General features: G+C 34.4%; 2 protein-coding genes across 4 annotated transcripts; both read left to right on the forward strand.

The window, feature by feature from the left end:
* The first annotated feature begins 796 nt into the window (after positions 1 to 796).
* Positions 797 to 8,925, forward strand: LOC137410121 (kinesin-like protein KIF21B). 2 transcript variants are annotated; one of them, XM_068095705.1, is made up of 7 exons: positions 797 to 869; positions 2,004 to 2,241; positions 3,909 to 4,109; positions 5,547 to 5,655; positions 5,739 to 5,902; positions 6,946 to 7,110; positions 8,619 to 8,925. In XM_068095705.1, exons 5-7 carry the CDS (start codon positions 5,808 to 5,810, stop codon positions 8,749 to 8,751), a joined length of 393 nt encoding a protein of 130 aa, XP_067951806.1. In that variant the 5' UTR covers positions 797 to 869; positions 2,004 to 2,241; positions 3,909 to 4,109; positions 5,547 to 5,655; positions 5,739 to 5,807; the 3' UTR covers positions 8,752 to 8,925. The 2 variants fall into 2 exon arrangements, with proteins under 2 accessions (XP_067951806.1, XP_067951807.1); XM_068095706.1 differs by having other exon boundaries at positions 3,912 to 4,109.
* Positions 8,926 to 19,259: 10,334 nt separating this feature from the next.
* On the forward strand, positions 19,260 to 33,898 carry LOC137410120 (kinesin-like protein KIF21B). 2 transcript variants are annotated; one of them, XM_068095702.1, is made up of 7 exons: positions 19,260 to 20,579; positions 22,028 to 22,136; positions 22,220 to 22,383; positions 29,354 to 29,518; positions 31,313 to 31,613; positions 32,179 to 32,378; positions 33,435 to 33,898. In XM_068095702.1, exons 3-7 carry the CDS (start codon positions 22,289 to 22,291, stop codon positions 33,487 to 33,489), a joined length of 816 nt encoding a protein of 271 aa, XP_067951803.1. In that variant the 5' UTR covers positions 19,260 to 20,579; positions 22,028 to 22,136; positions 22,220 to 22,288; the 3' UTR covers positions 33,490 to 33,898. The 2 variants fall into 2 exon arrangements, with proteins under 2 accessions (XP_067951803.1, XP_067951805.1); XM_068095704.1 differs by having other exon boundaries at positions 19,260 to 20,209; positions 20,378 to 20,579; positions 22,028 to 22,383.
* The last annotated feature ends 36,584 nt before the right edge of the window (positions 33,899 to 70,482 follow it).

Consider the following 70,482-nt stretch of genomic DNA (forward strand, 5'->3'; position numbering starts at 1 on the left):
TAAAATCGGTTTACTGTGAAAATGAACAAATTGGTGTCATGATTATGTTAATCAGGGATCAACACTTTTAACCAATCACAAATACATCAGTTTCTTCTATTACTACACAGCCATCAGGGGTGTGTGGTGTTTTTGCAAATAATAATTTTGCCAGCGTAAATAGCCAATGCCTTATTCCTTGTGTTTCTCTGATGTTTTCTGTTCTGTTGAACAGAAAACTCTCTACAGACTCTTATTTGATAATTGCTGGCATAGTCATTACATTGCATAGAGTAATCAGTAATGTCACGGTTACACTATATTGCGCTGCAATTTTGTTGATGATATGTTCAACTCATCTTCATAGCTGCTAAAGTCTGGTTTCCATATCGATTGCGAGACTCCGGCGGTAACTTGCGCAGCAAAACGCTTGCGACGTCAGGATCGGCAGCTTCTGTTCACATCTAAAGCTGCATTGGTAAACATAATCGCATAATCACATAAAATGTTTGCTCGCCACGCCATTTTGATAATGGTGACCTTCACCTGTACAGTGCATTTCAGGAAGGTTTTGCTTGCGGCTATTTGCGAAATTTGAACAGCGCTAAACTCTTGTGTTGACAGCCGGCAACTACCGGTGGTACTCGGCGGTACCCGGCGTGTAGGCTCACATTTCACCGCCATAGCCTGCGGTGCTGTTGCCGGTGCTTTGCGGCATATATGAGAACCACGCGTAAGGTAGTTGTTGTGTAACTCCTATTCATTTGCAGACGACTGTCGCCATGGACCGAGAAGATCAGCTGGAGACGATGAGCACCAATATGACATACATTCAGAGTAACGTTTCTGAGTGCCAAAACAATATCATGCAGATGGAAGAGGAGGCGAAGGTTTGTTCATTTGCTTTTGCTATGCGTCTGCTTAGGCTTGTAGTGACTACTGCTAGCATTTACTAACTTTGCATTGCTTCCTGTCTAAGCATTTACTAACCTCGCATTGCTTCCTGTCCAAGCATTTACTAACCTCGCATTGCTTCCTGTCTAAGCATTTACTAACCTCGCATTGCTTCCTGTCTAAGCATTTACTAACCTTGCATTGCTTCCTGTCTAAGCATTTACTAATCTCGCATTGCTTTCTGTCTAAGCATTTACTAACCTCGCATTGCTTCCTGTCTAAGCATTTACTAATCTCACATTGCTTTCTGTCTAAGCATTTAGTAATCTCGCATTGCTTCCTGTCTAAGCATTTACCTAATATATTTCATCAGTGTGTTGTATGTTTAGTAATTATTCATTGCTTTATTTATCCTTTTTAATGTTACAGCGGGCTTAGCTAGCAATTCCCATTCATCGGCCCGTTCCCATAGATGGCTATACTCGAATTTACGTAAGCGCATGTAAATCAGTAAAGTTATCTTCTACAGTTATGCAGCAACATTTGACTTTGTTAATTCAGAATCTATAATCTTTCACCTTTATTTGACATCCACAATGAGTTCATCTCCTATCGACTGGAAACATTTTCTCAATAATTCACTAGAAGCAGTTCATGTTATGTTTAAAACGCTGCCCCTCTAACAACCTTTAAACCTCATCGTACGACTTGCATGCCCTTTCATACCTATCTTGTCTCTCATATAAAATATTATTATAAGCCAAGATAATCTTTTCACCTGTCGTTATTCACTAGAAGAAATGACACTTTTATTCCTATATCAATAATTTTATTATGGCTCAAATTCTTCTCATAGATTCAAGAAACAGTTAACCTGTTATATATTCTTATAGAATGAACCCCTGCTGTTTTTTTCTTGAGTCCTTTTTCATTAGTTTTTATCAGTTAACAGTACGACAAAACAAGTTACATTTACATATTGCGATAGCTCTTTGGTTTGAGCATCAAATTTGGTCATTGCTTTTGCAATCACAACGCAACTCGAAGAACTGGTTGTTATATTGCTTGTAATGATGTCTCTGAACCATATTACAAAATGTGCTCATTACACATACTACCTTACTTGTTAGGATGAGACTAGCTTGACAAAAGCTTTGGATGTCTCCTCTGTTGATGAAAGCAAGTATCTGTTGGAGCACCTTCTCTCTCTCGCTCTCACTCAGGGCTTTGCTTGTACTCAGAAAGAATCTCAATTCAAGGAGTTGACTGCTCGCTACGATAAAATGCAGATGGATTCCAGGTTACGGGATCAGCTTTTAGACCAGGTTTTGCAGGATTCCGGGATAACTATACAGTCGCAACAAGAATGTAAGCCGGCCAAATATTCTAAACACTCTACGTTTACTACCATAGTGTTAAGGATTATCAAAGAGAATGTGAAATGTCTTGCAGATGGTTGTAGTTATAAGCGGTGTTACCTTCTCTTGTGTTAAAATCTACCTGTAGTTATAAGCTGTGGTTCACCTTCTCTTGTGTTAAGATCTACCTGTAGTTATAAGCTGTGGTTCACCTTCTCTTGTGTTAAGATCTACCTGTAGTTATAAGCTGTGTTACCTTCTCTTGTGTTAAAATCTACCTGTAGTTATAAGCTGTGGTTCACCTTCTCTTGTGTTAAGATCTACCTGTAGTTATAAGCTGTGGTACCTTCTCTTGTGTTAAGATCTACGTGTAGTTATAAGATGTGTTACCCTCTCTTGTGTTAAAATCTACCTGTAGTTATAAGCTGTGGTCCAACTTCTCTTGTGTTAAGATCTACCTGTAGTTATAAGCTGTGGTACCTTCTCTTGTGTTAAGATCTTCTCTTGTGTTAAGGTTAATGTGATTGTTTCTATTTGCATCAGTTTACTGGACATTTAATCTTTTTCGAAATTTTTTTAAAGCACTAGTGCAATAAAATGACTATTAAAATACATGACTGCGGACATTGCATTAATTCATGTTTGTGAATGCAAGTAAAATTTTATAGGGTGAGCTCCAGCAAATCTATCTATGACAGCTACAAGTTCACATACACAGTAAATAGTATTTATAGTAAATAGCTACTATCAGTTTTAGTAGCTTTTAGCTCTCTGTATGACAGACCTTAACTCACTCTGTATGACAGGCCTTAACTCGCTCTGTATGACAGGCCTTAACTCACTCTGTATGACCGGCCTTAACTTACTCTGTATGACAGGCTTTAACTTACTCTGTATGACAGGCTTTAACTTGATGGCAAATGGCAGATGGCAAATTATGTCTCCTGCTGAAGCAACACCTTCTAGATTTAGTTGAAAGTAAAAAAAGATCAACCTTCGAGTATCCAGAAATTTATTAAACAACCAAGATAAAATAGAAATGCTATCAGGGTAAGAAAGTGTGTGTTAAAACTCATTGACAATTTTGAAGTTTGCTTGAAATTGGGTATATATTTTTAAATCTTCAAATTTTCCTCCATTAATTCATAAAAATTTAAAACCCAAAACTGATGAAAAGAGAATTATTTGCTAATCAATAAAGGCATTATTTTGGGATTCGTCATGCTCAGTTTAAAAGCACAGGCTCATATGAGCATCTATTTATGCATTGCCGCATACTAGTGTCATGGTAGCATACTTGTGTTATGGCAGCATACCTTTGTCATGGCAGCATACTAGTGTCATGGCAGCATACTAGTGTCATGGCAGCATACTAGTGTCATGGCAAATACGTGTGTCATGGCAGCATACTAGTGTCATCACAGCATATTTGTACCATTGTCGCATACTACTGTCACTAGCAGGAACTATTTTCATGACCAGGCATTTGCAGATGTATAAAAAGAAATTGTGTGTTAATAAAAGGGTGACAATTCTGTAACTGGTATAGGCTTAAATTTTAGTATAAAAAAGTTCATGAAAGGGTCTCTCCAAATTTAAATATTCCATTTCGCACTATGAGCTATAATGATTCTCTGGCTCTGCAGGCTGAATTTTATTCTGCTATTTTAATTTCAGCAGAGATAAATCACAGTTGACCACTTCTGAAATAAAAGACGTGCGGTTGACACCCCCATCCTCGCCATCGCTGAGCAGGAGACGCCAGCCACTCCAGGACTCTGACAGTACTAATGTATTCATGAGGCTCACCAACACACAAACTGGCGGCACACAAATAAAAAGGCGCAGAGCTTTGGCATTGTCAGCAGCTGTGACAAAGTAATGAGGGCCAAATTTTCAAGTTTAACCCGTTGAACTACTTACGTAATTGTCTTCATGTGTTGACTAACAAATTATGAGCTGGATTTGCATGTATGTGAGTCTATACAGCCTAATACTAACTTACTGTGATACCTCCAACATCATTAAAATCATTCAAAAACAAATATCAACCGAGCATGGAAAAAACATTTCATAATCACGATGATGAACAGTCGCGTGTTTCTAGAGCATTGCTGACTGAGTACTGCTGCAAAAAGTCTCAGACTGAACAAACAGTTGCCCTAATGCCATTCCCCTAAAGATATACTATTCGGCTCACATTGGACTAAATAGGAATATTGCATCTCTTAGAAATTAGAAACTCAGGCTAGAATTAGTGTTGTTAGTCTCAAATAGCAAGAATTAACAAAGAGTGCGCACCAAATCGCAGAGTGGTTTGTTATAACAGATGCGTTTCACTGCCTTGAAGGGGCCAACTCAATTTTGGCGTTATCAGCTCTTAGATAAAAGCCCAATGCGTAAACCTTTTGAATGGCCCTACAATACGTTTTCTGTAGTCTATGATTTTTACCATGCGACAATGTATTGTAAACAACCTCGCTACATCATGTGTCTGGTACACTTGTCTATACACAATCTAGGCAACTAGTTGGGCAATTGACCTTATGACCTTGTGTATCTTGACTAGAGAGGTGATACTAGCCATGGCATCCTAGGAGTAACTTGTAACTAAGCAAGTGCTTACAAATGTTTGCTTTTCAAACAACACGAGTGATTAGCCAGATGAGCAAACAATAGGCATTCGTAGTCCATAGTAGTCCCATTGTATAACGACTTGGAGAGGTTTATTTATGACGATAATATTGAGCGATGCTGCTCCAAAGTACTCCTATTGTAGCGCGTTGCTTCATGAGCCTCTATTTTGATTGCTATGAGTTGGCAAATCGCTACTCTTTCAACTAGCCCCACTTTTTGCCTTTGGTGTTCTAGTAGCACACCAAACCACGGACTGCAGCACCTCTTCTTTACAAGAAAATAATAATTTTAGGAATCGTTATGATTTTAATGTTAGTTTTTCTAGGCTAAGCGATGCACTCTTTGATATAGTAAAATGGCTAGAGAGCATTAAATTAGCATTAGACTAACTACACGATATGCAAGTAAAATAATTATATGTTGAAAGCATAATTTTTATTCCCCATAAGCCTTTAAAACGATTGACGTAAAAAATTTCACTAATAGAACATTGGGGTGAAGATATTTTCGAGTCATCTTTATACCTGCAGTAGATCATTTATAGGAGGTATGATTGGTTTCTGTCTAAGAGCTATGTATGTGTAACCTTATCAAATTGTAATAGCGATGTTGTTACTAGAAGCTCAGCAACATTGTTACTTAAATTTACATGTTTTCATTTTGGTGGGTCTCTTGCAGGTGACAAATTCCAACCAGAGTCTCATATGTGTAAAGAAGGCAGTTGGTCACACAAAGGCTGTACTATCTATATGTGCCGCCGACAATCTTTTGGTTTCTGGCAGTAAAGGTAAGTGTCAACTTGACTCTAATCTAACGCACTAACATATTTTAATACCTCATAATTGACCTGCGTTTCCTTTTGTCTCGCAGACTTGACGTGCAAAGTGTGGGACATGTCAATTGGTTCAGAAGTTTTGTGTCTTGGTGGCCACCCTAACTATGTCTCCAAAGTTCGATATTGCGAGGTCAGCTGGCTTGTCTACACTGTCTCCAATTCATTTGTCAAAATGTGGGACATGTATAACAGTGATCAGGTAAGCCTAGCTCGACTCATACTTACTCGCTTTCAGATGCAATTACATTTATATGGCTACTTGTTACCTTCTCTACCACACATACAGTCAAACTGTCCAACATAAGATATTACAGTTAGTTCCTATCGTAAAGGTTAGTTCCTCTCATAACGGTTAGTTCCTATCGTAACGGTTAGTTCCTATCGTAAAGGTTAGTTCCTATCATAACGGTTAGTTCCTATCGTAACGGTTAGTTCCTATCGTAACGGTTAGTTCCTATCCTTGCGGTTAGTTCTTATGATAACGGTTAGTTCCTATCCTTACGGTTAGTTCCTATCAAAACGGTTAATTCCTATCCTTACGGTTAGTTCCTATCCTTACGGTTAGTGCCTATCATAACGGTTAGTTCCTATCGTTACGGTTAGTTCCTATCATAACGATTTGTTGCTATCGTAATGGTTAGTTCCTATCGTAACGGTTAGTTCTTATCGTAACGGTTAGTTCCTATCGTAACGGTTAGTTCGTATCCTTACGGTTAGTTCCTATCATAACGGTTAGTTCCTATAATAACTGTTAGTTTTTATCATAACAGTTTGTTCTTACCATAACGGTTAGTTCTTATCCTTACGGTTAGTTCTTATCATAACGGTTAGTTCCTATCGTAATGGTTAGTTTCTATCATAACGGTTAGTTCTTATCCTTACGGTTAGTTCCTATCATAATGGGTAGTTCCTATAATAACTGTTAGTTCCTATCGTAACGGTTAGTTCCCATCGTAAATGTTAGTTCCAATCGTAACGGTTAGTTCCTATCGTAACGGTTAGTTCCTATCGTAACGGTTAGTTCCCATCGTAACGGTTAGTTCCTATCGTAACGGTTAGTTCCTATTGTAACGGTTAGTTCCTATTCTTGCGGTTAGTTCCTATCAAAACGGTTAGTTTCTATCATAACGGTTAGTTCCTATCATAACCGTTAGTTCCTATCATAACGGTTAGTTCCTATTATAGTGAATACTGTGCCAACAGAGATGGACACAATGTGAGGTTTTATATCTTATGTTGCAGTTCCTCTGGTCTGGTGCATGACAGTATCCCTGTGGAGCCAGCGTCGAGCAGTCAGGCCATTCTCCAACAGGGAGAGCAGCAGATATTTGATATCCAAGTCAGCAGAGATGGACATAAACTATACACAACTACTGGAACCATCGTTCGGCTCTGGGACCTCAATACGTAAGTTGATGCGTTTTTTTCAGTTACGATCCCTAGAATAAAAATCTACATTTGTTAGTTTGTATGTTGTCCACAAATGTAATGTTGTTGCTAAGAATCCCTCTGATAATGATGGATTTAGTTTGGATGCCGGCTTGTCTTCAATTTCCTTGTAAATATTTGTGTATATTATAGTTTGAGGATTTTCCAGTTAAAAAAATTGAAGATTACGAAAATTAGAGAATTCTGAGGCACACACTCTCATTGACAGCTATTTCTGTTAAAAGCACTTTAAAAATATTAGTATTAGTAACTGTAGTTACCAAGGTTAACATAATATTTTGTCATTAATTTTTAGTGTGTACATCACATAAAATTTGAGAAGGAGTGAATGATTGATTTCAGTATATCAGTTTTTCCTGGTAATTACTCAATCCAATCGTGATCCCACTTGATGGCCTAGAGATCAGAGTCAATATAAAATATGTCAGACCTAGTCATTGCTGCATTGTTGGGCCTATCTGGTTCAGTCTCACCAGATCAATCTGTCAGTACGAAAATATAAAAGTTTGATGATTTTCACCAAGGGGTGTTTGTATTAAATAATCATGATGGGCTTCTACACCCCTCTATACGACATTTTTATGTTACGAAGCCAACACCGGAACAAATTGATTTCGTATGGCAAGGGTCTAATGCAAATTTAACAAGCAAAATTATAGATAGGTAAAATAATAAAAAATATGAAAAGGTTTTCATAGCACATCCAAGGTGGGATACTTCTCGATATATCTACTAGCTAGTATATTGCACTTACTGTCATTAGAGGTAGCTGCTGACTTCTGCTTCTAGGCACAAGTCAGCAGCTCTTCTCTTCTCTCCCAAGGTAAATGTTTGCATCGTCTTTTTTAACCTCTTGGTCCTAATCAATCTGCCAAATTTGCTTCAGAATGATTTTCATTTCTGGACAGTATTCTGGTAGCGAATGTTAGTTACTGAAGAACAACTTATAGCTGGGCCATAGCACTAACTGGGTCGTAACTTATAGCTGAGATAAAACTAGACAATGTTAAATGAGCAATTGCAGAGTAGATAACTGCTTGTTGCTCAGACGGCGATTTACTATTTGCCTTTTGTTGATACGTCTAGCGCATGTTATCTCATGTCACCTCATGTTATCTCACGGCACCTCATGTTATCTCATGTCACCTCGTGTTATCTCACGGCACCTCATGTTATCTCATGTCACCTCATGTTATCTCATGTCACCTCATGTTATCTCATGGCACCTTATGCTATTTCATGTCACCTCTTATATCAAAGTTTCTCACAGCCTGTTGTTATAATCTCAACTTACTAGGGACTTTTTTTACTGATTACAGCTAAACCTAAAGTAATATAAAATAATCTGCCACTTAAATTGGAAGAGTATTTTTTGTGTATGGCATGTTTCTTATATATACACATTTTATGTTGTCTTGTCCTCTGTGCTAATGGACACTACGTTTTACTCGATTACTCTAACTCAGGTGGCGAAAAGCAAGTGGGACAAGCTTGAGCGGTACATTACATCCGTTGTTGTGCGGAAACAGACAATTGCCAACATGGAAGCTGAGATGGATCTTCACATTAGCAAGCGAGAACAGCTCAGCAAGAAGATAGATGCGTACAGTAAAAGGCTGGACACTGCCATTAGGAGAAATGAGGTCGGACACATGTATAGTCATTACTCTTAGGCTCTTGAAACGGGCAAATTTCTTAGCTGACGTATGGCATAAACATCTGCTGCGACTACACAGATCGAGACTACTGAATAACTAGTTATGTTTTACAAGTATCAACCTAGGTCAAGTAAAGATCAAAACATCTATTGGATGTTGTCATTACCCTGATTGGAAAAGGATTGTATTAATTATATATATATATATACATAAAAAAAAAAAATTGTTTCCTCACCCCGGATACCCCGTATGGGTGGTAAATTCTGCTCTAACTCGGGTCTCCTACCAGAGACCTGGGAGTTTGAGCACTCGTCTCAAGATCTTAGCTGTTCCCAATAGCGCACTTTTCTGCAACTCACCTGAGTTGATTGTTGTTGGTATTTGGGCAAGCCACATTTTATGCGCCGGTGTTATTGCGCCCAGTGCCCCAATCACTACTGGGATTACGGTTGTTCTTACATTCCAGCATTTTTCAATTTCTTCTCCAAGAGGGAGATATTTTTCTACCTTTTCTTTTTCTTTGCTGGCTATATTGTAGTCATTGGGTACTGCTATATCTATTATAGTAGCCCTCTTGTTCTCCTTGTCTACCACCACTATATCTGGTTGGTTTGCTAGGACATGCTTGTCAGTTTGGATGTAGAAGTCCCAGAGGATCTTAGCGCGGTCATTTTCATTGACCTTACCAGGAGCTTCCCACCAGTGTTGTGGTTTATTAAGGCCATACTCATCACATAGACTTCTATACACAATACCTGCGACATGATTATGCCGCTCAGTGTATGCGTTCCCTGCTAGCTGTCTGCATCCACTGATGATGTGTTGGATGGTCTCAGGTGCATCTTTGCACAGTCTGCATCTAGGATCGTCTCTAGTGTGATAGATTTTCGTTTGGAGTTGCCTTGTTGGGAGCACTTGCTCCTGGGCTGCCATGATTAGCGACTCTGTATTGGCCGTTAGGTTTCCTTTGTTCAGCCACATATATGTCTGGTGAAGATCGCCAACTTTAGATATTTGTTGGTGGTAAGCACCATGAAGAGGTTTCGTATGCCAGTCAATTTCCTCATCATCAGGGCATAGGTCCGTTGTGAGAGCAGCCGATTGAAATTCAGCTAGCAACTTATCTGAGATGGCCATGGAGGCTGCATATGCTTTGATGCTTCGCTCCTCCTCTTTCACTGTCTGCTGTACACTTTTGAGTCCCCTACCGCCATCTTTCCTATCAAGATACAATCTAATAGTATCAGATTTTGGGTGGAGTGCTCCATGCATGGTCAGCAGTTTACGAGTTGCTATATCTGTTTCTTTGATGGCTTCCTCAGTCCACTTTATTATGCCTGCTGGATATCTTATTACTGGCAGTGCGTAGGTATTTATTGCCATGATTTGGTTCTTGGCATTGAGCTGGCTCCGTAAGACCTGCCGAAGGCGTTTCTTGTATTCGGAAATGGCTTTGTGACGTACCTCGGCTTCGTGGTTGATGTTGCTTTGCATAACCCCCAAGTACTTGTACCCTTCTTCTATATCTTTGATGGTACCATTTGGCATTCTTAGGCCATCTGTGAGCATAGAATGGCCTTTCTTAAGAATTAGCCTTCCACATTTCTCAATACCGAAGGTCATTCCGATGTCCTTGCTGTATACCTGAGTGAGGTGTATGAGCGAATCAATGTCCCTTTCTTTGTTAGCGTACAGCTTGATGTCATCCATGTAGAAGAGGTGGTTTATCTTGGTGCCACTCTTAAACTGGTACCCATATTGAGTCTCCTCCAGCATATTGCTTAGGGGGTTTAGGCATATGCAGAAGAGCAGCGGTGATAAGGAGTCACCTTGATAGATGCCTCGCTTAATTTGTACACTCGCCAGCTTTTTGCCATTAGCCTCCAGTTCCGTCTTCCATTTGGTCATTGACATCTTGATGAATGCCACAAGAGCAGGGTGAACATTGTACATACTGAGGCACTCAAGTATCCAACTATGGGGAATTGAGTCATAGGCCTTTCTGTAGTCAATCCAAGCCATGGCAAGATTGGTTTGCCTTCTCCTGCTGTCTTGACAGACCGTCCGATCCACCAGTAACTGATGTTTAGCTCCTCGGGTGTTGCGCCCAATTCCTTTCTGAGCACTGGTCATATAGTGACTCATGTGCTCTTCCAGTTTGTCTGCAACTATTCCTGAGAGCAGTTTCCAAGTGGTGGGCAAGCACGTTATTGGTCGATAGTTTTTGGGAATCGGCCCCTGCTTTGGATCTTTTATCAGAAGCACAGTTCGTCCTTTGGTCAGCCATTCTGGATGGTCACCTTGTTCTATTAGGTATTCCATCTGCTTAGCCATTCTAGTGTGAAGTGATGTCAATTTCTTTAACCAGAAGGCTTGAATCATGTCATGGCCAGGTGCTGCCCAGTTTTTCATACGCTGCACTCTGCACTTAATGTCGTCTTTGCTGATGGTGAGTCCTTGCTGAGCCACAGTGTGTTGTTGGTTCTCTTTAAGCCTCTTCAGCCAATTAGCAGTGGTGTTATGAGTGGTCTCTTTCTCCCAGATGTCCTTCCAGAACTTTGAAGTGCTAGATCGGGGAGGCTCAGACATTGGCCTCTGCAGTTCACCTTTGATCTGGGAATACACTCTAGATGGATTATTGATGAACAGTTTGTTCATTCTCTTGTTATCTCGCTCTTTGGTGTACCGCTTCAGTCGTGCCGAGAGTGCTACTAGCCGCTGTTTGGCAGATTCTAGAGCTTCTATTGTGGCTTCCCTTTTTGGACGCTCCAAACTGTGGTTAGATCTCTCACTGAGCCTACTAACTTTCTTGCGCAAGTCCTTGATCTTATTTTGTAGCCTCAGCTGCCAGGATGGAATGGCTTGAAGCCTTGTTGGCATTGGCTTAATATCCATCTCCTCCAAGATGACGGTTGCTGTACTGTAGATTAAGGCATTAGTCTCACTGATTGATCCAGTTGAGATCGACTCCAGTGCAATGTTAATGTCTTCTAACAGCTTCTTAGGTATGGCCTTGCTAACTCTTCGTAGTGGTACCCTGCTTCCATAATCATTAGCAGCTGACATCTTGTTGATGATATTTTCCGCAAGCTCTTTCACCCTTGGGTCAAGGTCCAAGTGCATGACCTCTTCAGCCCGTGAGTCAACACATGATCGTGTATCCATGACAGTGTGTGTTGATATGCACTCCTCGTTGGTTGAGGTTACTTGGGTAAACTTTTCCTTAATTTCATCTACCTCAAGTTGTGATATGAGGTGCCGCTTGATTATGTTACTCCTCTGAGCTACAAGTTGCTTAGCGGTTAGTGGCAATTCAGGGCGCATGTTTATCCACAGTTGACGCATCCTTCCCATGTAGCCCCACTTTTGAGGTTCACTCATAAAGTAGCACTGCATGAGGTCCGTGTTATCAGTCCGAGTCCATTTCATCCGTTTTGAACCAGTAGCCCATTTTTCACTGCCTTGTCCTGGTTCAGCTACAGGCAGCGCACGTATATATATGTATATATATATATATATATACATATATATATATATATATATATATATATATATATATATATATATATATATAATATAAATATATTATATATATATAATATATATATATATAATATGATTGTATTAATTATATATATATATAATTAATACAATCATGTTCCAATAAGGGTAATGACAACATCCAACATCCAACAACATTTGATCTTTACTTGACCTAGGTTGATAGTGGGTCTCTTGCAGGTGACAAGTTCCAACCAGAGTCTCATATGTGTAAAGAAGGCAGTTGGCCACACAAAGGCTGTACTATCTATATGTGCCGCCGACAATCTTTTGGTTTCTGGCAGTAAAGGTAAGTGTCAACTTGACTCTAATCTAACGCACTAACATATTCTAATACCTCATAATTGACCTGCGTTTCCTTTTGTCTCGCAGACTTGACGTGCAAAGTGTGGGACATGTCAATTGGTTCAGAAGTTTTGTGTCTTGGTGGCCACCCTAACTATGTCTCCAAAGTTCAATATTGCGAGGTCAACCGGCTTGCCTACACTGTCTCCAATTCATTTGTCAAAATGTGGGACATCCGAGCTGGAGCTAAATGTATAACAGTGCTCAGGTAAGCCTAGCTCGACTCATACTTACTTGCTTTCAGATGCAATTACATATATATGGCTACTTGTTACCTTCTCTACCACACATACAGTCAAACTGTCCAACATAAGATATTACAGTTAGCTCCTATCATAACGGTTAGTTCCTATCATAACAGTTAGTTCCTATCGTAATGGGTAGTTCCTATAATAACTGTTAGTTCCTATCGTAACGGTTAGTTCTTAGCGTAACGGTTAGTTCCTATCGTAAAGGTTAGTTCCTATCATAACGGTTAGTTCCTATCGTAACGGTTAGTTCCTATCATAACAGTTAGTTCCTATCGTAATGGGTAGTTCCTATAATAACTGTTAGTTCCTATCGTAACGGTTAGTTCCTATCGTAAAGGTTAGTTCCTATCATAGCGGTTAGTTCCTATCGTAACGGTTAGTTCCTATCGTAACGGTTAGTTCCTATCGTAACGGTTAGTTCCTATCCTTGCGGTTAGTTCTTATGATAACGGTTAGTTCCTATCCTTACGGTTAGTTCCTATCAAAACGGTTAATTCCTATCCTTACGGTTAGTTCCTATCCTTACGGTTAGTGCCTATCATAACGGTTAGTTCCTATCGTTACGGTTAGTTCCTATCATAACGATTTGTTGCTATCGTAATGGTTAGTTCCTATCGTAACGGTTAGTTCTTAGCGTAACGGTTAGTTCCTATCGTAAAGGTTAGTTCCTATCATAACGGTTAGTTCCTATCGTAACGGTTAGTTCCTATCATAACAGTTAGTTCCTATCGTAATGGGTAGTTCCTATAATAACTGTTAGTTGCTATCGTAACGGTTAGTTCCTATCGTAAAGGTTAGTTCCTATCATAACGGTTAGTTCCTATCGTAACGGTTAGTTCCTATCGTAACGGTTAGTTCCTATCCTTGCGGTTAGTTCTTATGATAACGGTTAGTTCCTATCCTTACGGTTAGTTCCTACTATATATATATATATATATATATATATATATATATAGTAGATATGGGTAAACCTTAGTTTATCATTGCACTAATGTTTGTACAGATATTTACACTTGTGTTTTCTTAAGAAAAAGATCCATCAACTTATAATCTAAAATCGTCCAACTACAACTTGAAGTCAGGCTGATGAATTGTATCAAACTGCAAGTAAAACTTAGGTCTTCAAAATATTTAATCTAACATATCCTGAAATGTTATGCAAGCAGTTCCAATTTACACCAGTGTTCATCACATATCTTTTACAGCAAGTAACACCCTTTTTCATATATAAATACTTGTTGGTCATCGTTGTCACTAGTTCAAAGCAACTTTCAAATAAAATCGGTTTACTGTGAAAATGAACAAATTGGTGTCATGATTATGTTAATCAAGGATAAACACTTTTAACCAATCACAAATACATCAGTTTCTTCTATTACTACACAGCCATCAGGGGTGTGTGGTGTCTTTGCAAATAATAATTTTGCCAGCGTAAATAGCCATTGCCTTATTCCTTGTGTTTCTCTGATGTTTTCTGTTCTGTTGAACAGAAAACTCCCTACAGACTCTTATTTGATAATTGCTGGCATAGTCATTACATTGCATAGAGTAATCAGTAATGTCACGGTTACACTATATTGCGCTGCAATTTTGTTGATATGTTCAACTCATCTTCATAGCTGCTAAAGTCTGGTTTCCATATCGATTGCGAGTCTTCGGCGGTAACTTGCGCAGCAAAACGCTTGCGACGTTAGGATCGGCAGCTTCTGTTCACATCTAAAGCTGCATTGCTAAACATAATCGCATAATCACATAAAATGTTCGCTCCCCACGCACTTTTGATAATGTGACCTTCACCTGTACAGTGCATTTCAGGAAGGTTTTGCTTGCGGCTATTTGCGAAATTTGAACAGCGCTAAACTTTTGTGTTGTGCCGGCAACTACCGGCGGTACTCGGCGGTACCCGGCGTGTAGGCTCACATTTCACCGCCATAGCCTGCGGTGCTGTTGCCGGTGCTTTGCGGCATATATGAGAACCACGCTTAAGGTAGTTGTTGTGTAACTCCTATTCATTTGCAGAGGACTGTCACCATGGACCGAGAAGATCAGCTGGAGTTGATGAGCACCAATATGACATACATTCAGAGTAACGTGTCTGAGTGCCAAAACAATATCATGCAGATGGAAGAGGAGGCGAAGGTTTGTTCATTTGCTTTTGCTATGCGTCTGCTTAGGCTTGTAGTGACTACTGCTAGCATTTACTAACTTTGCATTGCTTCCTGTCTAAGCATTTACTAACCTCACATTGCTTCCTGTCTAAGCATTTACTAACCTCGCATTGCTTCCTGTCTAAGCATTTACTAACCTCGCATTGCTTTTTGTCTAAGCATTTACTAACCTCGCATTGCTTCCTGTCTAAGCATTTACTAGCCTCGCATTGCTTCCTGTCTAAGCATTTACTAACCTTGCATTGCTTCCTGTCTAAGCATTTACTAATCTCGCATTGCTTTTTGTCTAAGCATTTACTAACCTCGCATTGCTTCCTGTCTAAGCATTTACTAATCTCGCATTGCTTCCTGTCTAAGCATTTAGTAATCTCGCATTGCTTTCTGTCTAAGCATTTACTAACCTCGCATTGCTTCCTGTCTAAGCATTTACTAACCTTGCATTGCTTCCTGTCTAAGCATTTACTAATCTCGCATTGCTTTCTGTCTAAGCATTTACTAACCTCGCATTGCTTCCTGTCTAAGCATTTACTAATCTCACATTGCTTCCTGTCTAAGCATTTAGTAATCTCGCATTGCTTCCTGTCTAAGCATTTACCTAATATATTTCATCAGTGTTTAGTATGTTTGGTGTTTAGTATGTGTTTGTATGTTTAGTAATTATTCATTGCTTTATTTATCCTTTTTAATGTTACAGCGGGCTTAGCTAACAACTCCCATTTATCGGCCCGTTCCCATAGATGGCTATACTCGAATTTACGTAAGCGCATGTAAATCAGTAAAGTTATCTTCTACAGTCATGCAGCAACATTTGATTTTGTTAATTCAGAATCTATAATCTTTCACCTTTATTTGACATCCACAATGAGTTCATCTCCTATCGACTGGAAACATTTTCTCAATAATTCACTAGAAGCAGTTCATGTTATGTTTAAAACGCTACCCCTCTAACAACCTCTAAACCTCATCGTACGACTTGCATGCCCTTTCATATCTATCTTGTCTCTTATATAAAATATTATTATAAGCCAAGATAATCTTTTCACCTGTCGTTATTCACTAGAAGAAATGACACTTTTATTCCTATATCAATAATTTTATTATGGCTCAAATTCTTCTCATAGATTCAAGAAACAGTTAACATGTTATATATTCTTATAGAATGAACCCCTGCTGTTTTTTTCTTGAGTCCTTTTTCATTAGTTTTTATCAGTTTATATTACGACAAAACAAGTTACATTTACATATTGCGATAGCTCTTTGGTTTGAGCATCAAATTTGGTCATTGCTTTTGCAATCACAACGCAACTCGAAGAACTGGTTGTTATATTGCTTGTAATGATGTCTCTGAACCATATTACAAAATGTGCTCATTACACATACTACCTTACTTGTTAGGATGAGACTAGTTTGACAAAAGCTTTGGATGTCTCCTCTGTTGATGAAAGCAAGTATCTGTTGGAGCACCTTCTCTCACTCGCTCTCACTCAGGGCTTTGCTTGTACTCAGAAAGAATCTCGATTCAAGGAGTTGACTGCTCGCTACGATAAAATGCAGATGGATTCCAGGTTACGGGATCAGCTTTTAGACCAGGTTTTGCAGGATTCCGGGATAACTATACAGTCGCAACAAGAATGTAAGCCGGCCAAATATTCTAAACACTCTACGTTTACTACCATGGTGTTAAGGATTATCAAAGAGAATGTGAAATGTCTTGCAGATGGTTGTAGTTATAAGCTGTGTTACCTTCTCTTGTGTTAAGATCTACCTGTAGTTATAAGCTGTGGTACCTTCTCTTGTGTTAAGATCTACCTGTAGTTATAAGCTGTGTTACCTTCTCTTGTGTTAAAATCTACCTGTAGTTATAAGCTGTGGTTCACCTTCTCTTGTGTTAAGATCTACCTGTAGTTATAAGCTGTGGTACCTTCTCTTGTGTTAAGATCTACCTGTAGTTATAAGATGTGTTACCTTCTCTTGTGTTAAGATCTACCTGTAGTTATAAGCTATGGTACCTTCTCTTGTGTTAAGATCTTCTCTTGTGTTAAGGTTAATGTGATTGTTTCTATTTGCATCAGTTTACTGGACATTTAATCTTTTTCGAAATTTTTTTAAAGCACTAGTGCAATAAAATGACTATTAAAATACATGACTACGGACATTGCATTAATTCATGTTTGTGAATGCAAGTAAAATTTTATAGGGTGAGCTCCAGCAAATCTATCAATGACAGCTACAAGTTCACATACACAGTAAATAGTATTTATAGTAAATAGCTACTATCAGTTTTAGTAGCTTTTAGCTCTCTGTATGACAGGCCTTAACTCACTCTGTATGACAGGCCTTAACTCACTCTGTATGACAGGCCTTAACTTACTCTGTATGACAGGCTTTAACTTACTCTGTATGACAGGCTTTAACTTACTCTGTATGACAGGCTTTAACTTGCTCCGTATGACAGGCTTTAACTTACTCTGTATGACAGGCCTTAACTCACTCTGTATGACAGGCTTTAACTTACTCTGTATGATAGGCCTTAACTTACTCTGTATGACAGGCCTTAACTCACTCTGTATGACAGGCCTTAACTTACTCTGTATGACAGGCTTTAACTTACTCTGTATGACAGGCTTTAACTTACTCTGTATGACAGGCCTTAACTCACTCTGTATGACAGGCTTTAACTCACTCTGTATGACAGGCCTTAACTTACTCTGTATGACAGGCTTTAACTCACTCTGTATGACAGGCCTTAACTCACTCTGTATGACAGGCTTTAACTTACTCTGTATGACAGGCCTTAACTTACTCTGTATGACAGGCCTTAACTCACTCTGTATGACAGGCCTTAACTTACTCTGTATGACAGGCTTTAACTCACTCTGTATGACAGGCTTTAACTCACTCTGTATGACAGGCCTTAACTTACTCTGTATGACAGGCTTTAACTTACTCTGTATGACAGGCTATAACTTACTCTGTATGACAGCCCTTAACTTGCTCCGTATGACAGGCCTTAACTTACTCCATATGACAGGCTTTAACTCGCTCCGTATGACAGGCCTTAACTTACTCCGTATGACAGGCTTTAACTTACTCTGTATGACAGGCCTTAACTTACTCTGTATGACAGGCCTTAACTTACTCTGTATGACAGCCCTTAACTTGCTCCGTATGACAGGCTTTAACTTACTCTGTATGACAGCCTTTAACTTACTCTGTATGACAGGCCTTAACTTACTCTGTATGACAGGCCTTAACTTGCTCCGTATGACCGGCCTTAACCTACTTTTTCTGCCTGCGGAGATCTAGAACGGTATAGCAGTGGCACTAGTGGTGATAGTTCTGTGCAAACACTTCCTACTGAAATGGATAACAATTCCGTTTCTTCAATACCTCAGGTAATACTGACCTTTATTGATTTATTGAACAGGCATTTATTATTAATTTCAATAACTCTGCACGCATTGTTCAATCATTGTTAAGTGTCAGTAAGATGCGAATGGATATTTGAATAAATTACAAAGACAATTTGAATCAATGTCGTTGTTTATTTGGCAAAACACAGTTTTGTTAACCTAATAATTATATTACATGTTTTATATAGTATGCTTTTAAGTTGTTGTTGTTAAGGCAGAAAAAACTAGCTGGATTCTGTAAAGTCTGACCTTTTTTAACCAATCAATTTATTCTCTCTCAAAACCAACAGTAAAACTTACACAACAAAATTTCCTTAAAAACGCTAATAATAACAACTAATGATAATAAAAAATCTAACAAGAATGTCATGGCCTTCGCCTGGTAAAGGCTAATTCGCACTCGTCCATTTATTTGTCAATGTGACGCGTTATTTCGTGTGTCTAGCCACAACAGCCTCAACTCTTACACATTTTGACACATTTTTTAAATGTAAGTCAGTGGCTGTCATTTGTTGCTTTTCTTCTTAACGCCACAAAAAACGTAGCGTTCATGTATCTTTTGTAATTAACTTGAAACTTTCAGAGCTACAAACTATTTGATACATTTTACATGATTAACTTATGTTTTAGCTCTGTCACAACTGCTAGTTACATTTTTCTTAGTCAAATAGTATTTGAACATTGTGCTTTACCAACTTATGTAAACTTTGTTGAACGCAAATAATATTGAAAGTTAGCCTATCTATAAATTATTTATCTGTAATTTTTAAAAAAGAATTGAATTCTATGTTAGAGTATTAAATGAGGTGTCTCTAGACTATTGTTCACTTGGGGGCAAAATCTGAGTTTTTCAGAAGTATTAAAGACCACCAACTAAGGTGAAATCTACAGTTTGTTAACAGTAATGGTATACAACTTGTTAAGTAAGTTATTGCCATAATAAGTCTACGCCATAATAAGCTAAGGCGGGTAAGGTATATCATGTAACAATTAATTCGATAATGTTTTGCTAGACTAACACAAGGAAGAGCAGCTCGCTAGAAGCAGTAAGCGTAGTGCGCAAGTCTAGATTACTTTCATTGATCGCTTACTAGCATCATATTTTGACATATATAACAGCTGATATAACATATATAACAGCTGCTATAACATTTATAACAGCTGCTATAACATATATAACAACTGCTATAACATATATAACAATTGCTATAACATATATAACAACTGCTATAACATATATGACAGCTGCTTTCAGTTAATTTCTTTTGCCGCCTTGATCAGTTGATCACCCTTGGTTGATGCAACCGTTTAAAGGTCAAGGCCAAGATTACCCATATAGATACTATTCTACCCAGTATCTATACTAGGTAGAATAGCACCCATATAGATACCGGTACAATTCTACCCATATACGTATAGATACCGGTACTATTCTACCCATATACGTATATACACTGGTAACTATTCTACCCATATACGTATATACACTGGTGCTATTCTACCCATATGAATACTGGTCGAAAGCATTGCTAAAACCTTCATATGCTCATCAGGACTTGATATAATCAGCTGGTTTTTATCATTTCTAATTCTTGTAGAGTCTGACCATCTTCAAGAAGACCTGGCAGAGCTGTCAGGAGAGATTTCACTTAAACAAAGAAGTGTGTTAATAAAAGGGTGACAATTCTGTAACTGGTATAGGCTTAAATTTTAGTATAAAAAAGTTCATGAAAGTGTCTCTCCAAATTTAAATATTCCATTTCGCACTATGAGCTATAATGATTCTCTTGCTCTGCAGGCTGAATTTTATTCTGCTATTTTAATTTCAGCAGAGATAAATCACAGTTGACCACTTCTGAAATAAAAGACGTGCGGTTGACACCCCCATCCTCGCCATCGCTGAGCAGGAGACGCCAGCCACTCCAGGACTCTGACAGTACTAATGTAATCATTAGGCTCACCAACACACAAACTGGCGGCACACAAAATAAAAAGGCGCAGAGCTTTGGCACCGTCAGCAGCTGTGACAAAGTAATGAGGCCCAAGTTTTCAAGTTTAACCCGTTGAACTACTTACGTAATTGTCTTCATGTGTTGACTAACAAATTATGAGCTGGATTTGCATGTATGTGAGTCTATACAGCCTAATACTAACTTACTGTGATACCTCCAACATCATTAAAATCATTCAAAAACAAATATTAACCGAGCATGGAAAAAACATTTCATAATCACGATGATGAACAGTCGCGTGTTTCTAGAGCATTGCTGACTGAGTACTGCTGCAAAAAGTCTCAGACTGAACAAACAGTTGCCCTAATGCCATTCCCCTAAAGATATACTATTCGGCTCACATTGGACTAAATAGGAATATTGCATCTCTTAGAAATTAGAAACTCAGGCTAGAATTAGTGTTGTTAGTCTCAAATAGCAAGAATTAACAAAGAGTGCGCACCAAATCGCAGAGTGGTTTGTTATAACAGATGCGTTTCACTGCTTTGAAGGGGCCAACTCAATTTTGGCGTTATCAGCTCTTAGATAAAAGCCCAATGCGTAAACCTTTTGAATGGCCTTACAATACGTTTTCTGTAGTCTATGATTTTTACCATGCGACAATGTATTGTAAACAACCTCGCTACATCATGTGTCTGGTACACTTGTCTACACACAATCTATACACAATCTAGGCAACTAGTTGGGCAATTGACCTTATGACCTTGTGTATCTTGACTAGAGAGGTGATACTAGCCATGGCATCCTAGGAGTAACTTGTAACTAGGCAAGTGCTTACAAATGTTTGCTTTTCAAACAACACGAGTGATTAGCCAGATGAGCAAACAATAGGCATTCGTAGTCCATAGTAGTCCCATTGTATAACGACTTGGAGAGGTTTATTTATGACGATAATATTGAGCGATGCTGCTCCAAAGTACTCCTATTGTAGCGCGTTGCTTCATGAGCCTCTATTTTGATTGCTATGAGTTGGCAAATCGCTACTCTTCCAACTAGCCCCACTTTTTGCCTTTGGTGTTCTAGTAGCACACCAAACCACGGACTGCAGCACCTCTTCTTTACAAGAAAATAATAATTTTAGGAATCGTTACGATTTTAATGTTAGTTTTTCTAGGCTAAGCGATGCACTCTTTGATATAGTAAAATGGCTAGAGAGCATTAAATTAGCATTAGACTAACTACACGATATGCAAGTAAAATAATTATATGTTGAAAGCATAATTTTTATTCCCCATAAGCCTTTAAAACGATTGACGTAAAAAATTTCACTAATAGAACATTGGGGTGAAGATATTTTCGAGTCATCTTTATACCTGCAGTAGATCATTTATAGGAGGTATGATTGGTTTCTGTCTAAGAGCTATGTATGTGTAACCTTATCAAATTGTAATAGCGATGTTGTTACTAGAAGCTCAGCAACATTGTTACTTAAATTTACATGTTTTCATTTTGGTGGGTCTCTTGCAGGTGACAAGTTCCAACCAGAGTCTCATATGTGTAAAGAAGGCAGTTGGTCACACAAAGGCTGTACTATCTATATGTGCCGCCGACAATCTTTTGGTTTCTGGCAGTAAAGGTAAGTGTCAACTTGACTCTAATCTAACGCACTAACATATTCTAATACCTCATAATTGACCTGCGTTTCCTTTTGTCTCGCAGACTTGACGTGCAAAGTGTGGGACATGTCAATTGGTTCAGAAGTTTTGTGTCTTGGTGGCCACCCTAACTATGTCTCCAAAGTTCGATATTGCGAGGTCAACTGGCTTGTCTACACTGTCTCCAATTCATTTGTCAAAATGTGGGCCATGTATAACAGTGCTCAGGTAAGCCTAGCTCGACTCATACTTACTTGCTTTCAGATGCAATTACATTTATATGGCTACTTGTTACCTTCTCTACCACACATACAGTCAAACTGTCCAACATAAGATATTACAGTTAGTTCCTATCATAACGGTTAGTTCCTATCGTAACCGTTAGTTCCTATCCTTACGGTTAGTTCTTATGATAACGGTTAGTTCCAATCCTTACGGTTAGTTCCTATCAAAACGGTTAATTCCTATCCAAACGGTTAGTTCCTATCCTTATGGTTAGTGCCTATCATAACGGTTAGTTCCTATCGTTACGGTTAGTTCCTATCATAACGTTTAGTTGCTATCGTAACGGTTAGTTCCTATCGTAACGGTTAGTTCCTATCGTAACGGTTAGTTCCTATCGTAACGGCTAGTTCTTATCGTATTGGTTAGTTCCTATCGTAACGGTTGGTTTCTATCCTTACGGATAGTTTCTATCCTTGCGGTTAGTTCTTATCATAACGGTTAGTTCCTATCGTAATGGTTGGTTCCTATTCTTACGGTTAGTTCCTATCAAAACGGTTAGTTCCTATCATAACCGTTAGTTCCTATCATAACGGTTAGTTCCTATCGTAACGGTTAGTTCCTATTCTTGCGGTTAGTTCTTATGATAACGGTTAGTTCGTATCCTTACGGTTAGTTCCTATCAAAACGGTTAATTCCTATCCTTACGTTTAGTTCCTATCCTTACGGTTAGTTCCTATCATAACGGTTAGTTCCTATCGTTACGGTTAGTTCCTATCATAACGTTTAGTCGCTATCGTAATGGTTAGTTCCTATCGTAACGGTTAGTTCTTATCGTTACGGTTAGTTCCTATCGTAACGGCTAGTTCTTATCGTATTGGTTAGTTCCTATCGTAACGGTTAGTTCCTATCGTAACGGCTAGTTCTTATCGTATTGATTAGTTCCTATCGTAACGGTTAGTTCCTATAATAACTGTTAGTTTTTACTATAACAGTTAGTTCTTACCATAACGGTTAGTTCCTATCCTTACGGTTAGTTCTTATCATAACGGTTAGTTCCTATCATAATGTTTAGTGCCTATCATAACGGTTAGTTCCTATCCTTACGGTTAGTTCCTATCATAACGTTTAGTTGCTATCGTAATGGTTAGTTCCTATCGTAACGGTTAGTTCCTATCGTAATGGTTAGTTCCTATCCTTACGGTTAGTTCTTATCATAACGGTTAGTTCCTATCATAACGTTTGGTTGCTATCGTAACGGTTAGTTCCTATCGTAACGGTTAGTTCCTATCGTAACGGTTAGTTCCTATCCTTACGTTTAGTTCCTATCCTTACGGTTAGTGCCTATCATAACGGTTAGTTCCTATCCTTACGGTTAGTTCCTATCAAAACGGTTAATTCCTATCCTTACGTTTAGTTCCTATCCTTACGGTTAGTGCCTATCATAACGGTTAGTTCCTATCGTTACGGTTAGTTCCTATCATAACGTTTAGTCGCTATCGTAATGGTTAGTTCCTATCCTTACGGTTAGTTCTTATCATAACGGTTAGTTCCTATCATAACGTTTGGTTGCTATCGTAACGGTTAGTTCCTATCGTAACGGTTAGTTCCTATCGTAACGGTTAGTTCCTATCGTAACAGCTAGTTCTTATCGTATTGGTTAGTTCCTATCGTAACGGTTGGTTTCTATCCTTAGGGATAGTTTCTATCCTTGCGGTTAGTTCTTATCATAACGGTCAGTTCCTATCGTAATGGTTAGTTTCTATCATAACGGTTAGTTCTTATCCTTACGGTTAGTTCCTATCATAATGGGTAGTTCCTATAATAACTGTTAGTTCCTATCGTAATGGTTAGTTCTTATCGTAACGGTTAGTTCCTATCGTAACGGTTAGTTCCTATCGTAACGGTTAGTTCCTATCGTAACGGCTAGTTATTATCGTATTGGTTAGTTCCTATGGTAACGGCTGGTTTCTATCCTTACGGTTAGTTTCTATTCTTGCGGTTAGTTCTTATCATAACGGTTAGTTCCTATCCTCACGGTTAGTTCCTATCAAAACGGTTAATTCTTATCGTAATGGTTAGTTCCTATCGTAATGGTTAGTTCCTATCGTAACGGTTAGTTCCTATCGTAACGGTTAGTTCCTATCGTAACGGCTAGTTCTTATCGTATTGGTTAGTTCCTATCGTAACGGTTAGTTCCTACAATAACTGTTAGTTTTTACTATAACAGTTAGTTCTTACCATAACGGTTAGTTCCTATCCTTACGGTTAGTTCTTATCAAAACGGTTAGTTCCTATCATAATGTTTAGTGCCTATCATAACGGTTAGTTCCTATCCTTACGGTTAGTTCCTATCATAACGTTTAGTTGCTATCGTAATGGTTAGTTCCTATCGTAACGGTTAGTTCCTATCGTAACGGTTAGTTCTTGTCGTAACGGTTAGTTCCTATCGTAACGGTTAGTTCTTATCCTTACGGTTAATTCCTATCATAACGGTTAGTTCCTATAATAACTGTTAGTTTTTATCATCACAGTTAGTTCTTACCATAACGGTAGTTCCTATCGTAATGGTTAGTTTCTATCATAACGGTCAGTTCTTATCCTTACGGTTAGTTCCTATCATAATGGGTAGTTCCTATAATAACTGTTAGTTCCAATCGTAACGGTTAGTTCCTATCGTAACGGTTAGTTCCTATCGTAACGGTTAGTTCCCATCGTAACGGTTAGTTCCTATTCTTACGGTTAGTTCCTATCAAAACGGTTAGTTCCTATCATAACCGTTAGTTCCTATCATAACGGTTAGTTCTTATCCTTGCGGTTAGTTCTTATGATAACGGTTAGTTCCTATCCTTAGGGTTAGTTTCTATCAAAACGGTTAATTCCTATCCTTACGGTTAGTTCCTATCCTTACGGTTAGTGCCTATCATAACGGTTAGTTCCTATCGTAATGGTTAGTTTCTATCATAACGGTTAGTTCTTATCTTTACTGTTAGTTCCTATCATAATGGGTAGTTCCTATAATAACTGTTAGTTCTAATCGTAACGGTTAGTTCCTATCATAACGGTTAGTTCCTATCGTAACGATTAGTTCCCATCGTAACGGTTAGTTCCTATCGTAACGGTTGGTTCCTATTCTTACGGTTAGTTCCTATCAAAACGGTTAGTTCCTATCATAACCGTTAGTTCCTATCATAACGGTTAGTTCCTATCGTAACGGTTAGTTCCTATCCTTGCGGTTAGTTCTTATGATAACGGTTAGTTCCTATCCTTACGGTTAGTTCCTATCAAAACGGTTAATTCCTATCCTTACGGTTAGTTCCTATCCTTACGGTTAGTGCCTATCATAACGGTTAGTTCCTATCGTTACGGTTAGTTCCTATCATAACGTTTAGTTGCTATCGTAATGGTTAGTTCCTATCGTAACGGTTAGTTCTTATCGTTACGGTTAGTTCCTATCGTAACGGCTAGTTCTTATCGTATTGGTTAGTTCCTATCGTAACGGTTAGTTCCTATCGTAACGGCTAGTTCTTATCGTATTGATTAGTTCCTATTGTAACGGTTAGTTCCTATAATAACTGTTAGTTTTTACTATAACAGTTAGTTCTTACCATAACGGTTAGTTCCTATCCTTACGGTTAGTTCTTATCATAACGGTTAGTTCCTATCATAATGTTTAGTGCCTATCATAACGGTTAGTTCCTATCCTTACGGTTAGTTCCTATCATAACGTTTAGTTGCTATCGTAATGGTTAGTTCCTATCGTAACGGTTAGTTCCTATCGTAACGGTTAGTTCTTATCGTAACGGTTAGTTCCTATCGTAACGGTTAGTTCTTATCCTTACGGTTAGTTCCTATCATAACGGTTAGTTCCTATAATAACTGTTAGTATTCATCATAACAGTTAGTTCTTACCATAACGGTTAGTTCCTATCGTATTGGTTAGTTTCTATCATAACGGTTAGTTCTTATCCTTACGGTTAGTTCCTATCATAATGGGTAGTTCCTATAATAACTGTTATTTCCAATCGTAACGGTTAGTTCCTATCGTAACGGTTAGTTCCTATCGTAACGGTTAGTTCCCATCGTAACGGTTAGTTCCTATCGTAACGGTTAGTTCCTATTCTTACGGTTAGTTCCTATCAAAACGGTTAGTTCCTATCATAACCGTTAGTTCCTATCATAACGGTTAGTTCCTATCGTAACGGTTAGTTCCTATCCTTGCGGCTAGTTCTTATGATAACGGTTAGTTCCTATCCTTACGGTTAGTTCCTATCAAAACGGTTAATTCCTATCCTTACGGTTAGTTCCTATCCTTACGGTTAGTGCCTATCATAACGGTTAGTTCCTATCGTTACGGTTAGTTCTTATCATAACGGTTAGTTCCTATCGTAATGGTTAGTTCCTATCGTAACAGTTAGTTCCTATTCTTACGGTTAGTTCCTATCAAAACGGTTAGTTCCTATCATAACCGTTAGTTCCTATCACAACGGTTAGTTCCTATCGTAACGGTTAGTTCCTATCGTAACGGTTAGTTCCTATCCTTGCGGTTAGTTCTTATGATAACGGTTAGTTTCTATCCTTACGGTTAGTGCCTATCATAACGGTTAGTTCCTATCGTTACGGTTAGTTCTTACCATAATGGTTAGTTCCTATCATTACGGTTAGTTCTTATCATAACGGTTAGTTCCTATCGTAATGGTTAGTTTCTATCATAACGGTTAGTTCTTATCCTTACGGTTAGTTCCTATCATAATGGGTAGTTCCTATCAAAACGGTTAGTTTCTATCATAACGGTTAATTCCTATCCTTACGGTTAGTTCCTATCCTTACGGTTAGTGCCTATCATAACGGTTAGTTCCTATCGTTACGGTTAGTTCTTATCATAACGGTTAGTTCCTATCGTAATGGTTAGTTCCTATCGTAACAGTTAGTTCCTATTCTTACGGTTAGTTCCTATCAAAACGGTTAGTTCCTATCAAAACGGTTAGTTCCTATCATAACCGTTAGTTCCTATCATAACGGTTTGTTCCTATCGTAACGGTTAGTTCCTATCCTTGCGGTTAGTTCTTATGATAACGGTTAGTTCCTATCCTTACGGTTAGTTCCTATCAAAACGGTTAATTCCTATCCTTACGGTTAGTTCCTATCCTTACGGTTAGTGCCTATCATAACGGTTAGTTCCTATCGTTACGGTTAGTTCCTATCATAACGTTTAGTTGCTATCGTAATGGTTAGTTCCTATCGTAACGGTTAGTTCTTATCGTTACGGTTAGTTCCTATCGTAACGGCTAGTTCTTATCGTATTGGTTAGTTCCTATCGTAACGGTTAGTTCCTATCGTAACGGCTAGTTCTTATCGTATTGATTAGTTCCTATTGTAACGGTTAGTTCCTATAATAACTGTTAGTTTTTACTATAACAGTTAGTTCTTACCATAACGGTTAGTTCCTATCCTTACGGTTAGTTCTTATCATAACGGTTAGTTCCTATCATAATGTTTAGTGCCTATCATAACGGTTAGTTCCTATCCTTACGGTTAGTTCCTATCATAACGTTTAGTTGCTATCGTAATGGTTAGTTCCTATCGTAACGGTTAGTTCCTATCGTAACGGTTAGTTCTTATCGTAACGGTTAGTTCCTATCGTAACGGTTAGTTCTTATCCTTACGGTTAGTTCCTATCATAACGGTTAGTTCCTATAATAACTGTTAGTATTCATCATAACAGTTAGTTCTTACCATAACGGTTAGTTCCTATCGTATTGGTTAGTTTCTATCATAACGGTTAGTTCTTATCCTTACGGTTAGTTCCTATCATAATGGGTAGTTCCTATAATAACTGTTATTTCCAATCGTAACGGTTAGTTCCTATCGTAACGGTTAGTTCCTATCGTAACGGTTAGTTCCCATCGTAACGGTTAGTTCCTATCGTAACGGTTAGTTCCTATTCTTACGGTTAGTTCCTATCAAAACGGTTAGTTCCTATCATAACCGTTAGTTCCTATCATAACGGTTAGTTCCTATCGTAACGGTTAGTTCCTATCCTTGCGGCTAGTTCTTATGATAACGGTTAGTTCCTATCCTTACGGTTAGTTCCTATCAAAACGGTTAATTCCTATCCTTACGGTTAGTTCCTATCCTTACGGTTAGTGCCTATCATAACGGTTAGTTCCTATCGTTACGGTTAGTTCTTATCATAACGGTTAGTTCCTATCGTAATGGTTAGTTCCTATCGTAACAGTTAGTTCCTATTCTTACGGTTAGTTCCTATCAAAACGGTTAGTTCCTATCATAACCGTTAGTTCCTATCACAACGGTTAGTTCCTATCGTAACGGTTAGTTCCTATCGTAACGGTTAGTTCCTATCCTTGCGGTTAGTTCTTATGATAACGGTTAGTTCCTATCCTTACGGTTAGTTCCTATCAAAACGGTTAATTCCTATCCTTATGGTTAGTTTCTATCCTTACGGTTAGTGCCTATCATAACGGTTAGTTCCTATCGTTACGGTTAGTTCTTACCATAATGGTTAGTTCCTATCATTACGGTTAGTTCTTATCATAACGGTTAGTTCCTATCGTAATGGTTAGTTTCTATCATAACGGTTAGTTCTTATCCTTACGGTTAGTTCCTATCATAATGGGTAGTTCCTATAATAACTGTTAGTTCCTATCGTAACGGTTAGTTCCCATCGTAAAGGTTAGTTCCAATCGTAACGGTTAGTTCCAATCGTAACGGTTAGTTCCTATCGTAACGGTTAGTTCCCATCGTAACGGTTAGTTCCTATCGTAACGGTTAGTTCCTATCATAACAGTTAGTTCCTATTCTCACGGTTAGTTCCAATCAAACCGGTTAGTTTCTATCATAACGGTTAGTTCCTATCATAACCGTTAGTTCCTATCATAACGGTTAGTTCCTATTATAATGAATACTGTGCCAACAGAGATGGACACAATGTGAGGTTTTATATCTTATGTTGCAGTTCCTCTGGTCTAGTGCATGACAGTATCCTTGTGGAGCCAGCGTCGAGCAGTCAGGGTATTCTCCAACAGGGAGAGCAGCAGATATTTGATATCCAAGTCAGCAGAGATGGACATAAACTATACACAACTACTGGAACCACCGTTCGGCTCTGGGACCTCAATACGTAAGTTGATGCGTTTTTTTCAGTTACGATCCCTAGAATAAAAATCTACATTTGTTAGTTTGTATGTTGTCCATAAATGTAATGTTGTTGCTAAGAATCCCTCTGATAATGATGGATTTAGTTTGGATGCCGGCTTGTCTTCAATTTCCTTGTAAATATTTGTGTATATTATAGTTTGAGAATTTTCCAGTTAAAAAAATTGAAGATTACGAAAATTAGAGAATTCTGAGGCACACACTCTCATTGACAGCTATTTCTGTTAAAAGCACTTTAAAAATATTAGTATTAGTAACTGTAGTTACCAAGGTTAACATAATATTTTGTCATTAATTTTTAGTGTTGTACATCACATAAAATTTGAGATGGAGTGAATGATCGATTTCAGTATTTCAGTTTTTCCTGGTAATTACTCAATCCAATCGTGATCCCACTTGATGGCCTAGAGATCAGAGTCGTTATAAAATACGTCAGACCTAGTCATTGCTGCATTGTTGGGCCTATCTGGTTCAGTCTCACCAGATCAATCTGTCAGTACGAAAATATAAAAGTTTGATGATTTTCACCAAGGGGTGTTTGTATTAAATAATCATGATGGGCTTCTACACCCCTCTATACGACATTTTTATGTTACGATGCCAACACCGGAACAAATTGATTTCGTATGGCAAGGGTCTAATGCAAATGTAACAAGCAAAATTATAGATAGGTAAAATAATAAAAAATATGAAAAGTTTTTTATAGCACATCCAAGGTGGGATACTTCTCGATATATCTACTAGCTAGTATATTGTACTTACTGTCATTAGAGGTAGGATACTTCTCGATATATCTACTAGCTAGTATATTGTACTTACTGTCATTAGAGGTGGGATACTTCTCGATATATCTACTAGTTAGTATATTGTACTTACTGTCATTAGAGGTAGGATACTTCTCGATATATCTACTAGCTAGTATATTGTACTTACTGTCATTAGAGGTAGGATACTTCTCGATATATCTACTAGCTAGTATATTGTACTTACTGTCATTAGAGGTAGGATACTTCTCGATATATCTACTAGCTAGTATATTGTACTTACTGTCATTAGAGGTAGGATACTTCTCGATATATTTACTAGCTAGTATATTGTACTTACTGTCATTAGAGGTAGGATATTTCTCCATATATCTACTAGCTAGTATATTGTACTTACTGCCATTAGAAGTAGTGTACTTCTCCATATATCTACAAGCTAGTATATTGTACTTTCTGCCATTAGAGGTAGGATACTTATCCATATATCTACTAGCTAGTATATAGTACTTACTATTATTAGAGGTTGGTGTATGAATCTTAGAAAATCCACCACAGTTGTAACTCTCTTCTATAGGTGATTTATGTACACAACTATAACCTTCCATAGTTGGTTTATGTACACATCTATAACCATTCATCTATAGGTGGTTTATGTACACAACTATAACCTTTCTTCTATAGGTTGTTTATGTACACAACTATAACCTTTCTTCTATCAGTGGTTTATGCGCACAACCCTAATCTTTTTTCTTTGTATAAGTCCAAGGGTCACTCCTAATGTGTATTTGATCTACCCTGTGTGGCATTTTGCAACTGACAGTTATTTTTCATTGGTTGTCCGCTTGCATGCACAACATCATTTAACCATATATATATTGTTAACAGCACTTACAACTAAATCTAGCAATTTAGCTTCTGCACCTTTTTGATGACTAATTGCTATATTCATTTAATCTGTGAAGGCTGGTGATCTGTAAAATATTGTACGTTTACAGGCTATCGGCAGTCGGACAGGTTGCTAGCGGCCACCAAGCACCGATTATTTGCCTTAGTTTATACAACGACTCAAGAGGGAAAGAACAACTCTTAACTGGCTCCAAGGATCATCTAATTAAGGGATTTGATATTTCCAATGAACAAATTTCAAATTATCCATTTCAGGCCAAATTTACTATGGACCCTCCTCACAATGATGGTGTTCAATGTCTCGCGCATCGTCAGGACATCCTTTTTAGTGGTTCTCGGGATATGTGTATCAAAAAATGGAACCTCAGTGAACCCTCTTCTCAACCACAGGTAAAATTGGTGTTTTTACAATACCAGGTGTTGCTCTATTTAATAGCAAAATAAAGGTGATAGTTATTTCCGGTAATGGTCACCAATCAAGATCACCACTTTGTAATAAATATTTTTTATTAGAAGTAATATTTGAGATGGAGTGAATGATTGATATCAGTATATCGGTTTTCCTGGTAATCACTCAATCCAATTGTGATCCTACTTGATGGCCTAGAGATCAGAGTCAATATAAAATATGTCAGACCTAGTCATTGCTGCATTGTTGAGCCCATCTGGTTCAGTCTCACCAGATCAACCTGTCATACGCAAGACATTATGCTGTGTCTCTCACCAATATTTGCAAATGTCTTGTAGGTTTGTTACAATACAGAGACTCGTTTATGATTAAAAGTTTCATATTGCAGGATTGCATTGTTGACTCATTCAAAAGGGACAAGTTGATTTGCCAGTGTTTAATCTTTACCATCTTTAATGCTGTTCACGCCGCTCCTTTCCGCTTAAGTTGAATGTCAATTTCAAACAAACTCCTGGTTCCTCATTCCTCAACTTGCATTGTTTTCAGTCAGTTAATGGCGCCCATAAGGACTGGATCACCGACATGTGCATGCTACCAGATAATGACATATTGCTAAGCTGCTGTCGCTCTGGTACTGTGAAGATTCGGTCAAACGAGACTTGCCAGCAGCTAGATGAAGTGCGTGCTCATTCATTAGCCGTCAACTCTATGGCTACCAACCGCAGCAATCTCTTTACTGCCTCTAGGTAAAGTAGTATATAGTACTTACTGTCACTAGAGGTAGGTAATTGTTCAATATATCTACTAGCTAGTATATCGTACTTACTGCCATTAGAGGCAGGATACTTTTCAGTATATCTACTAGCTAGTAAATAGTACTTACCGTCACCAAAGGTAGGTAATTGTTCACTATATCTACTAGCTAGTATATAGTACTTACTGTCACCAGAGGTAGGTAACTGTTCACTATATCTACTAACTAGTATATAGTACTTACTGTCACCAGAGGTAGGTAATTGTTCACTATATCTACTAGCTAGTATATAGTACTTACTGTCACCAGAGGTAGGTAACTGTTCACTATATCTACTAACTAGTATATAGTACTTACTGTCACCAGAGGTAGGTAATTGTTCAATATACAAATTAAGTAAGCTTATTGTAAATTTAATGTTACGTCTGTCAGCCATGTGTTCTAATGAGACACTTGGCCAATTAGCCAAATAGTATAGATTTACTGGCTTTTTCTTAAATCCAATTAATTCACTGATTACTGTATGTATTCGAGTATAATCACAAAATCTTATACCCATTTTTAATGATAAATCATGAGTAAGCACAAGTAGTCGCATAGCGTCTTGTTGCCTGATTTACTGAGAACCGTTCGCTTAAGCAATACTAATGATTTTTGTACTGACTGTGTGACTACTTACCTAGTCGATCGGTGTGGCAATACAGATGCCTCAAAAGTGACGTTTTACAAATTGTATAGCGGTCAAATGATTGCGATGCTACTTTGTCAATTGGGAGCAAAACCTATTGATATTTTTAACGCGACTAGAACTCCTTAAGCATCCAACGTTGTTGATACGTCAAACAAAATCTTAAATAAATGCAATATATTGGGCTGACAGTTTCTTTTATAGTTATTCAATAGCATCATTGTGTGAATTGTGTAAATATGCCAAATGGAGAAGTTGATAACTTTGGTTGGTTGTACCAACATATCTTGTTCTTTGTCCAAGAACTTTTCATGCGCCACGATTTAGCATGTATAACAGACATGGTTCATGCTCTTTCAGTGATTGCACGATAAGGATCTGGTGGATGGACCCACATAAACTATACAGTTCATAGCCAAAGCGCAGATTCATTCTCCATATTCTCATATTTCTTGTCTGTATTTATGTAGCTATTTTTGTTTTCTTTTCGGTTGATGACTATGCAGGAAAATTATCTTATACATTCCTTTTTTAAATCAATGTTCAAATTGTTTGACCCATGTACTTTGCGTGTGTCTATATTCCTAGTACACATCCGACTATAAACTCTTTCTTGTCAAAGATCATCATGATGTTACATCATATCCATCGATGCAATTATTCTTCTCTTCTCGTCGATATTTATTTTAACCTTTTAAACACTTTGTCTGTTTAAACTGGCCGTAGATTTTCGAAATGCGCATTTATTTTTGGTGCAATAGGCTTTATTGTATTCAATCTTGTTCGTTGAAATTATCTCACAAATAAATTAACTTTAAGAGTAATGGAGCTGTCATATGTATCAACACGAATCCTTTTACTTTGCTCTAATTTTGTAAGGTACCTACATATGTTTATCATAACAACATTGGCTCACAGCTAGTCTAATTTTATTAAAACTATACAATAACATCAATAGTTGAGTGTTTCATTGTTGAGCTGCATGCGTTTGCATCCTCGGTCCAATAAAAGCATGCATTTATAGATATGATAATTCACCTTAAGGAAGGAAACACATCAAAATGATACTTTTAAAGGCAAAGTAACAGTCCTGAAGGTAGTATTGCGAAGTAACAGTTATGAAGGTAGCATTGCAAAGTAACAGTTCTGAAGGTAGTATTGCAAAGTAACAGTTATGATGGTAGTATTGCGAAGTAACAGTGATGAAGGTTGCATTGCAATGTAACAGTTATGAAGGTAGCATTGTAAAGTAACAGTTATGAAGGTAGTATTGCAAAGTAACAGTTATTAAGGTAGTATTGCAAGATAACAGTTCTGAAGGTAGTATTGCGAAGTAATAAAAAACCTCATAATGTAGTCTACCATGTGGTCTTTGAAGCCCTCTGTGATACTTGCTTACTTACTCTACAGTTAAACATTGATAATGAGTTGGTACTGTGTGGGTGGAGCATGTTATAGTATTCCCTTTTTTTCCAGTTGGTCAGTTTGAGAAAACTAATATGTTTCTCAATGACTTCTCATCTAAAGAACTTTGAGTTAAAGGTTATTATTAAGGGAACGCCATTATCAAGCTGTTAGCAGCAGTCAACGCTTTCCAAAGGCTTTTGTAACTAAACATTTTAAATATTAATAAACAAACAATTTACTTGGCATTTTTTTAGTGATACCAAATAACTGACTCCACTTTCTAATTTTGCATTGCGACTGAGTCATGAATTTTGAGCGAGTTTTAAGAACTATCATTGAAATAATACCAGTCGCAGGTGCCAGTTTGCATTTGCTAACTAACGTTAATAATACACTTGAAACAAACTGCAACTAAACTTGTACTCTTGCATCACCAAATAAGGTAGTTTTGATTTGATAATGTAAGAAATATCTTTCAATGCCAGATGCGTTTTGAACATCATTTCTATCTATGAACAGAAATCCAATTACTACACCTGGAAGACATCATGTCTATCTATGAACAGGAATCCAATTACTACACCTGGAAGACTCTTTACTAACTTAAATCTTTAATTTTTTTATCAAATAATCTTATTCAAAAAATAAACTTATTGAAGAAGATTAATTTTTTAAATATGTAAATGTGGTTAAAGTGACATCTTGTTTGTATAATATTAATCTCAACTTTATTTTACTAATTTCAGTTTTTACATTTACATCTTGAGCTCCGAAATAACTGCCATAGGTGTGACCGTGACGATAAAAAATCATTACCTTGTAAGGCTGTTAGGGTAAAAACATATTTCTTTAGCAAACCATACCACCCAGGTATCGTTTGGAAGTATGGCATAAAGCAATGAGCCAGACGTTTGCACGCTTCACAATGCAGGCATGTTGAATTAGATCAAATGTTATGTATATTTAACAGGAGAGTTTTCTCGCTGTGTCGAGAGCATTCACTCCCTACAAAAACACTCTAGTGAGTTTTTACACACTTAGTGATCAGAACATGAGCCAAGACTATATGTAAAATGTGCACTGTTTGGAAAGTATCTCACGTTCCATTTTACAGAATACGCAGAGATACTTCACACCTATAACCACTCACACTTCACTAATTTAGTGTTGAGCTCCACTGCTCCGTTTAAAGTAATCTGCTTCCTCATTAGTATTTTGCAAAACTGTCTTTCACCTTCTTCTAAAAATAATGGTAAGTATTATTTTAATGCCAAAGTAATGGCATTAAAATTTCACACACCGACATCACTCAGTTTTCTATGGGTCATCTAATGTATTAAGGTAATTTCAGAGATAGGTTGAAAATATCATACCCTTTCAAGAGCTTCTGTCTAATTTGCTATTGACAGCAAAATAAAAAATTTCCATACTGCAAGATAAATTTTGAGATGATATGCAATAAGTCAAATCTTTACTGAATTCACGTAAGATACAAGATCCTCAAAAGCTCTAGTATATTTGTATTTGAGTCACTTTGTCTGCAAATATGTAATATTTAGGCCTACTGATAAAGTATAATCTAGCCACAACTGACTAAGATTTCAGAGCTTTCAGCCACTTAGAAAATAATGTGTATCAGCAATGATATACAACCACTCCCCATAGATATGGGGGGTAGCCTGGGCATGGCTCTTGTGGGGATTGGGAGAGATCCATGCCCAGGCTACCCCCTCTCTCCCAATCCCCCACAAGAGCCAGATACCAATGACATATGCCCCCAGGCTAGGGGGCATATGTCATTGGTATCAGTATATAAAGAGTCTTGCTTTCAAGAATACGCTGAAAGAAGCAACAAAAACTGCTTGCTTTGCTAGAGTGAAATGCATTTTGGTTAATAGACAAACCGCTATTTCTATGATTAGTTTTACTTTTACATGGTAACTTGAAATCATCCATGCTTTAGCCAGAATTTTGCTCATGCTAGATTCTATTAAATAATCTACCTCAATGCTAAATTTTAATCAACAAACACCAGAGCATATTCAGATATTTTGTTTTTTAAACTTGATTCTAATGTACATATGTTGAACCAATGATATACAGCCTGTGGGGCTGTATATCATTGGTTGAACTAATGTAAGAAAAATTTACAAAGATATATAATTTGTAATTACTTTCTAACTTTTCAATTGTTATTTTTTCTTACAAAAAAATTCAAACGAATCAATTCCTAGTTATTTTAGCGCATCGTAAAGCAGCATCACCGCCAATGTCAATAAGAAGAGCCTCCGACTTCATCTTGTAATACATTTACACTCAAAAGCAATAATTGTTCATAAATTCGTTAAAAGTTGTCGCCTTTCTCATTTTTAGACCCACGATTAGCTAGTCGAGCAAGACTTTCATTCAATAGTCTCCGAGCGTTCGAAGGAAGCTAAAGATAAGCTCGGCATGGCGGTTCGTTCCAGTTTCAGTACGAACTATTAGCCGTCTGTGATGCTTTGAGAACTAAAACACGAAGCGCTCTGCCATACTAGATTATAAGTTAATTTCCTGTTGATATAGTTCATGGTTTGATAAAAAAGAACAATTATAACTGCTATAATTGATGTTGCCACTCTTACAACAGCTAAATATGATAGACTTTGGTTACAAAACCAACTTCATAGATAGTTTTCAGGTTTGATGTTGCATTTTATTAGATATACCTCACTTGTTCTTTTCTCTGACTTTGTAATACCATCGCAAATGCGTATTAAATACCAAATTTATTAACGCGAGATAGTTCATGATAGTTGTACTATAAACTATTATAGTTGCAGTAAGCCCATTGACAAATGTACCAACTTTGCAAACGTCTTATGCTCGCACTACTGTCGTTATGCATTCGTGCAGCTTTGAATCGTAAAATGGACGGATTTTCACGACTCGTTTCGTAGGTTATCTTTTTAACATTGCAACAATCTGGTTATTGAAATATTTATTCTACTAAGAAGCTCAGACAGTTTCTCAACGCTGTTTACTACATGTTCACACATTGAATAAGCAACTATCGACAATCTTGTTTATGCAAAGGCCACTACGCAGAGGGGAGATTTCTCAAAAGATATTGGTACGGCCACAGAGAAAGGAGGGACTGATCATGCTCGCAAAAATATTTGAAGCCAGTCTTAAATAACACCTCAGATGCATTTTAGACTGTTTTATACAGACGGAGGTTCAAAACCGTAGTCAATGCTATCGATATAAATGCAGTTACTGCAAAAGAAATGTTACAAGCTGTCCTAAATTCTTGAGAAATTTTTTTGTACTAAATATTGGTTTTGCGGAGAAATTATAACAGCAGCAATTAAGAATAGTAATGAGAAAACTTGCTGTTAATTTCATCTTTTTTCGAGTGTGGAGAATGTTGTTGGAACCAGTTGCACAGAAACATTGTTTTCTGTGGCAGTTATGCATGTTTATGGATATGTTGTATAGGTATAATGAAAATATCAAGAAAGTATATCATGCATGATGCGTTATTTAGTTTTATTGCACTGCAAGGCTACCTTTACTTAACCCTAATTTGGATTATTTATTACACCAAGACTTCTCACTCACTTATTGGTAGGAAGCAATCTTTGCAGCCCTTCTTGCATGCCCTTGTGCATAATCCGAGATGACTGTTTGCTCTTTTAGATTGTCTGTTCTCTTGTTGTGCACATGAAATGCATAATGCTGGTAAGCCGCAATTATTTCATTTATTATAATTAATATCTCATTGTGAGAATATTACAAACGTCTGACAAACATGATAAATGTAAATTTCCAATTTCAACCAAACATGCTAGAAATGCTCCAATTGAGCTAATTAGCTTATTGTGAGAATATTACAAACGTCTGACAAAAATGAAAAATGTAAATTTCCAATTTCAACCAAACATGCTAGAAATGCTCCAATTGAGCTAATTAGCTTATTGTGAGAATATTACAAACGTCTGACAAAAATGATAAATGTAAATTTCCAATTTCATCCAAACATGCTAGAAATGCTCTAATTGAGCTAATTAGCTTATTGTGAAAATATTAAAAACGTCTGACAAAACTGAAAAAAGTAAATTTCCAATTGTAATCAAACATGCTAAAAATGCTCCAATTGAGCTAATTAGCTTATTGTGAGAATATTACAAACGTCTTACAAAAACGATAAATGTAAATTATCAATTTCAACCAAACATGCTAGAAATGCTCGAAATGCGCAAATAAGCCAACTATAAGAATTTTACAATCGTCTGACAAAACTGAAAAATGTAAATTTCCAATTTCAACCAAACATGCTAGAAATGCTCCAATTGAGCTAATTAGCTTATTGTGAGAATATTACAAACGTCTGGCAAAAATGATAAATGTAAATTTCCAATTTCAACCAAACATGCTAGAAATGCTCTAATTGAGCTAATAAGCTTATTGTGAGAATATTACAAACGTCTGACAAAATAGATGAATGTAAATTTCCAATTTCAACCAAACATGCTAGAAATGTTCTAATTGAGCTAATTAGCTTATTGTGAAAATATTACAAACGTCTGACAGAACTGAAAAATGTAAAATTCCAATTTCAACCAAACTTGCTAGAAATGCTTCAATTGAGCTAATTAGCTTATTGTGAGAATATTACAAGCGTCTGACAAAACTGAAAAATGTAAATTTTCAATTTCAACCAAACATGCTAGAAATGCTCCAATTGAGCTAATTAGCTTATTGTGAGAATATTACAAACGTCTGACAAAAGTGAAAAATGTAAATTTCCAATTTCAACCAAACATGCTAGAAATGCTCCAATTGAGCTAATTAGCTTATTGTGAAAATATTACAAACGTCTGACAAAACTGAAAAATGTAAATTTCCAATTTCAACCAAACATGCTAGAAATGCTCCAATTGAGCTAATTAGCTTAATGTGAGAATATTACAAACGTCTGACACAAATGAAAAATGTAAATTTCCAATTTCAACCAAACATGCTAGAAATGCTCAAATTGCAAAAATGAGCCTACTGTAAGAATTTTACAAACGTCTGACAAAACTGAAAAATGTAAATTTCCAATTTCAACCAAACATGCTAGAAAAGCTCCAATTGAGCTAATTAGCTTATTGTGATAATATTACAAACGTCTGACAAAACTGAAAAATGTAAATTTCCAATTTCAACCAAACATGCTAGAAATGCTCCAATTGAGCTAATTAGCTTATTGTGAGAATATTACAAACGTCTGACAAAAATGAAAAATGTAAATTTCCAATTTCAACCAAACATGCTAGAAATGCTCAAATTGCGCAAATAAGCCTACTTTAAGAATTTTTCGAACGTGTGACAAAATTGAAAAATGTAAATTTCCAATTTCAACCAAACATGCTAGAAATGCTCCAATTGAGCTAATTAGCTTATTGTGAGAATATTACAAACGTCTGACAAAAATGATAAATGTAAATTTCCAATTTCATCCAAACATGCTAGAAATGCTCTAATTGAGCTAATTAGCTTATTGTGAAAATATTAAAAACGTCTGACAAAACTGAAAAAAGTAAATTTCCAATTTTAATCAAACATGCTAAAAATGCTCCAATTGAGCTAATTAGCTTATTGTGAGAATATTACAAACGTCTTACAAAAATGATAAATGTAAATTATCAATTTCAACCAAACATGCTAGAAATGCTCGAATTGCGCAAATAAGCCTACTATAAGAATTTTACAATCGTCTGACAAAACTGAAAAATGTAAATTTCCAATTTCAACCAAACATGCTAGAAATGCTCCAAATGAGCTAATTAGCTTATTGTGAGAATATTACAAACGTCTGACAAAAATGATAAATGTAAATTTCCAATTTCAACCAAACATGCTAGAAATGCTCTAATTGAGCTAATAAGCTTATTGTGAGAATATTACAAACGTCTGACAAAAATGATAAATGTAAATTTCCAATTTCAATCAAACATGCTAGAAATGCTCCAATTGAGCTAATTAGCTTATTGTGAAAATATTACAAATGTCTGACAAAAATGATAAGTGTAAATTTCCAATTTCAACCAAACATGCTAGAAATGCTCCTATTGCGCTAATTAGCTCATTGTGAGAATTTCACAAACGTCTGACAAAACTGAAAAATGTAAATTTCCAATTTCAACCAAACATGCTAGAAATGCTCCAATTGAGCTAATTAGCTTATTGTGAGATTATTACAAACGTCTGACAAACATGATAAATGTAAATTTTCAATTTCAACCAAACATGCTAGAAATGCTCTAATTGAGCTAATTAGCTTATTGTGAAAATATTACAAACGTCTGACAAAACTGAAAAATGTAAATTTCCAATTTCAACCAAACATGCTAGAAATGCTCCAATTGAGCTAATTAGCTTATTGTGAGAATATTACAAGCGTCTGACAAAACTCAAAAATGTAAATTTCCAATTTCAACCAAACATGCTAGAAATGCTCCAATTGAGCTAATTAGCTTATTGTGAGAATATTACAAACGTCTGACAAAAATGATGAATGTAAATTTCCAATTTCAACCAAACATGCTAGAAATGCTCCAATTGAGCTAATTAGCTTATTGTGAGAATATTACAAACGTCTGACAAAATAGATGAATGTAAATTTCCAATTTCAACCAAACATGCTAGAAATGTTCTAATTGAGCTAATTAGCTTATTGTGAAAATATTACAAACGTCTGACAAAACTGAAAAATGTAAAATTCCAATTTCAACCAAACTTGCTAGAAATGCTCCAATTGAGCTAATTAGCTTATTGTGAGAATATTACAAGCGTCTGACAAAACTGAAAAATGTAAATTTCCAATTTCAACCAAACATGCTAGAAATGCTCTAATTGAGCTAATAAGCTTATTGTGAGAATATTACAAACGTCTGACAAAAATGATAAATGTAAATTTCCAATTTCAATCAAACATGCTAGAAATGCTCCAATTGAGCTAATTAGCTTATTGTGAAAATATTACAAATGTCTGACAAAAATGATAAGTGTAAATTTCCAATTTCAACCAAACATGCTAGAAATGCTCCAATTGAGCTAATTAGCTTATTGTGAGAATATTACAAACGTCTGACAAAAATGAAAAATGTAAATTTCCAATTTCAATCAAACATGCTAGAAATGCTCCAATTGAGCTAATTAGCTTATTGTGAAAATATTACAAATGTCTGACAAAAATGATAAGTGTAAATTTCCAATTTCAACCAAACATGCTAGAAATGCTCCTATTGCGCTAATTAGCTCATTGTGAGAATTTCACAAACGTCTGACAAAACTGAAAAATGTAAATTTCCAATTTCAACCAAACATGCTAGAAATGCTCCAATTGAGCTAATTAGCTTATTGTGAGATTATTACAAACGTCTGACAAACATGATAAATGTAAATTTTCAATTTCAACCAAACATGCTAGAAATGCTCTAATTGAGCTAATTAGCTTATTGTGAAAATATTACAAACGTCTGACAAAACTGAAAAATGTAAATTTCCAATTTCAACCAAACATGCTAGAAATGCTCCAATTGAGCTAATTAGCTTATTGTGAGAATATTACAAGCGTCTGACAAAACTCAAAAATGTAAATTTCCAATTTCAACCAAACATGCTAGAAATGCTCCAATTGAGCTAATTAGCTTATTGTGAGAATATTACAAACGTCTGACAAAAATGATGAATGTAAATTTCCAATTTCAACCAAACATGCTAGAAATGCTCCAATTGAGCTAATTAGCTTATTGTGAGAATATTACAAACGTCTGACAAAATAGATGAATGTAAATTTCCAATTTCAACCAAACATGCTAGAAATGTTCTAATTGAGCTAATTAGCTTATTGTGAAAATATTACAAACGTCTGACAAAACTGAAAAATGTAAAATTCCAATTTCAACCAAACTTGCTAGAAATGCTCCAATTGAGCTAATTAGCTTATTGTGAGAATATTACAAGCGTCTGACAAAACTGAAAAATGTAAATTTCAAATTTCAACCAAACATGCTAGAAATGCTCTAATTGAGCTAATAAGCTTATTGTGAGAATATTACAAACGTCTGACAAAAATGATAAATGTAAATTTCCAATTTCAATCAAACATGCTAGAAATGCTCCAATTGAGCTAATTAGCTTATTGTGAAAATATTACAAATGTCTGACAAAAATGATAAGTGTAAATTTCCAATTTCAACCAAACATGCTAGAAATGCTCCAATTGAGCTAATTAGCTTATTGTGAGAATATTACAAACGTCTGACAAAAATGAAAAATGTAAATTTCCAATTTCAATCAAACATGCTAGAAATGCTCCAATTGAGCTAATTAGCTTATTGTGAAAATATTACAAATGTCTGACAAAAATGATAAGTGTAAATTTCCAATTTCAACCAAACATGCTAGAAATGCTCCTATTGCGCTAATTAGCTCATTGTGAGAATTTCACAAACGTCTGACAAAACTGAAAAATGTAAATTTCAAATTTCAACCAAACATGCTAGAAATGCTCCAATTGAGCTAATTAGCTTATTGTGAGATTATTACAAACGTCTGACAAACATGATAAATGTAAATTTTCAATTTCAACCAAACATGCTAGAAATGCTCTAATTGAGCTAATTAGCTTATTGTGAAAATATTACAAACGTCTGACAAAACTGAAAAATGTAAATTTCCAATTTCAACCAAACATGCTAGAAATGCTCCAATTGAGCTAATTAGCTTATTGTGAGAATATTACAAGCGTCTGACAAAACTGAAAAATGTAAATTTCCAATTTCAACCAAACATGCTAGAAATGCTCCAATTGAGCTAATTAGCTTATTGTGAGAATATTACAAACGTCTGACAAAAATGATGAATGTAAATTTCCAATTTCAACCAAACATGCTAGAAATGCTCCAATTGAGCTAATTAGCTTATTGTGAGAATATTACAAACGTCTGACAAAATAGATGAATGTAAATTTCCAATTTCAACCAAACATGCTAGAAATGTTCTAATTGAGCTAATTAGCTTATTGTGAAAATATTACAAACGTCTGACAAAACTGAAAAATGTAAAATTCCAATTTCAACCAAACATGCTAGAAATGCTCCAATTGAGCTAATTAGCTTATTGTGAGAATATTACAAGCGTCTGACAAGACTGAAAAATGTAAATTTCCAATTTCAACCAAACATGCTAGAAATGCTCCAATTGAGCTAATTAGCTTATTGTGAGAATATTACAAACGTCTGACAAAAGTGAAAAATGTAAATTTCCAATTTCAACCAAACATGCTAGAAATGCTCAAATTGCACAAATAAGCCTACTGTAAAAATTTTACAAACGTGTGACAAAACTGAAAAATGTAAATTTCCAATTTCAACCAAACATGCTAGAAATGCTCCGATTGAGCTAATTAGCTTATTGTGAGAATATTACAAACGTCTGACAAAACTGAAAAATGTAAATTTCCAATTTCAACCAAACATGCTAGAAATGCTCCAATTGAGCTAATTAGCTTATTGTGAGAATATTACAAACGTCTGACAAAACTGAAAAATGTAAATTTTCAATTTCAACCAAACATGCTAGAAATGCTCCAATTGAGCTAATTAGCTTATTGTGAGAATATTACAAACGTCTGACAAAACTGAAAAATGTAAATTTCTAATTTCAACTAAACATGCTAGAAATGCTCCAATTGAGCTAATTAGCTTATTGTGAGAATATTACAAACGTCTGACAAAACTGAAAAATGTAAACTTCCAATTTCAACCAAACATGCTAGAAATGCTCCAATTGAGCTAATTAGCTTATTGTGAGAATATTGCAATTGTCTGACAAAATTGAAAAATGTAAATTTCCAATTTCAACCAAACATGCTAGAAATGCTCTAATTGAGCTAATTAGCTTATTGTGAAAATATTACAAACGTCTGACAAAACTGAAAAATGTAAACTTCCAATTTCAACCAAACATGCTAGAAATGCTCCAATTGAGCTAATTAGCTTATTGTGAGAATATTACAAGCGTCTGACAAAACTGAAAGATGTAAATTTCCAATTTCAACCAAACATGCTAGAAATGCTCCAATTGAGCTAAATAGCTTATTGTGAGAATATTACAAACGTCTGACAACACTGAAAAATGTAAATTTCCAATTTCAACCAAACATGCTAGAAATGCTCCAATTGAGCTAATTAGCTTATTGTGAGAATATTACAAACGTCTGACAAAACTGAAAAATGTAAATTTCCAATTTCAACCAAACATGCTAGAAATGCTCCAATTGAGCTAATTAGCTTATTGTGAGAATATTACAAACGCCTGACAAAAATGAAAAATGTAAATTTCCAATTTCAACCAAACATGCTAGAAATGCTCCAATTGAGCTAATTAGCTTATTGTGAGAATATTACAAACGTCTGACAAAACTGAAAAATGTAAATTTCCAATATCAATCAAACATGCTAGAAATGCTCAAATTGCGCAAATAAGCCTACTGTAAGAATTTTACAAACATCTGACAAAAGTGAAAAATGTAAATTTCCAATTTCAACCAAACATGCTAAAAATGCTCCAATTGAGCTAATTAGCTTATTGTGAGAATATTACAAACGTCTGACAAAAATGAAAAATGTAAATTTCCAATTTCAACCAAACATGCTAGAAATGCTCTAATTGAGCTAATTAGCTTTTTGTGAGAATATTACAAACGTCTGACAAAAATGATAAATGTAAATTTCCAATTTCAACCAAACATGCTAGAAATGCTCCACTTGAGCTAATTAACTTATTGTGAGAATATTACAAACGTCTGACAAAAGTGAAAAATGTAAATTTCCAATTTCAACCAAACATGCTAGAAATGCTCCAATTGAGCTAATTAGCTTATTGTGAGAATATTACAAACGTCTGACAAAAGTGCAAAATGTAAATTTCCAATTTCAACCAAACATGCTAGAAATGCTTCAATTGAGCTAATTATCTTATTGTGAGAATATTACAAATGTCTGACAAACATGAAAAATGTTAATTTTCAATTTCAACCAAACATGCTAGAAATGCTCCAATTGAGCTAATTAGCTTTTTGTGAGAATATTACAAACGTCTGACAAATATGATATATGTAAATTTCCATTTTCAACCAAACATGCTAGAAATGCTCTAATTGAGCTAATTAGCTTATTGTGAGAATATTACAAACGTCTGACAAAACTGAAAAATGTAAATTTCCAAATTCAACCAAACATGCTAGAAATGCTCCAATTGAGCTAATTAGCTTATTGTGAGAATATTGCAATTGTCTGACAAAAGTGAAAAATGTAAATTTCCAATTTCAACCAAACATGCTAGAAATGCTCCAATTGAGCTAATTAGCTTATTGTGAGAATATTACAAACGACTGACAAGACTGAAAAATGTAAATTTCAAATTTCAACCAAACATGCTAGAAATGCTCAAATTGCGCAAAGAAGCCTACTGTAAGAATTTTACAAACGTCTGACAAAACTGAAAAATTTAAATTTCCGATTTCAACCAAACATGCTAGAAATGCTCCATATGAGCTAATTAGCTTATTGAGAGAACATTGCAATTGTCTGACAAAAGTGAAAAATGTAAATTTCCAATTTCAACCAAACATGCTAGAAATGCTCCTATTGCGCTAATTAGCTCATTGTGAGAATTTCACAAACGTCTGACAAAACTGAAAAATGTAAATTTCAAATTTCAACCAAACATGCTAGAAATGCTCCAATTGAGCTAATTAGCTTATTGTGAGATTATTACAAACGTCTGACAAACATGATAAATGTAAATTTTCAATTTCAACCAAACATGCTAGAAATGCTCTAATTGAGCTAATTAGCTTATTGTGAAAATATTACAAACGTCTGACAAAACTGAAAAATGTAAATTTCCAATTTCAACCAAACATGCTAGAAATGCTCCAATTGAGCTAATTAGCTTATTGTGAGAATATTACAAGCGTCTGACAAAACTGAAAAATGTAAATTTCCAATTTCAACCAAACATGCTAGAAATGCTCCAATTGAGCTAATTAGCTTATTGTGAGAATATTACAAACGTCTGACAAAAATGATGAATGTAAATTTCCAATTTCAACCAAACATGCTAGAAATGCTCCAATTGAGCTAATTAGCTTATTGTGAGAATATTACAAACGTCTGACAAAATAGATGAATGTAAATTTCCAATTTCAACCAAACATGCTAGAAATGTTCTAATTGAGCTAATTAGCTTATTGTGAAAATATTACAAACGTCTGACAAAACTGAAAAATGTAAAATTCCAATTTCAACCAAACTTGCTAGAAATGCTCCAATTGAGCTAATTAGCTTATTGTGAGAATATTACAAACGTCTGACAAGACTGAAAAATGTAAATTTCCAATTTCAACCAAACATGCTAGAAATGCTCCAATTGAGCTAATTAGCTTATTGTGAGAATATTACAAACGTCTGACAAAAGTGAAAAATGTAAATTTCCAATTTCAACCAAACATGCTAGAAATGCTCAAATTGCACAAATAAGCCTACTGTAAAAATTTTACAAATGTGTGACAAAACTGAAAAATGTAAATTTCCAATTTCAACCAAACATGCTAGAAATGCTCCGATTGAGCTAATTAGCTTATTGTGAGAATATTACAAACGTCTGACAAAACTGAAAAATGTAAATTTCCAATTTCAACCAAACATGCTAGAAATGCTCCAATTGAGCTAATTAGCTTATTGTGAGAATATTACAAACGTCTGACAAAACTGAAAAATGTAAATTTTCAATTTCAACCAAACATGCTAGAAATGCTCCAATTGAGCTAATTAGCTTATTGTGAGAATATTACAAACGTCTGACAAAACTGAAAAATGTAAATTTCTAATTTCAACCAAACATGCTAGAAATGCTCCAATTGAGCTAATTAGCTTATTGTGAGAATATTACAAACGTCTGACAAAACTGAAAAATGTAAACTTCCAATTTCAACCAAACATGCTAGAAATGCTCCAATTGAGCTAATTAGCTTATTGTGAGAATATTGCAATTGTCTGACAAAATTGAAAAATGTAAATTTCCAATTTCAACCAAACATGCTAGAAATGCTCTAATTGAGCTAATTAGCTTATTGTGAAAATATTACAAACGTCTGACAAAACTGAAAAATGTAAACTTCCAATTTCAACCAAACATGCTAGAAATGCTCCAATTGAGCTAATTAGCTTATTGTGAGAATATTACAAGCGTCTGACAAAACTGAAAGATGTAAATTTCCAATTTCAACCAAACATGCTAGAAATGCTCCAATTGAGCTAAATAGCTTATTGTGAGAATATTACAAACGTCTGACAACACTGAAAAATGTAAATTTCCAATTTCAACCAAACATGCTAGAAATGCTCCAATTGAGCTAATTAGCTTATTGTGAGAATATTACAAACGTCTGACAAAACTGAAAAATGTAAATTTCCAATTTCAACCAAACATGCTAGAAATGCTCCAATTGAGCTAATTAGCTTATTGTGAGAATATTACAAACGCCTGACAAAAATGAAAAATGTAAATTTCCAATTTCAACCAAACATGCTAGAAATGCTCCAATTGAGCTAATTAGCTTATTGTGAGAATATTACAAACGTCTGACAAAACTGAAAAATGTAAATTTCCAATATCAATCAAACATGCTAGAAATGCTCAAATTGCGCAAATAAGCCTACTGTAAGAATTTTACAAACATCTGACAAAACTGAAAAATGTAAATTTCCAATTTCAACCAAACATGCTAAAAATGCTCCAATTGAGCTAATTAGCTTATTGTGAGAATATTACAAACGTCTGACAAAACTGAAAAATGTAATTTTCCAATTTCAACCAAACATGCTAGAAATGCTCCAATTGAGCTAATTAGCTTATTGTGAGAATATTACAAACGTCTGACAAAAATGAAAAATGTAAATTTCCAATTTCAACCAAACATGCTAGAAATGCTCCAATTGAGCTAATTAGCTTATTGTGAGAATATTACAAACGTCTGACAAAAATGATAAATGTAAATTTCCAATTTCAACCAAACATGCTAGAAATGCTCTAATTGAGCTAATTAGCTTTTTGTGAGAATATTACAAACGTCTGACAAAAATGATAAATGTAAATTTCCAATTTCAACCAAACATGCTAGAAATGCTCCACTTGAGCTAATTAACTTATTGTGAGAATATTACAAACGTCTGACAAAAGTGAAAAATGTAAATTTCCAATTTCAACCAAACATGCTAGAAATGCTCCAATTGAGCTAATTAGCTTATTGTGAGAATATTACAAACGTCTGACAAAAGTGCAAAATGTAAATTTCCAATTTCAACCAAACATGCTAGAAATGCTTCAATTGAGCTAATTATCTTATTGTGAGAATATTACAAATGTCTGACAAACATGAAAAATGTTAATTTTCAATTTCAACCAAACATGCTAGAAATGCTCCAATTGAGCTAATTAGCTTTTTGTGAGAATATTACAAACGTCTGACAAATATGATATATGTAAATTTCCATTTTCAACCAAACATGCTAGAAATGCTCTAATTGAGCTAATTAGCTTATTGTGAGAATATTACAAACGTCTGACAAAACTGAAAAATGTAAATTTCCAAATTCAACCAAACATGCTAGAAATGCTCCAATTGAGCTAATTAGCTTATTGTGAGAATATTGCAATTGTCTGACAAAAGTGAAAAATGTAAATTTCCAATTTCAACCAAACATGCTAGAAATGCTCCAATTGAGCTAATTAGCTTATTGTGAGAATATTACAAACGACTGACAAGACTGAAAAATGTAAATTTCAAATTTCAACCAAACATGCTAGAAATGCTCAAATTGCGCAAAGAAGCCTACTGTAAGAATTTTACAAACGTCTGACAAAACTGAAAAATTTAAATTTCCGATTTCAACCAAACATGCTAGAAATGCTCCATATGAGCTAATTAGCTTATTGAGAGAACATTGCAATTGTCTGACAAAAGTGAAAAATGTAAACTTGCAATTTCAACCAAACATGCTAGAAATGCTCCAATTAAGCTAATTAGCTTATTGTGAGAATATTACAAACGTCTGACAAAACTGAAAAATGTAAACTTCCAATTTCAACCAAACATGCTAGAAATGCTCCAATTGAGCTAATTAGCTTATTGTGAGAATATTGCAATTGTCTGACAAAATTGAAAAATGTAAATTTCCAATTTCAACCAAACATGCTAGAAATGCTCTAATTGAGCTAATTAGCTTATTGTGAAAATATTACAAACGTCTGACAAAACTGAAAAATGTAAACTTCCAATTTCAACCAAACATGCTAGAAATGCTCCAATTGAGCTAATTAGCTTATTGTGAGAATATTACAAGCGTCTGACAAAACTGAAAGATGTAAATTTCCAATTTCAACCAAACATGCTAGAAATGCTCCAATTGAGCTAAATAGCTTATTGTGAGAATATTACAAACGTCTGACAACACTGAAAAATGTAAATTTCCAATTTCAACCAAACATGCTAGAAATGCTCCAATTGAGCTAATTAGCTTATTGTGAGAATATTACAAACGTCTGACAAAACTGAAAAATGTAAATTTCCAATTTCAACCAAACATGCTAGAAATGCTCCAATTGAGCTAATTAGCTTATTGTGAGAATATTACAAACGCCTGACAAAAATGAAAAATGTAAATTTCCAATTTCAACCAAACATGCTAGAAATGCTCCAATTGAGCTAATTAGCTTATTGTGAGAATATTACAAACGTCTGACAAAACTGAAAAATGTAAATTTCCAATATCAATCAAACATGCTAGAAATGCTCAAATTGCGCAAATAAGCCTACTGTAAGAATTTTACAAACATCTGACAAAACTGAAAAATGTAAATTTCCAATTTCAACCAAACATGCTAAAAATGCTCCAATTGAGCTAATTAGCTTATTGTGAGAATATTACAAACGTCTGACAAAACTGAAAAATGTAATTTTCCAATTTCAACCAAACATGCTAGAAATGCTCCAATTGAGCTAATTAGCTTATTGTGAGAATATTACAAACGTCTGACAAAAATGAAAAATGTAAATTTCCAATTTCAACCAAACATGCTAGAAATGCTCCAATTGAGCTAATTAGCTTATTGTGAGAATATTACAAACGTCTGACAAAAATGATAAATGTAAATTTCCAATTTCAACCAAACATGCTAGAAATGCTCTAATTGAGCTAATTAGCTTTTTGTGAGAATATTACAAACGTCTGACAAAAATGATAAATGTAAATTTCCAATTTCAACCAAACATGCTAGAAATGCTCCACTTGAGCTAATTAACTTATTGTGAGAATATTACAAACGTCTGACAAAAGTGAAAAATGTAAATTTCCAATTTCAACCAAACATGCTAGAAATGCTCCAATTGAGCTAATTAGCTTATTGTGAGAATATTACAAACGTCTGACAAAAGTGCAAAATGTAAATTTCCAATTTCAACCAAACATGCTAGAAATGCTTCAATTGAGCTAATTATCTTATTGTGAGAATATTACAAATGTCTGACAAACATGAAAAATGTTAATTTTCAATTTCAACCAAACATGCTAGAAATGCTCCAATTGAGCTAATTAGCTTTTTGTGAGAATATTACAAACGTCTGACAAATATGATATATGTAAATTTCCATTTTCAACCAAACATGCTAGAAATGCTCTAATTGAGCTAATTAGCTTATTGTGAGAATATTACAAACGTCTGACAAAACTGAAAAATGTAAATTTCCAAATTCAACCAAACATGCTAGAAATGCTCCAATTGAGCTAATTAGCTTATTGTGAGAATATTGCAATTGTCTGACAAAAGTGAAAAATGTAAATTTCCAATTTCAACCAAACATGCTAGAAATGCTCCAATTGAGCTAATTAGCTTATTGTGAGAATATTACAAACGACTGACAAGACTGAAAAATGTAAATTTCAAATTTCAACCAAACATGCTAGAAATGCTCAAATTGCGCAAAGAAGCCTACTGTAAGAATTTTACAAACGTCTGACAAAACTGAAAAATTTAAATTTCCGATTTCAACCAAACATGCTAGAAATGCTCCATATGAGCTAATTAGCTTATTGAGAGAACATTGCAATTGTCTGACAAAAGTGAAAAATGTAAACTTGCAATTTCAACCAAACATGCTAGAAATGCTCCAATTAAGCTAATTAGCTTATTGTGAGAATATTACAAACGTCTGACAAAAGTGAAAAATGTAAATTTCCAATTTCAACCAAACATGCTAGAAATGCTCAAATTTCGCAAATAAGCCTACTGTAAGAATTTTACAAACGTCTGACAAAACTGAAAAATGTAAATTTCCAATTTAAACTAAACATGCTAGAAATGCTCCAATTGAGCTAATTAGCTTATTGAGAGAATATTGCAATTGTCTGACAAAAGTGAAAAATGTAAATTTCCAATTTCAACCAAACATGCTATAAATGCTCCAATTGAGCTAATTAGCTTATTGTGAGAATATTACAATTGTCTGACAAAAGTGAAAAATGTAAATTTCCAATTTCAACCAAACATGCTAGAAATGCTCCAATTGAGCTAATTAGCTTATTGTGAGAATATTACAAACGTCTGACAAAAGTGAAAAATGTAAATTTCCAATTTCAACCAAACATGCTAGAAATGCTCCAATTGAGCTAATTAGCTTATTGTGAGAATATTGCAATTGCCTGACAAAATTGAAAAATGTAAATTTCCAATTTCAACCAAACATGTTAGAAATGCTCCAATTGAGCTAATTAGCTTATTGTGAGAATATTACAAACGTCTGACAAAACTGAAAAATGTAAATTTCCAATTTCAACCAAACATGCTAGAAATGCTCCAATTGAGCTAATTAGCTTATTGTGAGAATATTACAAACGTCTGACAACACTGAAAAATGTAAATTTCCAATTTACACCAAACATGCTAGAAATGCTCCAATTGAGCTAATTAGCTTATTGTGAGAATATTATAAACGCCTGACAAAACTGAAAAATGTAAATTTTCAATTTCAAGCAAACATGCTAGAAACGCTCTAATTGAGCTAATTAGCTCATTGTGAGAATATTGCAACTGTCTGACAAAAGTGAAAAATGTAAATTTCCAATTTCAACCAAACATGCTAGAAATGCTCCAATTGAGCTAATTAGCTTATTGAGAGAATATTGCAATTGTCTGACAAAAGTGAAAAATGTAAATTTCCAATTTCAACCAAACATGCTAGAAATGCTCCAATTGAGCTAATTAGCTTATTGTGAGAATATTACAAACGTCTGACAAAACTGAAAAATGTAAATTTTCAATTTCAACCAAACATGCTAAAAATGCTCCAATTGAGCTATTTAGCTTATTGTGAGAATATTACAAACGTCTGACAAAACTGAAAAATGTAAATTTCCAATTTCAACCAAACATGCTAGAAATGCTCCGATTGAGCTAATTAGCTTATTGTGAGAATATTGCAATCGTCTGACAAAAGTGAAAAATGTAAATTTCTAATTTCAACCAAACATGCTAGAAATGCTCCAATTGAGCTAATTAGCTTATTGTGAGAATATTACAAACGTCTGACAAAAGTGAAAAATGTAAATTTCCAAATTCAACCAAACATGCTAGAAATGCTCAAATTGCGCAAATAAGCCTACTGTAAGAATTTTACAAACGTCTGACAAAACTGAAAATTTTAAATTTCCAATTTCAACCAAACATGCTAGAAATGCTCCAATTGAGCTAATTAGCTTATTGTGAGGATATTGCAATTGTCTGACAAAATTGAAAAATGTAAATTTCCAATTTCAACCAAACATGTTAGAAATGCTCCAATTGAGCTAATTAGCTTATTGTGAGAATATTACAAACGTCTGACAAAACTGAAAAATGTAAATTTCCAATTTCAACCAAACATGCTAGAAATGCTCCAATTGAGCTAATTAGCTTATTGTGAGAATATTACAAACGTCTGACAACACTGAAAAATGTAAATTTCCAATTTACACCAAACATGCTAGAAATGCTCCAATTGAGCTAATTAGCTTATTGTGAGAATATTATAAACGCCTGACGAAACTGAAAAATGTAAATTTTCAATTTCAAGCAAACATGCTAGAAACGCTCTAATTGAGCTAATTAGCTCATTGTGAGAATATTGCAACTGTCTGACAAAAGTGAAAAATGTAAATTTCCAATTTCAACCAAACATGCTAGAAATGCTCCAATTGAGCTAATTAGCTTATTCAGAGAATATTGCAATTGTCTGACAAAAGTGAAAAATGTAAATTTCCAATTTCAACCAAACATGCTAGAAATGCTCCAATTGAGCTAATTAGCTTATTGTGAGAATATTACAAACGTCTGACAAAACTGAAAAATGTAAATTTCCAATTTCAACCAAACATGCTAGAAATGCTCAAATTGCGCAAATAAGCCTACTGTAAGAATTTTACAAACGTCTGACAAAAGTGAAAAATGTAAATTTCCAATTTCAACCAAACATGCTAGAAATGCTCCAATTGAGCTAATTAGCTTATTGTGAGAATATTATAAACGCCTGACAAAACTGAAAAATGTAAATTTTCAATTTCAAGCAAACATGCTAGAAACGCTCCAATTGAGCTAATTAGCTTATTGTGAGAATATTACAAACGTCTGACAAAACTGAAAAATGTAAATTTCTAATTTCAACCAAACATGCTAGAAATGCTCCAATTGAGCTAATTAGCTTATTGTGAGAATATTACAAACGTCTGACAAAACTGAAAAATGTAAACTTCCAATTTCAACCAAACATGCTAGAAATGCTCCAATTGAGCTAATTAGCTTATTGTGAGAATATTGCAATTGTCTGACAAAATTGAAAAATGTAAATTTCCAATTTCAACCAAACATGCTAGAAATGCTCTAATTGAGCTAATTAGCTTATTGTGAAAATATTACAAACGTCTGACAAAACTGAAAAATGTAAACTTCCAATTTCAACCAAACATGCTAGAAATGCTCCAATTGAGCTAATTAGCTTATTGTGAGAATATTACAAGCGTCTGACAAAACTGAAAGATGTAAATTTCCAATTTCAACCAAACATGCTAGAAATGCTCCAATTGAGCTAAATAGCTTATTGTGAGAATATTACAAACGTCTGACAACACTGAAAAATGTAAATTTCCAATTTCAACCAAACATGCTAGAAATGCTCCAATTGAGCTAATTAGCTTATTGTGAGAATATTACAAACGTCTGACAAAACTGAAAAATGTAAATTTCCAATTTCAACCAAACATGCTAGAAATGCTCCAATTGAGCTAATTAGCTTATTGTGAGAATATTACAAACGCCTGACAAAAATGAAAAATGTAAATTTCCAATTTCAACCAAACATGCTAGAAATGCTCCAATTGAGCTAATTAGCTTATTGTGAGAATATTACAAACGTCTGACAAAACTGAAAAATGTAAATTTCCAATATCAATCAAACATGCTAGAAATGCTCAAATTGCGCAAATAAGCCTACTGTAAGAATTTTACAAACATCTGACAAAACTGAAAAATGTAAATTTCCAATTTCAACCAAACATGCTAAAAATGCTCCAATTGAGCTAATTAGCTTATTGTGAGAATATTACAAACGTCTGACAAAACTGAAAAATGTAATTTTCCAATTTCAACCAAACATGCTAGAAATGCTCCAATTGAGCTAATTAGCTTATTGTGAGAATATTACAAACGTCTGACAAAAATGAAAAATGTAAATTTCCAATTTCAACCAAACATGCTAGAAATGCTCCAATTGAGCTAATTAGCTTATTGTGAGAATATTACAAACGTCTGACAAAAATGATAAATGTAAATTTCCAATTTCAACCAAACATGCTAGAAATGCTCTAATTGAGCTAATTAGCTTTTTGTGAGAATATTACAAACGTCTGACAAAAATGATAAATGTAAATTTCCAATTTCAACCAAACATGCTAGAAATGCTCCACTTGAGCTAATTAACTTATTGTGAGAATATTACAAACGTCTGACAAAAGTGAAAAATGTAAATTTCCAATTTCAACCAAACATGCTAGAAATGCTCCAATTGAGCTAATTAGCTTATTGTGAGAATATTACAAACGTCTGACAAAAGTGCAAAATGTAAATTTCCAATTTCAACCAAACATGCTAGAAATGCTTCAATTGAGCTAATTATCTTATTGTGAGAATATTACAAATGTCTGACAAACATGAAAAATGTTAATTTTCAATTTCAACCAAACATGCTAGAAATGCTCCAATTGAGCTAATTAGCTTTTTGTGAGAATATTACAAACGTCTGACAAATATGATATATGTAAATTTCCATTTTCAACCAAACATGCTAGAAATGCTCTAATTGAGCTAATTAGCTTATTGTGAGAATATTACAAACGTCTGACAAAACTGAAAAATGTAAATTTCCAAATTCAACCAAACATGCTAGAAATGCTCCAATTGAGCTAATTAGCTTATTGTGAGAATATTGCAATTGTCTGACAAAAGTGAAAAATGTAAATTTCCAATTTCAACCAAACATGCTAGAAATGCTCCAATTGAGCTAATTAGCTTATTGTGAGAATATTACAAACGACTGACAAGACTGAAAAATGTAAATTTCAAATTTCAACCAAACATGCTAGAAATGCTCAAATTGCGCAAAGAAGCCTACTGTAAGAATTTTACAAACGTCTGACAAAACTGAAAAATTTAAATTTCCGATTTCAACCAAACATGCTAGAAATGCTCCATATGAGCTAATTAGCTTATTGAGAGAACATTGCAATTGTCTGACAAAAGTGAAAAATGTAAACTTGCAATTTCAACCAAACATGCTAGAAATGCTCCAATTAAGCTAATTAGCTTATTGTGAGAATATTACAAACGTCTGACAAAAGTGAAAAATGTAAATTTCCAATTTCAACCAAACATGCTAGAAATGCTCAAATTTCGCAAATAAGCCTACTGTAAGAATTTTACCAACGTCTGACAAAACTGAAAAATGTAAATTTCCAATTTAAACTAAACATGCTAGAAATGCTCCAATTGAGCTAATTAGCTTATTGAGAGAATATTGCAATGGTCTGACAAAAGTGAAAAATGTAAATTTCCAATTTCAACCAAACATGCTATAAATGCTCCAATTGAGCTAATTAGCTTATTGTGAGAATATTACAATTGTCTGACAAAAGTGAAAAATGTAAATTTCCAATTTCAACCAAACATGCTAGAAATGCTCCAATTGAGCTAATTAGCTTATTGTGAGAATATTACAAACGTCTGACAAAAGTGAAAAATGTAAATTTCCAATTTCAACCAAACATGCTAGAAATGCTCCAATTGAGCTAATTAGCTTATTGTGAGAATATTGCAATTGCCTGACAAAATTGAAAAATGTAAATTTCCAATTTCAACCAAACATGTTAGAAATGCTCCAATTGAGCTAATTAGCTTATTGTGAGAATATTACAAACGTCTGACAAAACTGAAAAATGTAAATTTCCAATTTCAACCAAACATGCTAGAAATGCTCCAATTGAGCTAATTAGCTTATTGTGAGAATATTACAAACGTCTGACAACACTGAAAAATGTAAATTTCCAATTTACACCAAACATGCTAGAAATGCTCCAATTGAGCTAATTAGCTTATTGTGAGAATATTATAAACGCCTGACAAAACTGAAAAATGTAAATTTTCAATTTCAAGCAAACATGCTAGAAACGCTCTAATTGAGCTAATTAGCTCATTGTGAGAATATTGCAACTGTCTGACAAAAGTGAAAAATGTAAATTTCCAATTTCAACCAAACATGCTAGAAATGCTCCAATTGAGCTAATTAGCTTATTGAGAGAATATTGCAATTGTCTGACAAAAGTGAAAAATGTAAATTTCCAATTTCAACCAAACATGCTAGAAATGCTCCAATTGAGCTAATTAGCTTATTGTGAGAATATTACAAACGTCTGACAAAACTGAAAAATGTAAATTTTCAATTTCAACCAAACATGCTAAAAATGCTCCAATTGAGCTATTTAGCTTATTGTGAGAATATTACAAACGTCTGACAAAACTGAAAAATGTAAATTTCCAATTTCAACCAAACATGCTAGAAATGCTCCGATTGAGCTAATTAGCTTATTGTGAGAATATTGCAATCGTCTGACAAAAGTGAAAAATGTAAATTTCTAATTTCAACCAAACATGCTAGAAATGCTCCAATTGAGCTAATTAGCTTATTGTGAGAATATTACAAACGTCTGACAAAAGTGAAAAATGTAAATTTCCAAATTCAACCAAACATGCTAGAAATGCTCAAATTGCGCAAATAAGCCTACTGTAAGAATTTTACAAACGTCTGACAAAACTGAAAATTTTAAATTTCCAATTTCAACCAAACATGCTAGAAATGCTCCAATTGAGCTAATTAGCTTATTGTGAGGATATTGCAATTGTCTGACAAAATTGAAAAATGTAAATTTCCAATTTCAACCAAACATGTTAGAAATGCTCCAATTGAGCTAATTAGCTTATTGTGAGAATATTACAAACGTCTGACAAAACTGAAAAATGTAAATTTCCAATTTCAACCAAACATGCTAGAAATGCTCCAATTGAGCTAATTAGCTTATTGTGAGAATATTACAAACGTCTGACAACACTGAAAAATGTAAATTTCCAATTTACACCAAACATGCTAGAAATGCTCCAATTGAGCTAATTAGCTTATTGTGAGAATATTATAAACGCCTGACGAAACTGAAAAATGTAAATTTTCAATTTCAAGCAAACATGCTAGAAACGCTCTAATTGAGCTAATTAGCTCATTGTGAGAATATTGCAACTGTCTGACAAAAGTGAAAAATGTAAATTTCCAATTTCAACCAAACATGCTAGAAATGCTCCAATTGAGCTAATTAGCTTATTCAGAGAATATTGCAATTGTCTGACAAAAGTGAAAAATGTAAATTTCCAATTTCAACCAAACATGCTAGAAATGCTCCAATTGAGCTAATTAGCTTATTGTGAGAATATTACAAACGTCTGACAAAACTGAAAAATGTAAATTTCCAATTTCAACCAAACATGCTAGAAATGCTCAAATTGCGCAAATAAGCCTACTGTAAGAATTTTACAAACGTCTGACAAAAGTGAAAAATGTAAATTTCCAATTTCAACCAAACATGCTAGAAATGCTCCAATTGAGCTAATTAGCTTATTGTGAGAATATTATAAACGCCTGACAAAACTGAAAAATGTAAATTTTCAATTTCAAGCAAACATGCTAGAAACGCTCTAATTGAGCTAATTAGCTCATTGTGAGAATATTGCAACTGTCTGACAAAAGTGAAAAATGTAAATTTCCAATTTCAACCAAACATGCTAGAAATGCTCTAATTGAGCTAATTAGCTTTTTGTGAGAATATTACAAACGTCTGACAAAAATGATAAATGTAAATTTCCAATTTCAACCAAACATGCTAGAAATGCTCCACTTGAGCTAATTAACTTATTGTGAGAATATTACAAACGTCTGACAAAAGTGAAAAATGTAAATTTCCAATTTCAACCAAACATGCTAGAAATGCTCCAATTGAGCTAATTAGCTTATTGTGAGAATATTACAAACGTCTGACAAAAGTGCAAAATGTAAATTTCCAATTTCAACCAAACATGCTAGAAATGCTTCAATTGAGCTAATTATCTTATTGTGAGAATATTACAAATGTCTGACAAACATGAAAAATGTTAATTTTCAATTTCAACCAAACATGCTAGAAATGCTCCAATTGAGCTAATTAGCTTTTTGTGAGAATATTACAAACGTCTGACAAATATGATATATGTAAATTTCCATTTTCAACCAAACATGCTAGAAATGCTCTAATTGAGCTAATTAGCTTATTGTGAGAATATTACAAACGTCTGACAAAACTGAAAAATGTAAATTTCCAAATTCAACCAAACATGCTAGAAATGCTCCAATTGAGCTAATTAGCTTATTGTGAGAATATTGCAATTGTCTGACAAAAGTGAAAAATGTAAATTTCCAATTTCAACCAAACATGCTAGAAATGCTCCAATTGAGCTAATTAGCTTATTGTGAGAATATTACAAACGACTGACAAGACTGAAAAATGTAAATTTCAAATTTCAACCAAACATGCTAGAAATGCTCAAATTGCGCAAAGAAGCCTACTGTAAGAAATTTACAAACGTCTGACAAAACTGAAAAATTTAAATTTCCGATTTCAACCAAACATGCTAGAAATGCTCCATATGAGCTAATTAGCTTATTGAGAGAACATTGCAATTGTCTGACAAAAGTGAAAAATGTAAACTTGCAATTTCAACCAAACATGCTAGAAATGCTCCAATTAAGCTAATTAGCTTATTGTGAGAATATTACAAACGTCTGACAAAAGTGAAAAATGTAAATTTCCAATTTCAACCAAACATGCTAGAAATGCTCAAATTTCGCAAATAAGCCTACTGTAAGAATTTTACAAACGTCTGACAAAAGTGAAAAATGTAAATTTCCAATTTCAACCAAACATGCTATAAATGCTCCAATTGAGCTAATTAGCTTATTGTGAGAATATTACAATTGTCTGACAAAAGTGAAAAATGTAAATTTCCAATTTCAACCAAACATGCTAGAAATGCTCCAATTGAGCTAATTAGCTTATTGTGAGAATATTACAAACGTCTGACAAAAGTGAAAAATGTAAATTTCCAATTTCAACCAAACATGCTAGAAATGCTCCAATTGAGCTAATTAGCTTATTGTGAGAATATTGCAATTGCCTGACAAAATTGAAAAATGTAAATTTCCAATTTCAACCAAACATGTTAGAAATGCTCCAATTGAGCTAATTAGCTTATTGTGAGAATATTACAAACGTCTGACAAAACTGAAAAATGTAAATTTCCAATTTCAACCAAACATGCTAGAAATGCTCCAATTGAGCTAATTAGCTTATTGTGAGAATATTACAAACGTCTGACAACACTGAAAAATGTAAATTTCCAATTTACACCAAACATGCTAGAAATGCTCCAATTGAGCTAATTAGCTTATTGTGAGAATATTATAAACGCCTGACAAAACTGAAAAATGTAAATTTTCAATTTCAAGCAAACATGCTAGAAACGCTCTAATTGAGCTAATTAGCTCATTGTGAGAATATTGCAACTGTCTGACAAAAGTGAAAAATGTAAATTTCCAATTTCAACCAAACATGCTAGAAATGCTCCAATTGAGCTAATTAGATTATTGAGAGAATATTGCAATTGTCTGACAAAAGTGAAAAATGTAAATTTCCAATTTCAACCAAACATGCTAGAAATGCTCCAATTGAGCTAATTAGCTTATTGTGAGAATATTACAAACGTCTGACAAAACTGAAAAATGTAAATTTTCAATTTCAACCAAACATGCTAAAAATGCTCCAATTGAGCTATTTAGCTTATTGTGAGAATATTACAAACGTCTGACAAAACTGAAAAATGTAAATTTCCAATTTCAACCAAACATGCTAGAAATGCTCCGATTGAGCTAATTAGCTTATTGTGAGAATATTGCAATCGTCTGACAAAAGTGAAAAATGTAAATTTCTAATTTCAACCAAACATGCTAGAAATGCTCCAATTGAGCTAATTAGCTTATTGTGAGAATATTACAAACGTCTGACAAAAGTGAAAAATGTAAATTTCCAAATTCAACCAAACATGCTAGAAATGCTCAAATTGCGCAAATAAGCCTACTGTAAGAATTTTACAAACGTCTGACAAAACTGAAAATTTTAAATTTCCAATTTCAACCAAACATGCTAGAAATGCTCCAATTGAGCTAATTAGCTTATTGTGAGGATATTGCAATTGTCTGACAAAATTGAAAAATGTAAATTTCCAATTTCAACCAAACATGTTAGAAATGCTCCAATTGAGCTAATTAGCTTATTGTGAGAATATTACAAACGTCTGACAAAACTGAAAAATGTAAATTTCCAATTTCAACCAAACATGCTAGAAATGCTCCAATTGAGCTAATTAGCTTATTGTGAGAATATTACAAACGTCTGACAACACTGAAAAATGTAAATTTCCAATTTACACCAAACATGCTAGAAATGCTCCAATTGAGCTAATTAGCTTATTGTGAGAATATTATAAACGCCTGACGAAACTGAAAAATGTAAATTTTCAATTTCAAGCAAACATGCTAGAAACGCTCTAATTGAGCTAATTAGCTCATTGTGAGAATATTGCAACTGTCTGACAAAAGTGAAAAATGTAAATTTCCAATTTCAACCAAACATGCTAGAAATGCTCCAATTGAGCTAATTAGCTTATTCAGAGAATATTGCAATTGTCTGACAAAAGTGAAAAATGTAAATTTCCAATTTCAACCAAACATGCTAGAAATGCTCCAATTGAGCTAATTAGCTTATTGTGAGAATATTACAAACGTCTGATAAAACTGAAAAATGTAAATTTCCAATTTCAACCAAACATGCTAGAAATGCTCAAATTGCGCAAATAAGCCTACTGTAAGAATTTTACAAACGTCTGACAAAAGTGAAAAATGTAAATTTCCAATTTCAACCAAACATGCTAGAAATGCTCCAATTGAGCTAATTAGCTTATTGTGAGAATATTATAAACGCCTGACAAAACTGAAAAATGTAAATTTTCAATTTCAAGCAAACATGCTAGAAACGCTCTAATTGAGCTAATTAGCTCATTGTGAGAATATTGCAACTGTCTGACAAAAGTGAAAAATGTAAATTTCCAATTTCAACCAAACATTCTAGAAATGCTCCAATTGAGCTAATTAGCTTATTGAGAGAATATTGCAATTGTCTGACAAAAGTGAAAAATGTAAATTTCCAATTTCATCCAAACATGCTAGAAATGCTCCAATTGAGCTAATTAGCTTATTGTGAGAATATTACAAACGTCTGACAAAACTGAAAAATGTAAATTTTCAATTTCAACCAAACATGCTAAAAATGCTCCAATTGAGCTATTTAGCTTATTGTGAGAATATTACAAACGTCTGACAAAACTGAAAAATGTAAATTTCCAATTTCAACCAAACATGCTAGAAATGCTCCGATTGAGCTAATTAGCTTATTGTGAGAATATTACAAACGTCTGACAAGACTGAAAAATGTAAATTTCCAATTTCAACCAAACATGTTAGAAATGCTCCAATTGAGCTAATTAGCTTATTGTGAGAATATTACAAACGTCTCACAAAAGTGAAAAATGTAAATTTCCAAATTCAACCAAACATGCTAGAAATGCTCCAATTGCGCAAATAAGCCTACTGTAAGAATTTTACAAACGTCTGACAAAACTGAAAATTTTAAATTTCCAATTTCAACCAAACATGCAAGAAATGCTCCAATTGAGCTAATTAGCTTATTGTGAGGATATTGCAATTGTCTGACAAAATTGAAAAATGTAAATTTCCAATTTCAACCAAACATGTTAGAAATGCTCCAATTGAGCTAATTAGCTTATTGTGAGAATATTACAAACGTCTGACAAAACTGAAAAATGTAAATTTCCAATTTCAACCAAACATGCTAGAAATGCTCCAATTGAGCTAATTAGCTTATTGTGAGAATATTACAAACGTCTGACAACACTGAAAAATGTAAATTTCCAATTTACACCAAACATGCTAGAAATGCTCCAATTGAGCTAATTAGCTTATTGTGAGAATATTATAAACGCCTGACGAAACTGAAAAATGTAAATTTTCAATTTCAAGCAAACATGCTAGAAACGCTCTAATTGAGCTAATTAGCTCATTGTGAGAATATTGCAACTGTCTGACAAAAGTGATAAATGTAAATTTCCAATTTCAACCAAACATGCTAGAAATGCTCCAATTGAGCTAATTAGCTTATTGAGAGAATATTGCAATTGTCTGACAAAAGTGAAAAATGTAAATTTCCAATTTCAACCAAACATGCTAGAAATGCTCCAATTGAGTTAATTAGCTTATTGTGAGAATATTACAAACGTCTGACAAAACTGAAAAATGTAAATTTCCAATTTCAACCAAACATGCTAGAAATGCTCAAATTGCGCAAATAAGCCTACTGTAAGAATTTTACAAACGTCTGACAAAAGTGAAAAATGTAAATTTCCAATTTCAACCAAACATGCTAGAAATGCTCCAATTGAGCTAATTAGCTTATTGAGAGAATATTGCAATTGTCTGACAAAAGTGAAAAATGTAAATTTCCAATTTCAACCAAACATGCTAGAAATGCTCCAATTAAGCTAATTAGCTTATTGTGAGAATATTACAAACGTCTGACAAACATGATAAATGTAAATTTCCAATTTCAACCAAACATGCTAGAATTGCTCTAATTGAGCTAATTAGCTTATTGTGAGAATATTACAAACGTCTGACAAAACTGAAAAATGTAAATTTCCAATTTCAACCAAACATGCTAGAAATGCTCCAATTGAGCTAATTAGCTTATTGTGAGAATATTGCAATTGTCTGACAAAAGTGAAAAATGTAAATTTCCAATTTCAACCAAACATGCTAGAAATGCTCCAATTGAGCTAATTAGCTTATTGTGAGAATATTACCAACGTCTGACAAAAGTGAAAAATGTAAATTTCCAATTTCAACCAAACATGCTAGAAATGCTCCGATTGAGCTAATTAGCTTATTGTGAAAATATTACAAACGTCTGACAACACTGAAAAATGTAAATATCCAATTTACACCAAACATGCTAGAAATGCTCCAATTGAGCTAATTAGCTTATTGTGAGAATATTATAAACGTCTGACAAAACTGAAAAATGTAAATTTTCAATTTCAAACAAACATGCTAGAAACGCGCTAATTGAGCTAATTAGCTCATTGTGAGAATATTGCAACTGTCTGACAAAAGTGAAAAATGTAAATTTCTAATTTCAACCAAACATGCTAGAAATGCTCCAATTGAGCTAATTAGCTTATTGAGAGAATATTGCAATTGTCTGACAAAAGTGAAAAATGTAAATTTCCAATTTCAACCAAACATGCTAGAAATGCTCAAATTGCGCAAATAAGCCTACTGTAAGAATTTTACAAACGTCTGACAAAACTGAAAAATGTAAATTTCCAATTTCAACCAAACATGCTAGAAATGCTCCAATTGAGCTAATTAGCTTATTGAGAGAATATTGCAATTGCCTGACAAAAGTGAAAAATGTAAATTTCCAATTTCAACCAAACATGCTAGAAATGCTCCAATTAAGCTAATTAGCTTATTGTGAGAATATTACAAACGTCTGACAAAACTGAAAAATAGAAATTTCCAATTTCAACCAAACATGCTAGAAATGCTCCAATTGAGCTAATTAGCTTATTGTGAGAATATTGCAATTGTCTGACAAAAGTGAAAAATGTAAATTTCCAATTTCAACCAAACATGCTAGAAATGCTCCAATTGAGCTAATTAGCTTATTGTGAGAATATTACAAACGTCTGACAAAAGTGAAAAATGTAAATTTCCAATTTCAACCAAACATGCTAGAAATGCTCAAATTGCGCAAATAAGCCTACTGTAAGAATTTTACAAACGTCTGACAAAACTGAAAAATGTAAATTTCCAATTTCAACCAAACATGCTAGAAATGCTCCAATTGAGCTAATTAGCTTATTGAGAGAATATTGCAATTGCCTGACAAAAGTGAAAAATGTAAATTTCCAATTTCAACCAAACATGCTAGAAATGCTCCAATTAAGCTAATTAGCTTATTGTGAGAATATTACAAACGTCTGACAAAACTGAAAAATAGAAATTTCCAATTTCAACCAAACATGCTAGAAATGCTCCAATTGAGCTAATTAGCTTATTGTGAGAATATTGCAATTGTCTGACAAAAGTGAAAAATGTAAATTTCCAATTTCAACCAAACATGCTAGAAATGCTCCAATTGAGCTAATTAGCTTATTGTGAGAATATTACAAACGTCTGACAAAAGTGAAAAATGTAAATTTCCAATTTCAACCAAACATGCTAGAAATGCTCCGATTGAGCTAATTAGCTTATTGTGAGAATATTACAAACGTCTGATAAAACTGAAAAATGTAAATTTCCAATTTCAACCAAACATGCTAGAAATGCTCCAATTGAGCTAATTAGCTTATTGTGAGAATATTACAAACGTCTGACAAAACTGAAAAATGTAAATTTCCAATTTCAACCAAACATGCTAGAAATGCTCCAATTGAGCTAATTAGCTTATTGTGAGAATATTACAAACGTCTGACAAAAGTGAAAAATGTAAATTTCCAATTTCAACCAAACATGCTAGAAATGCTCCGATTGAGCTAATTAGCTTATTGTGAGAATATTACAAACGTCTGATAAAACTGAAATATGTAAATTTCCAATTTCAACCAAACATGCTAGAAATGCTCCAATTGAGCTAATTAGCTTATTGTGAGAATATTACAAACGTCTGACAAAACTGAAAAATGTAAATTTCCAATTTCAACCAAACATGCTAGAGATGCTCAAATTGCGCAAAGAAGCCTACTGTAAGAATTTTACAAACATCTGACAAAACTGAAAAATGTAAATTTCCGATTTCAACCAAACATGCTAGAAATGCTCCATATGAGCTAATTAGCTTATTGAGAGAACATTGCAATTGTCTGACAAAAGTGAAAAATGTAAACTTGCAATTTCAACCAAACATGCTAGAAATGCTCCAATTGAGCTAATTAGCTTATTGTGAGAATATTACAAACGTCTGACAAAACTGAAAAATGTAAATTTCCAATTTCAACCAAACATGCTAGAAATGCTCAAATTGCGCAAAGAAGCCTACTGTAAGAATTTTACAAACATCTGACAAAACTGAAAAATGTAAATTTCTGATTTCAACCAAACATGCTAGAAATGCTCCATATGAGCTAATTAGCTTATTGAGAGAACATTGCAATTGTCTGACAAACATGATAAATGTAAATTTCCAATTTCAACCAAACATGCTAGAATTGCTCTAATTGAGCTAATTAGCTTATTGTGAGAATATTACAAACGTCTGACAAAACTGAAAAATGTAAATTTCCAATTTCAACCAAACATGCTAGAAATGCTCCAATTGAGCTAATTAGCTTATTGTGAGAATATCGCAATTGTCTGACAAAAGTGAAAAATGTAAATTTCCAATTTCAACCAAACATGCTAGAAATGCTCCAATTGAGCTAATTAGCTTATTGTGAGAATATTACCAACGTCTGACAAAAGTGAAAAATGTAAATTTCCAATTTCAACCAAACATGCTAGAAATGCTCCGATTGAGCTAATTAGCTTATTGTGAGAATATTACAAACGTCTGACAACACTGAAAAATGTAAATTTTCAATTTACACCAAACATGCTAGAAATGCTCCAATTGAGCTAATTAGCTTATTGTGAGAATATTATAAACGTCTGACAAAACTGAAAAATGTAAATTTTCAATTTCAAACAAACATGCTAGAAACGTGCTAATTGAGCTAATTAGCTCATTGTGAGAATATTGCAACTGTCTGACAAAAGTGAAAAATGTAAATTTCTAATTTCAACCAAACATGCTAGAAATGCTCCAATTGAGCTAATTAGCTTATTGAGAGAATATTGCAATTGTCTGACAAAAGTGAAAAATGTAAATTTCCAATTTCAACCAAACATGCTAGAAATGCTCAAATTGCGCAAATAAGCCTACTGTAAGAATTTTACAAACGTCTGACAAAACTGAAAAATGTAAATTTCCAATTTCAACCAAACATGCTAGAAATGCTCCAATTGAGCTAATTAGCTTATTGAGAGAATATTGCAATTGCCTGACAAAAGTGAAAAATGTAAATTTCCAATTTCAACCAAACATGCTAGAAATGCTCCAATTAAGCTAATTAGCTTATTGTGAGAATATTACAAACGTCTGACAAAACTGAAAAATAGAAATTTCCAATTTCAACCAAACATGCTAGAAATGCTCCAATTGACCTAATTAGCTTATTGTGAGAATATTGCAATTGTCTGACAAAAGTGAAAAATGTAAATTTCCAATTTCAACCAAACATGCTAGAAATGCTCCAATTGAGCTAATTAGCTTATTGTGAGAATATTACAAACGTCTGACAAAAGTGAAAAATGTAAATTTCCAATTTCAACCAAACATGCTAGAAATGCTCCGATTGAGCTAATTAGCTTATTGTGAGAATATTACAAACGTCTGATAAAACTGAAAAATGTAAATTTCCAATTTCAACCAAACATGCTAGAAATGCTCCAATTGAGCTAATTAGCTTATTGTGAGAATATTACAAACGTCTGACAAAACTGAAAAATGTAAATTTCCAATTTCAACCAAACATGCTAGAGATGCTCAAATTGCGCAAAGAAGCCTACTGTAAGAATTTTACAAACATCTGACAAAACTGAAAAATGTAAATTTCCGATTTCAACCAAACATGCTAGAAATGCTCCATATGAGCTAATTAGCTTATTGAGAGAACATTGCAATTGTCTGACAAAAGTGAAAAATGTAAACTTGCAATTTCAACCAAACATGCTAGAAATGCTCCAATTGAGCTAATTAGCTTATTGAGAGAATATTACAAACGTCTGACAAAAGTGAAAAATGTAAATTTCCAATTTCAACCAAACATGCTAGAAATGCTCCGATTGAGCTAATTAGCTTATTGTGAGAATATTACAAACGTCTGATAAAACTGAAAAATGTAAATTTCCAATTTCAACCAAACATGCTAGAAATGCTCCAATTGAGCTAATTAGCTTATTGTGAGAATATTACAAACGTCTGACAAAACTGAAAAATGTAAATTTCCAATTTCAACCAAACATGCTAGAAATGCTCAAATTGCGCAAAGAAGCCTACTGTAAGAATTTTACAAACATCTGACAAAACTGAAAAATGTAAATTTCCGATTTCAACCAAACATGCTAGAAATGCTCCATATGAGCTAATTAGCTTATTGAGAGAACATTGCAATTGTCTGACAAACATGATAAATGTAAATTTCCAATTTCAACCAAACATGCTAGAATTGCTCTAATTGAGCTAATTAGCTTATTGTGAGAATATTACAAACGTCTGACAAAACTGAAAAATGTAAATTTCCAATTTCAACCAAACATGCTAGAAATGCTCCAATTGAGCTAATTAGCTTATTGTGAGAATATTGCAATTGTCTGACAAAAGTGAAAAATGTAAATTTCCAATTTCAACCAAACATGCTAGAAATGCTCTAATTGAGCTAATTAGCTTATTGTGAGAACATTGCAATTGTCTGACAAAACTGAAAAATGTAAATTTCCAATTTCAACCAAACATGCTAGAAATGCTCCAATTGAGCTAATTAGCTTATTGTGAGAATATTGCAATTGTCTGACAAAAGTGAAAAATGTAAATTTCCAATTTCAACCAAACATGCTAGAAATGCTCCAATTGAGCTAATTAGCTTATTGTGAGAATATTACCAACGTCTGACAAAAGTGAAAAATGTAAATTTCCAATTTCAACCAAACATGCTAGAAATGCTCCGATTGAGCTAATTAGCTTATTGTGAAAATATTACAAACGTCTGACAACACTGAAAAATGTAAATATCCAATTTACACCAAACATGCTAGAAATGCTCCAATTGAGCTAATTAGCTTATTGTGAGAATATTATAAACGTCTGACAAAACTGAAAAATGTAAATTTTCAATTTCAAACAAACATGCTAGAAACGCGCTAATTGAGCTAATTAGCTCATTGTGAGAATATTGCAACTGTCTGACAAAAGTGAAAAATGTAAATTTCTAATTTCAACCAAACATGCTAGAAATGCTCCAATTGAGCTAATTAGCTTATTGAGAGAATATTGCAATTGTCTGACAAAAGTGAAAAATGTAAATTTCCAATTTCAACCAAACATGCTAGAAATGCTCAAATTGCGCAAATAAGCCTACTGTAAGAATTTTACAAACGTCTGACAAAACTGAAAAATGTAAATTTCCAATTTCAACCAAACATGCTAGAAATGCTCCAATTGAGCTAATTAGCTTATTGTGAGAATATTGCAATTGTCTGACAAAAGTGAAAAATGTAAATTTCCAATTTCAACCAAACATGCTAGAAATGCTCCAATTGAGCTAATTAGCTTATTGTGAGAATATTACCAACGTCTGACAAAAGTGAAAAATGTAAATTTCCAATTTCAACCAAACATGCTAGAAATGCTCCAATTGAGCTAATTAGCTTATTGTGAGAATATTATAAACGTCTGACAAAACTGAAAAATGTAAATTTTCAATTTCAAACAAACATGCTAGAAACGCGCTAATTGAGCTAATTAGCTCATTGTGAGAATATTGCAACTGTCTGACAAAAGTGAAAAATGTAAATTTCTAATTTCAACCAAACATGCTAGAAATGCTCCATATGAGCTAATTAGCTTATTGAGAGAACATTGCAATTGTCTGACAAACATGATAAATGTAAATTTCCAATTTCAACCAAACATGCTAGAATTGCTCTAATTGAGCTAATTAGCTTATTGTGAGAATATTACAAACGTCTGACAAAACTGAAAAATGTAAATTTCCAATTTCAACCAAACATGCTAGAAATGCTCCAATTGAGCTAATTAGCTTATTGTGAGAATATTGCAATTGTCTGACAAAAGTGAAAAATGTAAATTTCCAATTTCAACCAAACATGCTAGAAATGCTCCAATTGAGCTAATTAGCTTATTGTGAGAATATTACCAACGTCTGACAAAAGTGAAAAATGTAAATTTCCAATTTCAACCAAACATGCTAGAAATGCTCCGATTGAGCTAATTAG

The sequence above is a fragment of the Watersipora subatra genome, unplaced genomic scaffold, assembly GCF_963576615.1.
Source record: "Watersipora subatra unplaced genomic scaffold, tzWatSuba1.1 SCAFFOLD_197, whole genome shotgun sequence".
NCBI lineage: Eukaryota > Metazoa > Bryozoa > Gymnolaemata > Cheilostomatida > Watersiporidae > Watersipora > Watersipora subatra.

What these genes read in the sequence shown, in the direction of transcription:
- LOC137410121 (XM_068095705.1), top strand. Translation starts at nt 5,808, where the DNA reads ATGTCTCCAAAGTTCGATATTGCGAGGTCAGCTGGCTTGTCTACACTG. An exon ending in ACATGTATAACAGTGATCAG is followed by an intron (nt 5,903 to 6,945) that starts GTAAGCCTAGCT and finishes CTTATGTTGCAG; the next exon opens with TTCCTCTGGTCTGGTGCATG. An exon ending in CGGCTCTGGGACCTCAATAC is followed by an intron (nt 7,111 to 8,618) that starts GTAAGTTGATGC and finishes ACTCTAACTCAG; the next exon opens with GTGGCGAAAAGCAAGTGGGA.
- LOC137410120 (XM_068095702.1), top strand. Translation starts at nt 22,289, where the DNA reads ATGTCTCCAAAGTTCGATATTGCGAGGTCAACTGGCTTGTCTACACTG. An exon ending in CGGCTCTGGGACCTCAATAC is followed by an intron (nt 29,519 to 31,312) that starts GTAAGTTGATGC and finishes GTACGTTTACAG; the next exon opens with GCTATCGGCAGTCGGACAGG. An exon ending in AATCTCTTTACTGCCTCTAG is followed by an intron (nt 32,379 to 33,434) that starts GTAAAGTAGTAT and finishes ATGCTCTTTCAG; the next exon opens with TGATTGCACGATAAGGATCT.